Raw genomic sequence first — 72,089 nt, forward strand, 5'->3', positions numbered from 1 at the left:
GTAGATTTCTTCGTTCTAGGGTATGTACTACAACAAAAAACTTTTTTTTACAAAAAATGTTACTATGGAAGTATATATAAATTAATATATAACTGCTATCGGACGATCTTGTGCACGATAAAAACCTATATGGAAATTTAAGTTGGAAGTGTAGAAATCGGATGGCATAAATTTTTTTGTAGATTTCATCGTTCTAGGGTGTGTACTACAACAACAACAAACTTTTTTTAAAAACAAATGTTACTATGGAAGTATATATAAATTTATATATAAAAGCTCTCGGACGATCTTGTGCACGATGAAAGCCTATATAGAACTTTAAGTTGGAAGTGTAGAAATCGGATGGCATAAATTTTTTTGTAGATTTCATCGTTCTAGGGTGTGTACTACAACAAAAAACTTTTTTTTTACAAAAAATTTCACTATGGAAGTATATATAAATTGATATATAACTGCTATCGGACGATCTTGTGCATGATAAAAACCTATATAGAACGTTGGAAGTGTAGAAATCGGATGGCATACATTTTTTTCCGGATTTCATCGTTCTAGGGTGTGTACTACAACAAGAAACTTTATTTTACAAAAAATGTTACAATGGAAGTATATATAAATTTATATATAACTGATATCGGACGATCTTGTGCACGATAAAAACCTATATAGAATTTTAAGTTGGAAGTGTAGAAATCGGATGGCATATATTTTTTCCGGATTTCATCGTTCTAGGGTGTGTACTACAACAACAAACTTTTTTTTTACAAAAAATTTTATTATGGAAGTATATATAAATTGATATATAACTGATATCGGATGATCTTGTGCACTATAAAAAACTATATAGAACTTTAAGTTGAAAGTGTAGAAATCGGACGGCATACATTTTTTTCCGGATTTCATCGTTCTAGGGTGTGTACTACAACAACAAACTTTTTTTTTACAAAACATGTTATAATGGAAGTATATATAAATTTATATATAACTGCTATCGGACGATCTTGTGCTCGATAAAACCCTATATAGAACTTTAAGTTGGAAGTGTAGAAATCGGATGGCAAACATTTTTTTTCCGGATTTCATCGTTCTAGGGTGTGTACTACAACAACAAACTTTTTTTTACAAAAAATGTTACTATGGAAGTGTATATAAATTTATATATAACTGCTATCGGACGATGGCATATATTTTTTTGTAGATTTCATCGTTCTAGGGTGTGTACTACAACAACAAACTTTTTTTTTACAAAAAATGTTACTATGGAAGTGTTAGGTCACCGTATAATAATTACTAACATTATTATTTTGTTTTGTTTAAATTTTCCATTTTTTATTGTATTTAAATTTATTCATATTTTTGGCTCACTGTTGCCACTGTAATTTGTCATTATTTTTTGCTCATACTAACCACTGTACTTATTTTTGGTAATGACCCGTTAGTTTTTTATTATTTGTTTCTCACTCCAATTCTTATTACAAGCGTATTGTTGTTGCTCTTAAAAATGCAATTTATTTATTTGGAGACTTATTGCATGTATTTTGTTTTTGCATATTTTGAATATAAGTAAACAAGTTGAGTTGGAACATTGGAAGTGAGAAACAAATAATAGTACAACAACAACAGTGTAGCCCAAGGCGAATAGACTATAAGGTGAAGACATTTCATTTTGCGGCGAATTCATGAAATTTTTTATATATGTTGTTTGACAGCGTCGGGTTTGAGAGAGAATTTTTTTTATATGGAGTTTGACAGCTTCGGGCTAAATTTCCATGGACAAAAAAACAATCAGCTGTTGAAATGACTTCACCTTATTAGTTTCGCCATGGTGTAGCCCTTATTTACAAGATCAATTGTTAGGCTTAAGGAAATTATTTTTAAATAAAGAAATCATTGTCAGAGTTGAATTCATTCGAACAACATCGCTCTTCATCGTACATTTTGGAGCCCAACGTGGGGCAAGTGATTAATCTAAATCTTACTAAATTTGTCGTTCTCGGTCCGTGGTATATTCTAAAATTGTCGTTGAAGTACAACTTAAAGTAAAAGTGTACGGTCGTATTGTGAAGTGGAAATTGTGGTTCTATGATAACAGCAATATCTAGTGCTATAGAAATAAAAAAAAATTTGTGGTTCAAATAAAAACTTTTGTGCAACAGAAATAAAAAATTAAACATTAAAAAAAAAACTGTGAGAAAACATATAAAAAAAACTATTCGAAAAATCAAGAGATAGTGCAACATATATAAAAAACTGTTAAACAAATTTTTAGTGACGTACCTATTACAAATCTATTTTTAAACAAATAAATATATTCGGTTCTAGTACATAATATAATGGTTTCTGTACACCAAATTTTTTGTCGATACGATACATAGTGTCATCCATTTTGTATAATATTTTTGAACATTTTTGGCTCACTTAACCTTAATTTTTAAATTTTATATATATATTGAAAAGTTTAATCATTTGCTAAACTGCCTCCAAGGCCAAGCTCTAGAAACGGTCAAGGCTTTCCAGATTACGAACGAAAATTACCCGAAGGCTCTGGAAAGGCTCAAAACGCGTTATGATAATAGCTCGCTTATTTTTATGGAAAATATTACCGCCCTTTTTGAACTTCCAGCCATGTCCAAATACAATTGTGCCCAATTACGAAGTCTCGTCGATAATGTTTCTGCCTTTTATAGTTCCTTACTGTCTCTTGGCTCACATAGTGATATTGCTAATTCCACGCTGAACCTACTACTTCTCATGTTGCCTTGAATGAATCTTCTGCCTCGGTCCATACCCATATGGAAAATCGTCGCCGGAACAGGTGCTGCTTGCTACTGCCATGGTTCTAGTTCGTGACTCCACTGGTCGCTATCAATTGGGACGCGCTTTGTTAGATTCTTGCTCTCAATTGAATTTCATAAACAATGAATTTTCCCAAAAATTACATTTGCCTCGTACAAAACAAACTACTGAAGTCTCTAGCGTTGGTAACACTCTTAGCAAATCTAAATATAGGTCGTCCACAAATGTAAAATCTCGAGTCACAGATTTTAAAGTTTCGCTCTCGTTTTGTGTCACACCTCACATTTCGTATCAACCTGATAATGAATTAGATGTCTCATCCTGGAATTTGCCCCCAAATACTCAACTTGCGGATGAAAACTTCTTCAAATCAAAACGAATTGATTTACTTATTGGTACTGAAACGTTTTTCGACATTTTAGCAGTCGGTCAAATTAAACTTGGTCCTAATTTGCCTAAATTACACAAAACACTTTTCGGATGGATTGTAGCAGGTCGTTATGTATCAAAACAACTCAATATTTGTGGCTCTTCTTGTATGCTTTCGATAGAAGGAGATATTGATCTTAAATTACAGCGCTTGTGGGAAATTGATGAAGTTCAATCTGGCTCAAATGATTTGACACCAGAACAATCTGAATGTGAAACATTTTTCAATGATACTGTTCATCGTGAATCTTCAGGTAGGATTGTTGTTAAATTGCCCTTCAAGGAATCGACTGACGCTTTAGGTCGTTCTCGAAATATGGCTCTTAAAAGATTTGTATCTCAAGAGAGACGATTTGCTCGTGACAGCAATCTTAAATCCCAATATGTTGCTTTTATGAAGGAGTATGAAGATTTTGGACATATGAGTCTAGTTCGTAGCCCTCGTCTACACGAGCCTCATTATTTCATCCCTCACCATTGCGTTTTCAAACCAAGTAGCACTTCCACAAAGTTAAGAGTTGTTTTCGATGCCTCGTGCCCATCATCGTCCCAGAAGTCTCTCAATGATCTTCTTATGGTTGGCCCAACAATTCAAGATGAGCTGTATAAAATTTTACTTCGGTTCCGTCTTCATCGCTTCGCTCTTACTGCCGATATAGTAAAAATGTATCGACAAGTCCTTATTGACTTCCAAGATAGAAAATTCCAATATATTTTGTGGACAAATTCAAAAGAGGAAGAAATTCGAACATATCAGCTAAATACAGTCACTTATGGAATGTAAGCTGCGCCCTACCTTGCCATCAAAAGTCTTCACTATCTCGCAGACCAATACATGGACCAATTCGAACTTGGTGCAAAAACCATTAAGTCATCATTTTACGTTGATGATTTTCTTTGTGGCTCAGATACACTTGAAGAATTGTCTCGTATGAAGCAGGAGATTAATGAAATTCTAATTCGTGGTTCGTTTCAATTAGATAAGTGGCACTCTAATCATAGAGATTTTCAGGACAACAAAACTGTCAAAGACCTTAATATTGAAGATTCTGGAGTAACTAGCGCTCTAGGTATCACTTGGGAAGATGTTTTCTTATTTTCGTTTTCGCCTAAAGTCCAAATTGATGAAAAAATCACCAAACGTACAATTTTGTCGCTCTCGTCAGCGCTTTTCGATCCCCTAGGACTTCTATCCCCTCTCATAATAAAAGCTAAAATCATCATGCAAGAGTTGTGGATTCTAAAAATTGGCTGGGATGAGTCTGTACCTCAAGAAATACACTCGGCTTGGAAATCTTTCGTCTCTGATCTCAAACTATTACCTTCGCTTAAAATTCCTCGTTTTTGTCTCGCTCCTGATTCTAAATCAGTTCAACTTCATGGCTTTTGTGACTCATCAATTCGTGCTTATGGTTGTTGTTTTTACTTTCGTGTTAAAACTTCTTCAGGAAATGTTGTTGTTCGGCTCTTTACTGCCAAATCTAGAGTTGCTCCTACAAAGCGAAAATCGTTACCAAAACTTGAGTTATGTGGCGCACAACTTCTAGCAAAATTGTATTCCAAAATCAAAAATCTTTTCGCAATACCAAATCTGGAAGTCGTTCTGTGGACAGATTCGCAACTAGTTCTTCACTGGCTAAAGCAACATTCATCTACTTTGTCAGTTTTTGTTGGCAATAGGGTATCAGAAATTCAAGATTTAACTAATGGCTACGTTTGGCGACATGTCCCAACCCAGTTCAACCCTGCTGACATCGTTTCTCGTGGCTCAACTGTGCAGGAACTCGCCTCATCCATCTGGTTCAACGGACCATCATTTCTCGCTCTCGATCCTGTTCAGTGGCCCCTACTAAAACTGATAAGCTCTCCGAAGAAAATCAGCAAGTATTCGACAAAGAAAAACGGAAAACCGTACTTCATCTTGAAACAAAATCTAACTACATCCTCGATTCTGTTTGAAAATATAGCTCGTACTTAAAAATCATTCGTATTATTGCCTGGATGTTTCGTTTAGCTCAAAAAACAAAAACTAATATTTCCAATTCTGACTCTTTGCAGCCCCAAGAATTAGAAAATGCTAAACTTTGTATCGTTTTCAACATCCAGATTTTCAAGATGACATAATTCGAGCTCTAAAGAAGAAAGATCCCCAAGGTGCTCTAAAGTGTCTGAACCCCTTCTTAGATTCGTCAAATGGTTTCAACTTGCTCAAGGTCGGCGGACGCTTGGAGTACGCGGCAATTTCTGAAGGTCAAAAACACCCCATAATCTTGCCCAGCAAATGCCATTTCGTCCACTGTTACGTACGTCATCTGCACATCAGTAACTACCACGCTGGACCCAAGGCTCTAATGTCATTAATTCGCCAACAATTTTGGATCATCAACTCCAGGAATTTGTGTCGCAGCATTGTAAATTCGTGCCCTCAATGCATTCGCTATCGCCCAAAGTTGTTGCAACAAATGATGGGAAATTTGACTGTGGAACGACTCAACCCGTCAAGGCCCTTCGCAAGATGTGCTGTCGATTTTTGTGGTCCAGTCAACGCCTACCTAAGAATTAGAGAAAAGTCCCCTACAAGACATACATCGCCTTTATTGCTGCCCTAAAACGGATGATTGGTCGTAGAGGTCAGCTCACAGATATATTCTGTGATAATGCAACAAATTTCGTGTGGGAGGCGGCCGTCAAATCGACCAAAGGTCACTTAACCAGAACCCTGGACAACACAAGGCTCACCTACGAAGAACTCGCAACGGCTATGATTGAGATAGAGGCAGTTTTAAACTCGAGGCCCATTTCGCCTCTATCCTCAGATCCCAGTGACTTTGAAGCTCTTACACCAGGCCACTTATTGATAGGCGCTCCCCTCCGTAGTTTGCCAGAACGTGATGTCCCTTCAAATGAGATTAACAAACTTGAATATTGGGCCCGAATAAGCGCCATCAAGCAAGAATTCTGGAAAAAGTGGTCCCATGATTATATAAATGAGCTCCAGACTCGCAACAAATGGACTAGCACCAACTCTAATATTGCTAATGGGTCCCTAGTAATCATCAAAGAAGATAATTTACCCCCGCAGCGTTGGCTCATGGGTAAAATCATCAACATTGTTCGTGGAAGAGATGATCGTGTTCGAGTTGTCGACATCAAAACTACAAAAGGAGTTATACGTCGCCCTATCCACAGACTGGCTCTTCTATCTTCTTGAAAGTGTCCTTTCAATAGAGCCGGAATGTTAGGTCACCGTATAATAATTACTAACATTATTATTTATTTATTTACAACAAGACTAATAATCTTATAATTACAGTACAGGATGAGCTTATTGGAAATAGTTATTATGTAATATAAAAATTTAATATCAAAGAACACAAACAAATTTATATAAATTTCAAAGCAAAGAATATAAAGAAATGGGGGCTTGTCAGTTGGTATGTAAAGGAGTTGTCATTCGGTACCTAACTCTAAGTATGTATTGGTAGAATTTTTGTATTAGTATTGGAGCTCCAACCACTTTCACCACACTTTCCAAACATACATACTTGCATAAAATCGTACATAAAAATTTTAAGAAAAATAAATAACATTTTAATTTCTATATTCGCAGATTTTTTAATTTATTTTGCCCACATCTAATCAGTAAACATATAATAAATATATTTTTCGGACTTAAAATCTCTTTTTTTTTGCAAAAAATAAGTTTATTTTAAATAATTTTTTCATTTTCAATACCAAAATATACAACTTTGTTTTGTCGATTTTAATTTCAACACACAAAAATTAATTGTCAAAAAAATTAAAAAAATATTTTTTTTAGTTTGTGAAAAATAAATCTATTTCGGATTGTTAAATGCGATAAAATTGTGTAAAAAATTAAAAAATACTTATGTGTTTGTTGAAAAACGTCGCACAGTGGGGCAGAATGGAAATTTTTTGGAAATAAATCTGGCATTTCTAAACGGCTGATCCGATCGGGATAAAATTTGGCGTGAGCGTAGCCAAGGAGTATTCGAGTTTAAGTTTTGATGAACCCTGCAGATGCCCCAGGGACGGCGCTGTGGCGGCTCAAAGTAGGGTACCTACGACATGTAAAATTTTTAAACTCGTGCCATTTTTTTGTTTTTCACCCAAATACAAAGATTTTTATATTTTGTGAAAGCGCTCGACGAGATCTTGAAAAAACATGCTTGGACATACTACTTATCTCTTATAATATCCGAGTTATAGGCATTTAAAAATTTAGTGATACAAAATTTACCATACCTTGGTCCGCCTTTTTTTGAATACCGGGCGTAATTTTGGACCAAATGGACTCAATTTTTCTTGTTAGTTAGACAACAAAATTTCCAATAATATACAAAAAATTTCAGATCAATATTGTTTACAGATCCAAAAATATACGTTTTTTAATTTAAAAATTCAAAAAATTTTAGATTTTTGGCGTTTTTTTGCCAAAAATGTGTCTTAACTCTTTTATTAATAAAATAAAATTTTTATTAAGAACATATAACAATTTTATAGTTTTCTAAAAGGTATCTTTACGCAGAACGCTTTGGCGTAAAAAACTTGTCCTATTTTTTGAAAATGTTGCCACTGCGTCCTTCCGAATATGACCTATTTTTTATCAAAACTTCAACTTTGGGCGACATGTTCTAAAATCCCAAAGCTGGGATCAGAAAACTGAAAGCAGTTTTGGAAACCTCAATATGTTTTCTATTTACTCCAGAAGTATTTTCCCAGCCCTGAAAGAAATGTGGATCCTATGGGCAAAAAAGTAAAAAATCCCATTTTTGGGATTTTCATTCCTATTTTTGGGAATTGCGGGATGCCCTTTGACATTTTCAATTTTTTTTTTGCATATTCTTATTTGAAATGACAAATTTAACAAGCGTTGAAAATTTCATTGAGTTTTGTTCATAAATAAAGATTTTGTCATATATTACATATTTGTTTAATTTCTAAAACTATGATTTATATCAAAATTTTAATAGGATCGCAGATAGCTACAACAATTTAGTCCATATTTATCCCTTAATATCATTTTTTAGTTAGATATGGAAATTCTCGACCCTTTACAAAAAATTTCAAGCCAATATCTCAATTACATTCAAAAATATGTTCATTTAAACCTGTGTCCTTTAATTTCATCTTTTTCATATTTTAGTATTAAGTATGACAGAACATACATTTGGTGTTGAATAAAATATTTGGACAATTTTTAAAAATTATTTAGTTAATTATTTTATTATAATATTGTATATAAAATAAAAAAAATTATAATTTTATTATGAGCCACGCACAACAACACCTAAATCACCCCACACAAACCACCTTTCCCTCCCACCGAAATATAAAACACAATTTAATACAATATCATCAGTTAGTATAATAGCTTTTTTTATTTGAAATGTTTATCTTAAACATAATACAATTAATTCTTATAACCTACTTATATAGTTAATTCCTAACACTACTTATTTTCTATAAAATAATCTGTCATATCGGTATACATATCCAGAAGGTAATATAAGTCCTTTAAATCTTCCTTGTTTTGAGATGATAGAGTTTCATAACAAATCCATCTTTTTCGCATAGTTGAAAGAACAGGATCAGAAGATAGAAGTAAACTATTAAAAATATCTTCATTCTGTGATTGCCTGGAGCATTTTCTTGAGCTGAATAGTTGAACATGCTTAAAATCTCGATTCCTCGCTTCCTGGGCTTCTTCTGTTAACCCCCCAAGTGGAAGAATATTCGATTCAATTATTATTTGACCATGACACAATACTTTGTGTACTGTTGGTGTTAGTTCCCTCCATGGATACAGAGATACAAGTAATTTAGAAATTTCAGATGTGTATTCCCCAAATCGATTTTCATTAATTTTATGTTTACTATTCAGTGCCATTAAAATAGTTTTAACTCTTCGAAGCAACTCCTTGTCGATTCCAGTTATTTTTGAAGTAATTTCAAAATCACGAAAAAACCTTCTCGACGTATTACCGTCATTTGTACTACCGCAACTTGAAAGTGGTTTGTCGATGTTTAATCCCATCTGAACTTTAAATTCTTCTTGGATTATGCTTTTTTCCGCAGCTCTCAGTTCTTTCAATTCTTCATTATTTTTTGTTGATTTAGTAGGATAGTTTGTTTTTTTTTTCCTGGATCGCCTTGTATGATGGTAATATATTGTGTCCTTTTTCATGCAGAGCTTTCCTTAATATTTGGTACTTATTTCGACTGAGACCCAGTTCCAACATAAGCGCTATTGCTTCCTCTTCAGTAAAATTTGATTATGATGTTGGAGTTGGTATACTTTCCACAATTCGCTTAAGTCGTTTTGGTGATGCATTAGGAAGAATAGTTGCAATATGTACGACATCCATATGTTGGTTTTCCTTTTTCAGCATTTCGTTAAATGTATCAGCAATTTCCTCATTTGAGATTGAAAAAAGTTTTTGTGTGACCCTCTTTTTTTTTACCTTGAACATAAGTCTTCGTATGACTTGCAAGGCGCTCCTATTGATGTGTTGTAAGTTGAGATTTCCGTGGTAGTTTCCATCCAACTACAAAATTTTAATCGAAATTTCTTTTGATTTCCATCCACAGACTTACTTTTTACATCAAAAAGTTTTAAAAAGTGTTCAATTTTTGATATGCCTGTTTTGTCTACTTTTCTACTATATGTAGTTTTTATATAATTTGAAATGTCTTCAATTCTTTCTGGCCCTTTTGAAGATATACTCCATAAAACGGAACACAACTCTTCGTACTTTAATGTAATCTTCATTGTAGATTTATTAAATATGGTACTTAAAATCTGAGAAGTTTACTTATATACCAATTCTTGTCATTTCCGATACTGGTATTCCAAAGTAAAAAATTACGAATTGTCTACCTATTAAAATTTAGGACTATATTACTATAACCTGTAATTCAGTCATTGATATTTCTTATTAGTGAATGAATCGAAATTATCATTACCTGTATATTTTTACCTACATGATCATAAACGAAACAGAACGAAATGATCTGTCGAAAAAATTTAGGTAAAAAATAGTTATAAATTTTTGAAAATTTAAGCATAATAGGACCTTTCAATTATAAGGATAAGCAAACAAATAGAAAATAGGTAAATATAAGATTTAAATATGTGCTGTCATACTTAATACTAAAATATGAAAAAGATGAAATTAAAGGACACAGGTTTAAATGAACATATTTTTGAATGTAATTGAGATATTGGCTTGAAATTTTTTGTAAAGGATCGAGAATTTCCATATCTAATCTAAATGATATTAAGGGATAAATATGGACTAAATTGTTGTAGCTATCTGCGATCCTATTAAAATTTTGATATAAATCATAGTTTTAGAAATTAAACAAATATGTAATATATGACAAAATCTTTATTTATGAACAAAACTCAATGAAATTTTCAACGCTTGTTAAATTTGTCATTTCAAATAAGAATATGCAAAAAAAAAATTGAAAAGGTCAAAGGGCATCCCGCAATTCCCAAAAATAGGAATGAAAATCCCAAAAATGGGATTTTTTACTTTTTTGCCCATAGGGTCCACATTTCTTTCAGGGCTGGGAAAATACTTTTGGAGTAAATAGAAAACATATTGAGGTTTCCAAAACTGCTTTCAGTTTTCTGATCCCAGCTTTGGGATTTTAGAACATGTCGCCCAAAGTTGAAGTTTTGATAAAAAATAGGTCATATTCGTAAGGACGCAGTGGCAACATTTTCAAAAAATAGGACAAGTTTTTTACGCCAAAGCGTTCTGCGTAAAGATACCTTTTAGAAAACTATAAAATTGTTATATGTTCTTAATAAAAATTTTATTTTATTAATAAAAGAGTTAAGACACATTTTTGGCAAAAAAACGCCAAAAATCTAAAATTTTTTGAATTTTTAAATTAAAAAACGTATATTTTTGGATCTGTAAACGATATTGATCTGAAATTTTTTGTATATTATTGGAAATTTTGTTGTCTAACTAACAAGAAAAAAATGAGTCCATTTGGTCCAAAATTACGCCCGGTATTCAAAAAAAGGCGGACCAAGGTATGGTAAATTTTGTATCACTAAATTTGTAAATGCCTATAACTCGGATATTATAAGAGATAAGTAGTATGTCCAAGCATGTTTTTTCAAGATCTCGTCGAGCGCTTTCACAAAATATAAAAATCTTTGTATTTGGGTGAAAAACAAAAAAATGGCACGAGTTTAAAAATTTTACATGTCGTAGGTACCCTACTTTGAGCCGCCACAGCGCCGTCCCTGGGGCATCTGCAGGGTTCATCTTCAAAACTTAAACTCGAATACTCCTTGGCTACGCTCACGCCAAATTTTATCCCGATCGGATCAGCCGTTTAGAAATGCCAGATTTATTTCCAAAAAATTTCCATTCTGCCCCACTGTGCGTCGTTCAAGTCCTATTATCCCGGTATTTTCGCGAAAAAGTTTTGAAGTATTGTGAGAGAATTGAGTTCTCACAAGTGTGTTGAATTTACACAGAACTCGTCTGTGGAGAGAAGGAAATGTTATTGTTGTAAAACAATGTCATAGTCCAACTTCTTATTATTCTTTGTGTCAAAGGGTATATTAATTATATAAACTAAAAATTGATTTCCGAAACTGCGTTGCATTGCTTTCAAATTGAATAGATGACGGTAGAGAGTTCCAAAGACGAATGCAATGTATAAAAAATTGCCATTCAGATACAAGTTTGTTATGTCGATTTTGAATTAAATTATTATTCCTCCTAGAACGGGTGAATGATAAACGATTAAACAAATATGGCGGCTCATTAGTAAATATGATTTTATGCATTAGTAGTAATGATCTTATTTTAAGAAGATCACAAAACCGTACTCCAAACATTTTGCGTTCATATGGTGTTATGTGGACGATCTTCACAAATTGAAAACATATCTTAATATAGCATTATACACATTATTTAATTTTTTACTGCTTTGGTAATCAGAACTTGCGAAAATTTCACAACCATATAAAAGTGTTGGAAGCAGATAAGTTTTAGCTAGCAAAATTCGTATATGTACTGGAGTTAGATGCAGGGTTTTCCATAGAGCGCGAAGCATTGAAAAAGTCTTACCTGCAGCAGTGATAATATGATCAGACCAGGTAAGGGAAGAGTTGAAAATTATACCAAGATTTTTTGTTTTATTAACAACTTCTATTCGTTGGTTATGAAGAATGACGTCAGGGACAAAATGTGTATGAGTAGAACGAGAAATTATGAGACATTTGGATTTAGCAGGATTTAAGCAGAGCCCATTAGATATAGCCCATAGATGAATTTTTGATAAGTCAGAGTTTAATTTAATAACAGATTCATTTATTTTGCTGGTGCTGCTACAAAGATATAGTTGTACATCATCTGCATACATATGAATTTTACAGTGTGACAATTGTTGAGGTAAGTCATTAATATATACCGAGAAAAGGAGAGGTCCTAAGATTGATCCTTGAGGAACATCTTTAGTTACTGGTAGTAAGTCGGATACTTGTCCTTTAATATATACATATTGGTTTCTATTTTCGAGATATGAAGACATAAGACACGTTGCAGAGGAGTTAAAATTAAACAAAGTATTTAGTTTCATACAAAGCAAATTATGGTTGACCATATCAAATGCCTTAGAATGATCCAAAAGCGTTAAGAACGCAATATTACCACTGTCGATATAGCCTCGAATTTCTTCTGACACGTCGATAAGAGCAGTAATACAGCTATGTTTAAGACGAAACCCTGATTGCCTATTTGTAAGAAGATTATTACCATATAGATAATCAGAAATTTGTTCGTATGGTAACCTTTCATGTACTTTTGATAAGTATGAAAGTATTGCTATGGGACGATAATCGTTCCTATTTTTGGGTACGGGTATAATTTTAGCACATTTCCAATTTAGCGGAAAAAACACTTTTTGTTATAATTGTGTAGAATACGTGTGTTAATTGAGGTAACAATACTGGAAGAACAGCCTTAAGAAACTTGGGATGAATATTATCAGGACCAACTGCATTCGATTTTATTCTAAAACATACATTTAATACATCAGCTTGAGTAACACATTTAAAAGAGAATGAATTTAATATTCTTGTTGAATTAATAGATCTTAGGCTGGAGTAAAAATGTGGATCAGCATTAATATATGGAAGTTTGGTAAATGTTTCATTTAACAAATTAACATCGATATCTGAAGAATTTGCATCTTGTGATTTGCTGATGCCAATATCAAGAATAATTCTCCACGTTTTTTTGTGTTTACTGCATTAGAAAATAAACTAGAGTAGTACGATGATTTAGCACATTTAATTAGTTTATTTACTTCTTTCCGTGCATTTGTGTACTCAGTATGTAGATCACCAGTTTTAAAGCGTTTCCAGCATCTAAATGCGTTGTCACGCTGCTGAATTTTTGTCTTAATATCTCCATTAAACCAAGGCTTAGCATTCTTGTGAGTTACTGTTTTCAGTGGTAAAGTTTTTCTAAATATTTCAGCAAGATTTTCTCCTAAGAAGTTTACTTGGCTATCAACTTCGGGCATAAAATATATAGAATTCCAGTCTACATTATTTAATTCATTGAACATAATGTTATAGTCCATATGTTTAAAATCATAGTACATGGTATTTTCATTTGAACATTGAGTTACAAAATTGTAATTAAGGAAAATTAAATCGTGCTTTGAAAAACATGGTCCTGATATCTGGTCGTACAGCAATATATTTTGTCTAGAGCTGACGAAGTATAAGTCCAGCAATCATTGATTTGTGGCAGTGTAGTGCGTAGGATTTATTAAGTTTGGTGTAAACAATCCCATCGACTTCATGACATCCAATAAATATGTCTCATTCAATATGTCTGAATTAAAATCACCACATAGAACAATATTATCATAATTAAGGGTTAAATTTTCAAGTTTTGTATGAAAATTATCAATCTCTATCCTTTTATTAGGCCTGTAGACACATCCAATTAGTAATTTATTTCCCTTTGACAGAACTTCAACAAATATATTTTCAACTTTTTCGTCATATTCAGATTTTACGACAAATTGGCTAGATAACCCTTTTTTAACAAATATGGCAACACCACCTCCATGGGTACGCCTATCACAGCGATACATTTTGAAACCACTTAAAGCGATTATATTATCAAACACTTTTTCACTAAACCATGTTTCAGATACACATATTACGTCAACACCAGAGTTCTCGAAGATATACCTGAATTCATCAATTTTATTATTTAGGCTTTGTGCATTTATATGGCATATATTAATGCCAGGTTTTTGTTTACATAGAATCCGAACGAGGTTAAATGTAGTGTATTAAGATTTATAAAAGGGGTTTTCTTATGAAAAACAAACAAAGATATTTATTCAACAAGAACAAAATACAAAGTTAAAAAAATATTTTTAAGAAACTTTATTTCGCAACATTCATCGACGACTTCACGAGAAAAGTATTTATATATTTACTAAGGAAAAAGAGTGAATATCTAGAAACATTCAAAGAGTTTAAGAAAGAGGTGGAACTAAAAACAGGCAAAAAGATTAAAAGTTTAAGATCGGATAATGCACCTGAGTTAAAAAGTAATGAATTTAAGAGCTTTATGAAAAATTGTGGCATTAAACATCAATTTACAGCTCAATATACTCCGGAACAAAACGGAATAGCCGAACGGATGAATAGAACTCTTGTAGAAATGGCAAGGACTATCATGATAGAAGCCAAATTACCAGAATTTTTGTGGGCAGAATTGATTATGACTTCCGCATATATCAGAAACCTGTGTCCTACAAAATTAAATGATGACAAAACACCTGAGGAACATTTAAGCATTTAAGACAAATTGGTTGTAAAGCCTTTGCACTGGACAAAAAGTCAGGCAAATCGAAATGGCAAGCTAGAAGTTCTGAATTTGTACTCGTCGGATACTCTTCAGAATCAAAAGCTTACCGTCTATGGAAATCTGGAACTCAGAACATAATTAAAAGCCGTGATGTACGATTCATTGAAGAAGAATTTGAAGTGGATTTGAATGAAATTCAGGATAAAAATGTTGGATTCTATGAATTTAATTGGAATCAAAATAAACAGAATGAACAAACTATATTAAATGCGAATGAGTCGGAATCTATAAATACAAACTCATTACAATCACAGTGTATCTCAAATCAGAATTCTTCACACGATAGATTTTATGAATTTAACTGGAATCAAAATAATCAACAACATATAATAAATACAAATGAATCCGAATCTGTAAATTCTAATTCATTACAATCGCAGCATATTTCAAATGATAACACTTCACATACTTCTATTAATGAAGAAACTAACTTGAATCAATATTTAACAAGTGACGATGAACCAGAACCAAATGAACCAGAACCATCAACATCAATTAAGGAACGTTTGAGATCATGGACTCTATTTAAAACCAGGGAAGAAGCACATTCAATTACTCAAGAGGAACAAGAAAATTATCCCAAAAATTTTAAAGAAATGTTTAAATCCAAAAATGTTGATGATTGGAAAAATGCTGTTAATCAAGAATATAATTCCTTAATTAAAAACAATACTTGGGAATTAGTGAACTTGCCGAAAGGAAGAACTACTATTGGATGCAAATGGGTTTTTAAAACCAAATATAAACCAGATGGAAAAGTTTAAAAAAGAAAGGCACGATTAGTAGCTAAAGGTTACACCCAAAAATACGAAATTGATTACACTGATACTTTTGCACCTGTAGTTAGACAAACATCTTTAAGATTAATTTATGCTCTTTCTGTTGAAAATAATTTGAAATTAAGGCAATTAGATGTTTCCACAGCCTTTTTAAATGGAGATTTAAATGAGGAGATTTACATGGACCAACCCGAGGGGTTTATAAATGAAGCTACATGTGATAAAGTATGCAGATTAAAGAAATCTATATATGGATTAAAACAAGCTGGTCGACAATGGTATATAAAAATTGATAAAGTATTTAAAAAATTTAATTTAACAAACTCTAAATATGACAAATACATATATTACATGAAAAATAGTAAACAAATCTTAATAGCAGCATTATATGTAGATGATATAATTATAACATGCAACTGCGAAGAAACTACAAACAAGTTGATAAAATTATTATCTGAAAACTTTGAGATACGCGACCTTAAAGAACCAAAGCACTGTATTGGACTTGAAATTATTCAAGATTCTGAATCGTTATCTATATGTCAACCGGGATATATTCAAAACCTAATTGAAAAATATGGGTTATTAAATGCAAAATCTGTTAAAATTCCTATGCAATCAAAAATTAATTTGGAAAAAGAACCAAAAATTCCAGGAGTAGGAGAAAAAGTAGATAAAACTAAGTATCAAGAAATTATAGGTTCTTTATTGCACCTATCAGTTTTTAGTAGGCCAGACATATGTTGCAGTGTTAACAAATTATCACAATTTTGCCAAGATCCCAGAAAGCAGCACTGGAATGTGTCGTTATACATAATTTGATATCTAAAAGAAACAAAACATTACAAAATAACTTACAAGAAAACGTCACTACCATTAATGGGCTATGCAGATGCAAACTGGGCTCAGGATATTAACGACCGAAAATCTCAGTCTGGACACTGTTTCATTTTTGCTGGTGCTGTCATATCATGGGAGTCTCGCAAACAAAATGTTGTTGCAACTTCAATTGCAGAGTCGGAGTACATATCATTGGCTGAATCAGCAAAAGAAGCAATGTATTTAAGATATCTTTTTGAAGAACTCGGATTTCCACCCGATTGTTATACAATAATCATGAGTGACTCTCAGAGCGCACAACACATGGCAAAATTCGGTGGGCATCACTCGAGAACCAAACACATACATTATCGATATCATTTTATTCGTGATGCAGTCGAAAATCAAATTGTAAATATAAAATATATGCCTACAGAAAACATGGTTGCAGATGTTTTAACCAAATCATTGCCAAAAATTAAGCATCAATTTTGTATTGGAAAGATGGGTATGACATTCAAAACCAATAATCGTTGAGGAGGCGTGTTGGATATCAACTTTATTGTTTTGTACTTGTTATTTTATTTTATAGTTGTTCATTGAATATTTTGTTTGATTAAAAATATTCAATGAACAACTATAAAATAAAATAACAAGTACAAAACAATAAAGTTGATATCCAACATAGTGTCAGTGGAACTAGTAATTAATCTATCGCCATTTAAAGACATAGTGTGTTTTAATATTGTTTGAAAGGCAACGCAGTGAAATCAAAAATGAATTAAAATTTATTTTGTTATCATTAGGTTTTATCATTAAGATTCTAAACAAAATATTACAATACATAAAGAACAATACAATTAAAATCGAAAATAAAACAAAGTTAAGCGTGATATTTAGCCAACAAAAAACAGAATTACGCATGACATTTTGACAAGAATAAGTTAACATGACAATTATTACAGATTTAGTTATCATCAGTAAGATCAGGAAAAAACTCCTTAAGTTGCTTAAGGCTCTCAATACGAACGGGCTCATCATTATCATTAAACTTCACATTAACTAAACCACGAACTGTATAAGCTGTTTTCAATAGTCCTCGTTTTTTTAGTTCAATGGCAGATATTAAAATTTTATGATTAGTTGTCGTTAAATTCTCATTAATATAAAACGATCGATCACCACCGAGTCCAAAGTGGCATAATTTTAGATCTGTTCTATTCGCCCTCCGATAATTAGCAAGACACATTAAGATGAAGTTTTTATCATAGGGAGAACACAGTTTAACCATTACGACGGCATCCGGTGAGTAACCCCTATCTTTGTTATTGTGGTTTTGGAGACGATATAACGATTTAATTGCTGGTGTGGACACATTTAAAACATCACATATGGACTTAAAAACTTCATACAAATTCTCATCCTTCTTATACGGTATACCATTTATACGAAGATCAGATGCTACGATAGAATTTTCCTGTCGCTGCAATTGTGTTTTCAAATTTTGAACTTCACCTTTCAGACTAACAATTTCCTCAGCCACTGTCTCAAGTTTAGTTACTCGTAGGTTGATGTCAATAATATTTCTCTTAAGTTCATCAAAGCTTTTATTAAACAAGGTTTCCATACGTGCTTCACTCTCTTCAAACATGGATTTAATAAGAGCAAGGACGTTATCAAATCTCTTATCAATTTTCTTATCCACAATAGTTAAGAGTTTGAAAGGAGAATCAGTTACCGAAAGTCTTGGTGTTTTTGGAACATTACCTATAATTGATCTTTGGGCAGCCTCTCTACTTCTTTTTGGTGCATTGAGAATATTTTGTAAATTCTCATTATTGAACTCCTCATTAGAGAGACTTTCAGTTCTGTTATTGTGGTTGTTGGCATCGTGGGTGTTGTTGTAATTCATTTTGTTTGTTTCATTTTAGTAGTTTATAGGTATTATTGCAATTTAGAAATAAGAGTTTAATGAACTTTTATTTTTGTTTTATTCTATGAAAAGATGCAGATTTAGTTGTTGTAATATTGTTATTATTGTTAAGACTCTTTAGTTGTTTTGTTTACACTTGATCACAGTTTATTTATTTGTTATTGTCTTTTATACAATTGTACCAATTGTTGGAACGTTTTTTATATTTTTAATTTTAACGATAAATATTGCTTTTTTAGTCTACAGATAAGTATTTCCTTAAAATATAAAATTATCAAGCCAAAACTTTTATATTATTTCCTTATATTAGGAAAATAAATTATTTGCAAGAGATGAAAAAGAAACACAACCGTCCACTGCGAGAGCACAATTATTTTGTTTTGTTTAAATTTTCAATTTTTTATTGTATTTAAATTTATTTATATTTTTGGCTCACTGTTGCCACTGTAATTTGTCATTATTTTTTGCTCATACTAACCACTGTACTTATTTTTGGTAATGACCCGTTAGTTTTATATTATTTGTTTCTCACTCCAATTCTTATTACAAGCGTATTGTTGTTGCTCTTAAAAATGCAATTTATTTATTTGGAGACTTATTGCATGTATTTTGTTTTTGCATATTTTGAATATAAGTAAACAAGTTGAGTTGGTACATTGGAAGTGAGAAACAAATAATAGTACAACAACAACAGTGTAGCCCTTATATACAAGATCAATTGTTAGGCTTAAGGAAATTATTTTTAAATAAAGAAATCATTGTCATAGTTGAATTCATTCGAACAACATCGCTCTTTTTATTTGTCGGTACCACGGTCATAATATCTTTTGTTTTATAGATAATCACTGCCCAACAAACAATTTCAGCAACCTATAGACAACAATTCAAAGAACCTGAATTGCTCTATAACGTTGCCGGTGAAGAAAAAGATCTTCATCGTACAGGAAGTATATATAAATTTATATATAACTGCTATCGGACGATCTTGTGCACGATAAAAACCTAAATAGAACTTTAAGTTGGAAGTGTAGAAATCGGACGGCATACATTTTTTCCGGATTTCATCGTTCTAGGGTGTGTACTACAACAACAAACTTTTTTTTTACAAAAAATGCTACTATGGAAGTATATATAAATTTATATATAACTGCTATCGGACGATCTTGTGCACGATAAAAACCTATATAGAACTTTAAGTTGGAAGTGCAGAAATCGGATGGCATACATTTTTTTTTGTAGATTTCATCGTTCTAGGGTGTGTACTACAACAACAAACTTTTTTTTACAAAAAATTTTATTATTGAAGCATATATAAATTGATATATAACTGCTATCAGATGATCTTGTGCACGATAAAAACCTATATAGAACTTTAAGTTGGAAGTGTAGAAATCGGATGGCATACATTTTTTTCCGGATTTCATCGTTCTAGGGTGTGTACAACAACAACAAACTTTTTTTTACAAAAAATTTTATTATGGAAGTATATATAAATTGATATATATCTGCTATCGGACGATCTTGTGCACGATAAAAACCTATATAGAACTTTAGGTTGGAAATATACAAATCGGATGGCATAATTTGTTTTGTGGATTTCATCGTTCTAGGGTGTGTACTACAGCAACAAACTTTTTTTACAAAAAATATGACTATAGCCATATATAGAAAATTATATATAACTGCTATCGGACGATCTTGTGCACGATAAAAACCTATATAGAACTTTACGTTGGAAGTGTAGAAATCGAATGGCATATATTTTTTTCCGGATTTCATCGTTCTAGTGTGTGTACTACAACAACAAACTTTTTTTTTACAACAAATGTTACTATGTCCGTATATATAAAATGATATATAACTGCTATCGGATGATCTTGTGCACTATAAAAACCTATATGGAACTTTAAGTTGGAAATATACAAATCTTATGGCATAATTTGTTTTGTGGACTTCATCGTTCTAGTCATCGTGTAGTACACACTACAGCAACAAACTTTTTTTTTTTACAAAAAATGTGACTATAGCCGTATATAGAAAATTATATATAACTGCTATCGGACGATCTTGTGCACGATTAAAACATCTATAGAACTTTAAGTTGGAAGAGTAGAAATCGGATGGCATAAATTTTTTTTTCAAGATTTCATCGTTCTGGGGGGTGTACTACAACAACAAACTTTGATATATACAACAAAAAATGATATATAACTGTTATCGGACGATCTTGTGCACGATAAAAACATATATAGAACTTTAAGTTGGAAGTGTAGAAATCGGATGGCATAATCTGTTAGCGATTTTAGCTAGGGTCAACTGTGGACCGACCCTTACAAAATTCAACAGATAAATTTTGTTTCATATAAAAGTTGTCATGTCGAATTTTATAGATATACATTTTTAAGCCAGTTATGAGCGGTAAAAGGTTAAATTATGGACCGATCCCCTTAAATTTGAAAAAAAGATTTTGACTCATTTTTTATGTAGAATTTCTTTACTATATTGGTATTTTTATAACAATTATTGGAGTTAATATCTTTTTCTGAAGGGGAACTTATATGGTGGTAGGGTCTATTTTGGACCAACCCAGAAATGTTTTGGATCATATAAATCTTGTAAAATAATTTCCTGAGAGGAACCTTATATGAGAGCAGTGTCAAATATGAAGCGATCCTCATAAAATTTGGCAAAAAGATTTTAGTTCCTATAAAACTTGTTTTTGTCGTTTTTCTTCTTTGAAGCTCAATAATAAACTCCATCAACTAAAAATATTTTGGCAAATATTTGCTAAGATCCCTGTCTATACTTTTATGGATTTTAGACCAATATTTTGATGTGTTACAAACGGTGTAAAAAGTTCCTTGACTCCCTGATGAGTTTATCGTATACCGATTTGTCCATTTTCAATAAAAAACTCCATCAACTAAAATTATTTTGGCAAATATTGGCTAGATGGTCTTAGACTGTAATAAGATCCAAGCATATACTTTTATGGACATTAGACCAATATTTCGATGTGTTACAAACGGTGTAAAATGTTCCTTGACTCCCTGATGGGTTGTGTCTTCCAAGTGGCGATTTAGCGATCTTGAAAGTGACGGAACTAATAGGGAATCACATTGTTCGCCGGTCTCTGGTAAGATTTTAGGTTGATAGTCATGCAGCACTTAAAGCATTAATATTTCATAGCTGTATTCTTGCATAGTCGTAGAATGAAGAAAAGACTAAGTGTTATTATGAGACCGTTTACAATAAGGCTGTGTTGGGTACCAGGACCCTGCAATATACACAAATGAGGTATCTGGCGAACTGATACGATGAGTCTCGAATCTTGCCCCATATGAACGGAACAAGAAGTTAAAGCCACCCCATTTTAATTTTTTTAGGTTGATCTCCGATGGATTCCGTGACTCTATCAACCAGTCATGGAATATAGAATGAATTGCACATTATATATGGCCGTTTTAAAAATATTCGATTCTAAAGAAACCGGGATTATTATTAGGGTAGATGGTGTACACCAAGAACACTTGCACTGGCAATAAAACATTATTAAAATACATAAATTTTTCTTAGCACAAAATAAATATGTCTAGTAATTTGTTTTTGTTTCATTTGTTTACGTTTTTACAGAAACTCACCACACAACAATCAAAAACAGCTGTTAGGGGTTGCTGTTTTATCAAAATGTTGTTTTATTAACGGGTATAATTATCCATTTTTTATAGATTTCCATATTGCAGTGTGTTACCCCGTGTCTATATTAGACAAATATTTATTATGCTAAACGTCAAATTGTTATCATAATAAAAAATTAGCAGGTACAGACGGCATTTATTAGCGTTATAACGCCGTTATGACAGTGTTGTCTAAACAATTGTTTAGACAACGTTGTCTTGATAACAAACGTCATTTTATTGTAAAATTTGTTTAGAAATTTGTTTTTGTGCAATTAAAATTGATTTTTAACATAAGTTTTAGTGAAATTAGTGTTTATTTACAAAATTTGCATTTAATTTTAATTGTTTTTATAAAATATAGCATTATTTCAATAAAATTATCTGTGAGTTGTCGTGATAAAATCAGCGTTTCGTTACCCCTGTGTATTAACATAAACAAAAAACTGACAATTTTTCTGCCGACGTTTTGTCAAGTGCCGTGATAAATATTTGTCTAATATAGACACGGGGTTAGAAAAATAATTTTGTATGTGTGGGTTTCGTTCATTTCTTGTATGTGTAATTCTACTTAATTCAGATGCCGATTTAATTATTTCAACTGTTCGTGCAAGGCGAGTTCTGATAAGGTGGTGGCAGTTCGGCAACAACAAAATTTTCCATGTTATTTGTTTTTGCATTTGGTACGCACTGATGTCAAAAACAAGTAGTCGGGCATGGCCGACCATATAATACCCTACACCATGAGTATATTTTAAAAAATTTTCCCCCTTATTTTGTAAAACACTTCACCTTGCGTTGAAAATATTTTTTAAAATACAAAAACAATTTATATGAAAAATGAAGTGAAGTGAGGGGAAGAGATTTACAAAATAACCCCCTTTATTTTTCATCAAGAAACTTTTATGTTGAATTTTACCTTAATTCCAAAGTATTTAAGCAATTTATTGATAAAAAAAACTAATTTTCTTAATATAAATATATAATTATATAGAAGTATAGGTCAAACATTGGCCGATACTCATTCAATTTGGGAAAAGGATATATTTTTAAATAACAGTTAGGTTTGTTGAGTTTCATTGCGATACAAATGGTTACAAGTCAATTTTAGACGCTTAAGACATTTTTTGAAGGGGGGTTTGTATGGGTTTTGTATGTTTGTTGGCTAGGGTCAAATAAGGGCCGATCATTACGAAAATCTGCAGTGTCATTTATACTTATATAAAACATATTTGTGCCAATTTTTAGAGAGATAATAGTATATTTGACGTAATTATGGTATAAAAAGCCCAAATCGGGAGGTACGGTTGTATGGGGGCTAGGTGAAATAATGGACCGATTTCAACCATTTTCAATAGGCTTCGTTCCTGTGCGACCTGTACCTTGCGCACAAGGTTTACATGGACAGCCAGCCAGCCGGACAGACGGATGGATGGACGGACATGTCTTAATCGACTCAAAAAGTGATTCTGAATCGATCGGTATACTTTAAGGTGGGTGTAGGACCAATATTGTGTTACAAACATCAGCACAACGTATAATACCCTCCCCACTATAGTGGTGTAGGGTATAACAATAATTGCGGCGAATTCATTTAATGAAAATGTTTTTTTTAAATTTTTATATTATATAAAAAATACACATAAAAATATTAACATTTGTGAAGATAATATACCCTGAGTGGAAGAATGTTTGTTCCAAATGAAAAATTTTACTCCGGCAGATTAATTTTGCAAAACTTAAGTTTGTGCCCAAAATTATGTAAAATTAATATTTTTTTTGGGAAAAATAAACATAAAAATGTAAAAATTTTTGGTAAAATTATATACCGAATGAAAGAATCTTTATTGTAAATGGAAAATTCTACTCCGGCGGAGAAATTTTTAAGATTTACACTTTGCAGTCAGCTGCCGCCGGACGGGTAAATACCTCATTTGGATTTTGTTATAAAAAGCGTTCGGGAACAGAATTTTGTTAATCACATTATATACACAGTGTAAATATAAAACAATTTATTAATTTTTTAGATCTGAAAATTTGACCATAACGTAGAAGACAGCTGCAGCCGGTCGGGTAAATACCTCATGTGGGTTCTTAATATAAAATGTTATTTACAAAATGTAAATATAAAATATAAAACAATATTGTTTAATTTGTTAACATTTAATAGAAAAATATTATTGTTATATTAAGTTTGTACATGCGTACCAACTATTCATTATTTATACAAGAAAAATATTTGTTTACAAAATGCTTGGTATTTTCAGATTTTTTACATAAATAATTCAAAATACTAACGAAGTTTTTCTCCGTTTTAACGGAAATTTTTAAATATAGAAATGTAAACAATAACAAACTCTGACATCAGTGCGTACCAGTCAAGTGAAGAATAATAACCTTACCAGCTGATTGAATAATAACCTTAACCAAGGCGAATTCAGATAAGGTGGTGTTATTCAATCAGCTGATAATTTTTTTCTTAATTCGCCTGGTTTATGTAGCTGTCAAAGTTTGTTATTGTTTACAATTTTATATTTAAAAATGTCCGTTAAACGGAGAAAAACTTCGTTAATATTTTGAATTATTTATGTAAAAAATCTAAAAATACCAAGCATCTCGTAAACAAATGTCATTTTATTTAAATAATGGCATAATTGGTATGTATACAAATACGTTATTTAGGAAAAATATTTTTTTCTATTAAATGTTAACATATTAAACAATAGTTTTATATTTTATATTAACATTGTGTAGATAACGTGATTAACTAAAAAAATCTCTTCCGGAACACTTTATATAAACACATAGGAAGAATTTAGCCGAACAACGGCAGCTTACTTTTGCATATGGCTTAATTTTGAAATCTATTAAATGTTAACAAATTAAACAATATTGTTTTATATATACACTATGTAGATAAAGAGATTAACTAAAAAAGTCTGTTCCGGAACGCTTTATATAACAAAACCCATATGAAGTATTTACCCGTCCGGCGGCTGCTACATTATGGCCAAATATTAATAAAATATACAAATTTTACAAACATTTTTCATGAAATGAATTCGCCGTACTTATGGTTTTTGACATCTACGTAAACCAAATGCAAAAACAAAATACATGTAAAATGTTGTTGTTGCAGAACTGCCACCACCTTATCTGAATTCACCTTGACCTTAACATTACCTGAATTCGCCTTGTGTTCGTGGGAACATGGTGCAAAAATCGATGTATCGTTTGCATCTCTAACGGCGGCTAATTTTGTCAACCGATCGGCGCAGGTCTCTCCACAATTTGTAGAAAATAATATAATACAAGATAATAAATTCTCTGCAGCTTTCGTTCAAAATGTTTAACTTTTTTAAAATCATTCCATTAAATAAATACCTCAATAAGAATAATAATATGGTCGCCTACTGTAATAATTCAACATACACTGTTTTTTGCTACGTAGATGAAGTTCATATATACATGAAGGATTGGGAATATTTTAGTTTGCAGATAAGAGACGTAAAATTCTGTTGCATTCCGGAGGATTCCGATTATCTTATACTCCTTTGTCAGCATTCAATTACTTGTACAATCTTTCTTAAGATATACTGTATATCAAATCAGTTAAATCGCAAAACTACTACGTTAATTAGTAATTCCACTCTTGAAAGTAAATCTAAAGTTACTGCTTTAAGTGCTTTAAACACTTCGGATTCACAAATATGTTTATCTATCGGTCTAGAAAACGGCAGTGTATTATTTTACAACAACTTCCTATACAAGGATATTCCCCATAATGCGTTTAAGTTCATTAAAGTTAACGTAAAGCCGATTAAAGGAATTAATTTTTTTAAATGTAAAAATGATATCAATATGTTTATTTGTTCTGATGCTGGAGTATTTTGCTATGTTATATCAAAAAATATAGGTCTAAATGAAACTAAGTTAATTTTAGATGACATGACTTCCAACGTACATTGTAGTAATTTGAAATCGCTCGAATTAACTGGAGAAAAATATTTTGTTGTTGCTCGAGATGATGGCCTGTATTGTTATACAGCGGAAGGAAGAGGTCCTTGCTACGCAATAAATGGATTCAAACAGAGAGTTGAGTGCTTTGGTAAAAGTTTAATAATTTTACTCAAAACTAATGAATCAATAAATTTAAAAGAGTACTCTTCGCAACTAGTTATTATCGACATCAATAATAAGATTATTGTGCTAAACAAAGAATTTGAGAATGTTTTGTGTATATTACCTATAACAGATCAGCCTGGATGTTTGATTTTATTGAAAAGTGGTCAAATTTACGGTTTAAAAGAACATGAGCTGACTTATAAATTATCTCGTTTAGTTGAAAAAAATTTATATGATGTTGCCTTGAAATTTTTGCAAGAATCTACACCGAATTCTGATTTAGTTTCTGATATCCTTGTTCATTATGGAGACCATTTATTACAACGTGGCGATATTTCAGCAGCAGTTAAGATTTATTCTAAAACTATTGGAACGACATCACCATTTTTAATAATAAAAAAGTTAATTGATTTTCGTTATAATGAATACCTTATACAATATTTATCTGCTTTAGTTCAGACAGAATTTAAAATGCCTGAACACATTGATCTACTTAATAATTGCTTTGAACGTGTTGAGCTTCCGTCAAATACTTTTCACATTTTTGAAGAAAAAGGTACCAAAAGTCTTGAACTATACATAGAAAAATCAATAAGAAAATCTGATAAAGAAAACTTGATTTTGAAAACTTTACAGCAGAATGAATATGCCCGCATTACATCTTTCAATGAATTAAAAACTTCTGAAGTACTAGATTTTTTTTCAGAATATGGATACGGCTTGATAAAAAAATATCCAAATGAATTAAAGGAAGTAATAAATAATTTATTATCAAACCGCTTCTTAAAAAATTATATATTTCATAGTATAATACTATCATTATCACTTATGAATAAATTATGCGCTATCGATTTTGTAGATAAATTGTTTAAAGATTGCGGAAAATACACAATATATAATATTTGGATTGAATTGATATTACAAATGTGGGATAGAGGAAATATTGATTTAAACTTTGTAATAGACTTTTTTAAAATACATGAATCAGAAATATGCATTGACAATGTTTTTATATTATGCCGAAACTACAACTTTTGGCCAGGTATCAGAATGATGTATGATAAATGTAATATGGAAATACTTAGCACAAGATGTTTAGCTAATAGTTTTGAAATGTTTCCTGGATATATGAATATATTCGGTGGTCAAAAAGTAAACCATCTATGGATTCGAACTCTACGGAAGGAAAATCTGGCTAGAACAACTTCTCTAAATTTTGTCGGCGATATAGTTAGAAATATAATTAAGACTAATCCCAACTTTATTATGAATGTTCTATACAGTTTTGTGACCCGAAATGATTTTTTACTATCACATCTAAATGAAATTCTTTTGCATGAAAACGTTTTTATACATTACGAAAGCGAAGAGCTGTGTAACACTGTAATACTTTTGAAGGCGCAAGTTGTTAAAATGGAAGATATTTTACATAATTATTTAAAACGGCCAATAGAATTTCGAAATAGGTTATGTGATATTTGCAAACAAATGATAAAGCAACCTGCATTGTACTTCTTATGCCAACATGCGTATCATAGAGAATGTATCAAACAATATAGTGGAGTAGTAATTTGTATTATATGTACAGATAATCAAATGTTGAAACAAAAAATAAACAATCCAGATCAAATTTATAATACTGCGGATAATAGTTGTAATAAAACTAAAAATACCTTGTTATTCAATATTTCTGAAAAAATAGGACAACTGGCTTTTAAATGTGATGATAAATATTTATATACTAAAAATTTGCAAAATGAAAAAAATTTAAATATATCATCCAATCCATTCGAAAGTGAAGAGAAAGCAGAAAGTAATACCCTCAATGAATATGATGCCAATTTAAATCCTTTTACTTAATCATGTAAATATGTATGTATAAATTTGTATTATTTTTAAATAATTAGTTTGTGATAAAATAATAAATGTAAATATCACAAATTATATATCAGAAATGCCTAAAATTTATTGTTATTAACACAAAATGCTTTGGATGACAGTTTACGTTTGTGGTGGTTTGTAAAAAATAGTTTTCATACTTGCCGGCAGGAAAATAATAAAGTGGTTTATCAAACTACTCATTTTTCATTCAATCTGCAAAGAGAGAATTACTCAATTGTGCAGCGAATTGAGTGCTTTCTCTTTTTTGTTCAGAAGGGTGATGCCAGACCAATTAACTTTATTTTCTGATTTGCAGACGGATTTTGCAGTACTGCCAAGTTCTGATATATCAAAAGACATTGCTTTATCATGTACCCCATTTGGTGGCTGTTCAAAGTGCTAAAATTAAATGGCGTTCCAAGGTTTTGTTATGTTTGCAACAAATGCACTTTGCAAACTTTGGTAGAACACAAAGGAAGCTTTCCGTAAAAGCCAATAACAATAAAAGTAAATTTATTACATTTAGCACAAAAAACGAACAGCACAAGCGTAATATATCAATCGTTCTTTGGGTAGATCTGCATTATCCGATGAAATTAGTAACTGCGACGGGTCGAGACAATTACTTTTATACGTGGAATATGAGACCGCAACAAGTTCATGATTCAAGCGCTATCGAAACATTGCTAAAACTTGATGCAGCCATATCTTTGAAAAATGTTTCGGAAATTATTGAGAATTTATGGCCTCTAATAGAAAAATATGAAAAACAAGTGAACAATCATGATTTGAGTACTTGGTTTAGGGCCAATCTTTAGGTGAAAGATTAGCGATTAAATTAAAATTAATCCTCGAAAGATGTTTTTGAGTACTCAATTAGTTAATTTTGTTTGCAAGTTTAAGCTCCCAATGGAGGTGGTTTAATCTTAAGCACGAAATGCAAAAGTGTAAACAGCTGATGCAAAAAATTAATAAAATTTTTATAAATATAAACATTAAAATGTTCTATTTATTGATTAGTATAAATTATGGACACTTCAAAATACATTTTTTTGTTTTTAATTTAAGTTTTCATTAATTTTCATATTAAATTTACAATTGTCTTCTTCTTTTTATAAAATATGCATTGTTTTGATAACAAACAGTGAAGTTTTCTGTTGTTTTGTATGGCAACAATGCGAAGTTTAATCTTGTACACAAAAACATCAAAGGGGATTAACATAAGATTAAATTTATTTTTCGATTAACTAATCTGATTATTAATTGGCATTTGATTACCATCTCAAAAATCCGCTCTTAAAGATCAAAATGCCGATGTTTTTGGAGCCAATTTTTTGCAAGATTCGTACCAACAACTGGTATTTGAGGAAAATAAATATTTAAACAGAATTCCTATGTTATTACTGTTCTAATTTCCTTTTTTTTATTTTTCATTTTAGACATAGTATTGCAAAATAAAAAAATAAGAAATCCACTACAGATATCCTCATTGTTTTCAACAAAACATAACAGTAGCATAACAAAACATAACATAACTAAAGTCTAGTCTATAGTCTGGACTGTAGTTTATAGTCTGAACTAAAGTCTAGTCTATAATCTGGACTGTAGTCTAGGCTGTAATCAGGACTATATTCTAGTCTATAGTTAGGACTATGAGCTATAGTCTAGTCTATAGCCTGAACTACAGTCTAGTCTATAGTTTGGACTATGTTTTGTCTATAGTCTGGTCTATATTCTAGTCTACAGTCCCGACTAGACTATAGCTAGCCTATAGTCTGGGCTGTCAGCTATAGTCTAGTCTGGACTATAGTCTAGTCTATAGTCTGGACTATAGTCTAGTCTATAGTCTGGACTATAGTTTAGAATACAGTCTGGACTAAAGTCTATATTCTGTATTATAAACTAGTATATAGTTTGGACTAAGGTCTAGTATTGTCAAGTCTGGATTGTAAACAACACCATAGTCTATTCTATAGTTTGGACTAAAGTCTGTTTATATAGTCTGAACTTAAGTCTAGTCTATAATCTGTGAGAAGGGTATATATACATAAGTTTGTCATTCCGTTTGTAATTTCTATAATATAATTTTCCGACCCTATAAAGTATATATATTCTGGATCTTTATAGATAGCGGAGGCGAATTAGCCATGTCCGTCTGTCTGTGTGTATGTTGAAATCAGTTTTCAGAAGACCCCAGATATCTACGAGATCCGAATTTTCAATCATTCTATTGGAAATACGATCGAATATAACGCTATTTAAAATCAGCCCAATCGGCCCATATAATAGAAACATACTTACATAAGAAATGATGCTTCTGATCACATATAATTATTTATATTGTGTCAAAAAGTATAAACATTTCTGACAGCAATCATAGTTTTCATTATATTTACCATTATACGTTTTTTATAATTTTCTTATGTTTTTATTAAAAAAATAAAATCACATAGGTTTGTTTAAAAAATCTTTATTCACAAATTTACTAAATTTAAATAAAATTCATAAAATTTGTTCAGTTACCTTTTTTGAAAATGGGTTGGCTCAATAAATCTGAAAGTAATAATAAACAAAACGAAATAATAAAAAACATGTATTTTGTTACAAAAACGAAAAAGTAGCAAAAAGTTCACTTTTATAAATTGAATGAATAAACTGAATAAATGGAATAAAGGATCGTTTTATATATGAGAATGTCTTGCACAAGCTAAATCTGCGAAATTATAAACTAATGGATAGAATTTTTTAAAGGAATTTGTCTCACTGATTCACATTCATTAAGATCATCCATGTTTTTTTCTTTTGACCGCAAGAACAACTTTTTAAGAGCCATTTTGTATATTAAAAGTGCATTACCAAGGCGAATGATCAAAAAATACTTATAAAATCGTAAAAATTTACTTTATATTACGTCAATTTTGAATTCAGTCAGGACCCTGTATGTTAAAATGTATGTTTCTATGTTCAACATAATGGGAAATTTAAAAACTACCATTTGAGTATCGAAAATGTTCTCACTTAAAAAATGTTATTCAATAAGGACCGTCTATGTATAATGTGCTTTATGTTTTGTCTTCATATTAGAGAACATACAAAAAGTACCATTTGAAGAAAGAAAAAGTAGAAGAGATTCTTATCAGTCATGTTAATAAAATCATTGATGAGAATCTGTTAAATAAATATTGTTGTTTATGGATAAATATTGAAATTATGAAATAGTGGTATAAATTCTACGTTTGAAGAAAGTACTAATAAAAAGAATACCATTTTCCCCCTTATTACCTAATGATACATTTAATTAAGTTTACAAAATATTCCGTTTTTAAATATTGTATATCGCAAATAAAACTTAAACGACTCTTAATGCAGATTTGAAAAACTGTGTTTTCAAAAATTACCCAAATTTGGTCCTTTATAGTCTTTAGTAGGCGAATTCGAAAATAATATACCAATAGCTTATTTGGTGTAGGTTAGGTTAGGTTAGGTTAGGTTATTTTATAAAAGTTGGCTCAACAATAATTTTGAATAAAGTGAAATTTCCGTTTTTCCCCTTTTTGGTAGTTTTTTCTCCCCAATGAAATAGCAAATATTTTGTTTCAATAAATATTACAGAGTTAGTCCATGATTTAATAGGTATGCGTCAATAAATCGAAAAAGTTTTCTTAATGTGATACAATAAAGTACAAGAAATCCTTTTTTCTCTCTTTAGCACCCAAAAAGAAGTGAATTTAATAAAAGTACGAAACAGGTTTCTCATAATTTTGGAAGATATGCCCAAAACATTTACAAATTTTTATTACATTTTTAGTTAAAAAGTTATAAATAAGGTACCAAAATCACTTTTGTTACTCTTTTACCCTTAAAAGTACGAATTAAAAAAAAGTACCAGACACCCATCTCATTTTAAAAGTATATACAGGTGAATTTTAATTTTTGTTTGTATCACTAATATTGTGTAAGATAATAATGTACAAATTTCCAAAAATCCCTCCTTAGTGGATCTACATAACCAAAAACACATCCACTGTCAAAATTTCATGATTCTAGGTTCAGCCGTTTGAGCTGTGCGATGATGAATCTGTCAGTCAGTAACACAACTCTTTTATATACATATCGTCATCTAAAAGACAAACGGACCTATCTAACATTTATAAAATTATACAGGAGAAGCAAAAAACTACATATTTAAATTAAAAAATTTTTTCTATCAACGCGATTTCTTTGTAGGAAATAAACAAATTGTTTAATAGTGAAACCTAACATTTGTTATGATAGTTACTAGACATCTGCACTAGTGCGTTAAAAATGACTTACAAGTCACTCGTTTATTTTACGAATACTGTCTGTAGTGCGGCCGAAGTTAAAAAAGCAGTTGATCATCCACACACAACAATAAAAGTGTAAAAGCAAATAAATACAAAAAAAATAGAGACAATAGAGTTAAAGTGAAAAACCAATCGGAATAATGTATGATCTGTTTCGAAATGTTTCGAGACAACTTATGAGTGATTTTATAGATTTTGTGTTAATTTAAACAAAACGCTTTGTTACAAGAATAAAATACAATTAGTAGAATGTAGAGTTTACTTTTAATCGACAAAATGCAAATAATCAATGGGTGTAAAATATTTTTTAAATTTTTTCACTCATATGCATTCCATAATTTGTAATAAATTGTAATTTCTGAAACAAAGCGACATCAACATGCTTTGTTGAATGCTTTGAAACAACTAAAAAAAATTGTTGTATTTTTTACGCCCTTGTTAAGAGGTTCGTTTACGATCGTGTTGTGCACATGTAAATTGCCGAAAATCTTCGCATTCAAAACAATATTAGCGCAGTACTATGGTTACAAAGCATGAAAGCTGTTTGTACGTAAAAGTTCGAACTGATCACACTGATCACTCGTAGGTTTCGAGATGTTTTTGCTATCATAAAGATGTTTTTGCCTAACTATATCAAACACTACACAACTCTCAACGAGCGAGACGAGTAATATTCCGTTTCTATATTAAGCAAGTTGTGTGTGATTATAACTCATTTGTTCGAACCTACACATCCTGCACATGCTTGTTTAATATTTTCACAATAGTGTACGTGTATTTTGATACTATGCAGTACTGTGAATTTAAGAACAAGTATACCCATGCAGATGTTTAATAGTTACAATGACGTATATAAAACTGGATAAATTGGACTTTTTACCTTTAATAATAAAATGTATGACATAAACAATATAATTTATTTTTGAAATATTTATTACGAAGAAAAAAACTACAAAGTTTCATGTAGCTCTATCCTGTTGAGATTTATTGGATGTTAATGAAAACGACTTTCAATTTACATATCGTGACCTAAAAAGCAATTTTATATATACACCTTGACAGTTGCAAAGGTATAGACTTCACTGTTAAAAAATTCGTTTCGCGTTGATAGAAACAAACTTTTTAATTTAAATAGTTTTTTGCTTTTCCTGTAAAATTTTAAAAATGTTAGATTGGTCCGTTTGCGTTTTACGTGACGACATATTGCATATGAATTACAACAAATAATGAAATTTAAAAAATCGTTTGTATTATTGTTTTTAAATTAAATTTAAACCCAAAAATGTATCGCTAACGAAGTAGCGGGCAGCAACCTAGTATAAATATAAAGTTTTAGAAAACATTGTTTATATATGTATGTAACCTTGTAGTTCAGTTCTTGTCCAAAACTGGCTATATATACACGCATATCAATGATCATATCTTAAAAACTTTAAAATCAATTTATTAATCTTCACCAGTTTTGTGTTCAGCATGTTCATCTTTTTAAAATACAAAATAAATTTTAAATAAATTTGAAGTTTTAAAAAAATGTTGTAAAATTCGTTTGGAAACCCAAAATCGGACATGATTTTTATTAATTTTAAATTAATTAAAAAATATTTTAAAAACGGCTTTTTGAGATTATATTCATTTGTATAAGTGGTATAATATCTTATTATTTTCATACAAATTTACAAAAGTTTTCTTTTCTTTATATAATTGTGTGTTCCATGGTATCTATATGAAGATATCTCCAGGGGCGGTTTAGGAACTATAGAAATAAGTCATCTTAATGTAAGAAAGTCGGCATGAGTAAAAGCACGCTTAGAAATTTTTTATGGTCAAGTTTTGAAAACGGTCGTTTTATAAGACCTAAAAGTAACTATTGTTGAGACTATATGCCAGTATAATGTCGGGAGAATACACTAGACTATATATGAGTGCATAGAACATATTATAGTTTAGTTTTAGTATTCCAAAAGAACTAATTTGTCCTGATGTGAATATTCTATAGAAACATTTAAACGTAGTTATATTTTTAGCGCTTATAAATCAACAGTTTTTAAACTTGACCGTAAAAAATTTATAAGCGTGCTTTACCTCATGCCGACTTTCTTATACATATTAGTTTACTTTACTTTTGAAGGATTTTTATCACCTCGAGTAATGTACGGGCTTTACTTTTTCCATTTAAAATTTTTCATTGACCTTAACGCTTTAATATTAAAATTATGTTCATTTATGTCATGATTTTATTTATATTTGGTACAGATTTCGTATTTCCTCCTTTTCGAATATTAGGATGCCTTATTTCTATAGTTCCTAGACCGCCGTTAAAGATGTAAACACCATGGAACACACAATTAAGTAAAACTGGATACATTTTTAATGATAAAGAAGCAAAATCGATTTTGCGTTTGACTTTAAAATGCTTACTTATATTTCTTCTTTAATGTAGAATATTTCTATAAAGAAAATAAATCTTTTAGAAATTTTTATTAGAGTAATAGGCAAGTATACCACTAAAATCATGCAAATAATTAAAATCTAAAAAAAAGTAATTTTTAAAATATTTTTTATTTTATTTAAACTTAATAAAAATCATGTCCGATTTTGAGTCACTGTATTTTCTTCAATAAAAATTTTACTATGAGCATATTAACAAAAATTGTTTTTAAAAGTCCAACAAATACTATTTTCATCCTCTACAATTTTTACTCTTACATTATTTCCAGGATTGAAGCAGTTTCCAGTTTTTCCGCTATCCTCCAGTGTTCTTCACTATCCTCCAATGCACAGATATGTGCTCCAATGTTCCATAGTCAAGTTTCTCCATCCAACGCGCCAATCCTGCAAAAGAATAAAAAATGTTGCTTAAAAAAATAATATATGACGTTTAAAAGTAATGCCAAGTTTATCAATATATGTGTACTAAAAATTAGGGTTCTATAAATCGACTTTCGAATAATCGAACAATCGACTTTTTGTCGAAAAAAGTCGAAAAGTCGAAGTCGACTATTTTGTTCCAAAAAAGTCGATAACTCGACTATCGTCTATGAAAAAAGTCGACTTTGTAAATAAAAGCCGAAAAAAGTCAAAAAGTTGATCTACTTAATAATTGCTTTGAACGTGTTGAGCTTCCGTCAAATACTTTTCACATTTTTGAAGAAAAAGGTACCAAAAGTCTTGAACTATACATAGAAAAATCAATAAGAAAATCTGATAAAGAAAACTTGATTTTGAAAACTTTACAGCAGAATGAATATGCCCGCATTACATCTTTCAATGAATTAAAAACTTCTGAAGTACTAGATTTTTTTTCAGAATATGGATACGGCTTGATAAAAAAATATCCAAATGAATTAAAGGAAGTAATAAATAATTTATTATCAAACCGCTTCTTAAAAAATTATATATTTCATAGTATAATACTATCATTATCACTTATGAATAAATTATGCGCTATCGATTTTGTAGATAAATTGTTTAAAGATTGCGGAAAATACACAATATATAATATTTGGATTGAATTGATATTACAAATGTGGGATAGAGGAAATATTGATTTAAACTTTGTAATAGACTTTTTTAAAATACATGAATCAGAAATATGCATTGACAATGTTTTTATATTATGCCGAAACTACAACTTTTGGCCAGGTATCAGAATGATGTATGATAAATGTAATATGGAAATACTTAGCACAAGATGTTTAGCTAATAGTTTTGAAATGTTTCCTGGATATATGAATATATTCGGTGGTCAAAAAGTAAACCATCTATGGATTCGAACTCTACGGAAGGAAAATCTGGCTAGAACAACTTCTCTAAATTTTGTCGGCGATATAGTTAGAAATATAATTAAGACTAATCCCAACTTTATTATGAATGTTCTATACAGTTTTGTGACCCGAAATGATTTTTTACTATCACATCTAAATGAAATTCTTTTGCATGAAAACGTTTTTATACATTACGAAAGCGAAGAGCTGTGTAACACTGTAATACTTTTGAAGGCGCAAGTTGTTAAAATGGAAGATATTTTACATAATTATTTAAAACGGCCAATAGAATTTCGAAATAGGTTATGTGATATTTGCAAACAAATGATAAAGCAACCTGCATTGTACTTCTTATGCCAACATGCGTATCATAGAGAATGTATCAAACAATATAGTGGAGTAGTAATTTGTATTATATGTACAGATAATCAAATGTTGAAACAAAAAATAAACAATCCAGATCAAATTTATAATACTGCGGATAATAGTTGTAATAAAACTAAAAATACCTTGTTATTCAATATTTCTGAAAAAATAGGACAACTGGCTTTTAAATGTGATGATAAATATTTATATACTAAAAATTTGCAAAATGAAAAAAATTTAAATATATCATCCAATCCATTCGAAAGTGAAGAGAAAGCAGAAAGTAATACCCTCAATGAATATGATGCCAATTTAAATCCTTTTACTTAATCATGTAAATATGTATGTATAAATTTGTATTATTTTTAAATAATTAGTTTGTGATAAAATAATAAATGTAAATATCACAAATTATATATCAGAAATGCCTAAAATTTATTGTTATTAACACAAAATGCTTTGGATGACAGTTTACGTTTGTGGTGGTTTGTAAAAAATAGTTTTCATACTTGCCGGCAGGAAAATAACAAAGTGGTTTATCAAACTACTCATTTTTCATTCAATCTGCAAAGAGAGAATTACTCAATTGTGCAGCGAATTGAGTGCTTTCTCTTTTTTGTTCAGAAGGGTGATGCCAGACCAATTAACTTTATTTTCTGATTTGCAGACGGATTTTGCAGTACTGCCAAGTTCTGATATATCAAAAGACATTGCTTTATCATGTACCCCATTTGGTGGCTGTTCAAAGTGCTAAAATTAAATGGCGTTCCAAGGTTTTGTTATGTTTGCAACAAATGCACTTTGCAAACTTTGGTAGAACACAAAGGAAGCTTTCCGTAAAAGCCAATAACAATAAAAGTAAATTTATTACATTTAGCACAAAAAACGAACAGCACAAGCGTAATATATCAATCGTTCTTTGGGTAGATCTGCATTATCCGATGAAATTAGTAACTGCGACGGGTCGAGACAATTACTTTTATACGTGGAATATGAGACCGCAACAAGTTCATGATTCAAGCGCTATCGAAACATTGCTAAAACTTGATGCAGCCATATCTTTGAAAAATGTTTCGGAAATTATTGAGAATTTATGGCCTCTAATAGAAAAATATGAAAAACAAGTGAACAATCATGATTTGAGTACTTGGTTTAGGGCCAATCTTTAGGTGAAAGATTAGCGATTAAATTAAAATTAATCCTCGAAAGATGTTTTTGAGTACTCAATTAGTTAATTTTGTTTGCAAGTTTAAGCTCCCAATGGAGGTGGTTTAATCTTAAGCACGAAATGCAAAAGTGTAAACAGCTGATGCAAAAAATTAATAAAATTTTTATAAATATAAACATTAAAATGTTCTATTTATTGATTAGTATAAATTATGGACACTTCAAAATACATTTTTTTGTTTTTAATTTAAGTTTTCATTAATTTTCATATTAAATTTACAATTGTCTTCTTCTTTTTATAAAATATGCATTGTTTTGATAACAAACAGTGAAGTTTTCTGTTGTTTTGTATGGCAACAATGCGAAGTTTAATCTTGTACACAAAAACATCAAAGGGGATTAACATAAGATTAAATTTATTTTTCGATTAACTAATCTGATTATTAATTGGCATTTGATTACCATCTCAAAAATCCGCTCTTAAAGATCAAAATGCCGATGTTTTTGGAGCCAATTTTTTGCAAGATTCGTACCAACAACTGGTATTTGAGGAAAATAAATATTTAAACAGAATTCCTATGTTATTACTGTTCTAATTTCCTTTTTTTTATTTTTCATTTTAGACATAGTATTGCAAAATAAAAAAATAAGAAATCCACTACAGATATCCTCATTGTTTTCAACAAAACATAACAGTAGCATAACAAAACATAACATAACTAAAGTCTAGTCTATAGTCTGGACTGTAGTTTATAGTCTGAACTAAAGTCTAGTCTATAATCTGGACTGTAGTCTAGGCTGTAATCAGGACTATATTCTAGTCTATAGTTAGGACTATGAGCTATAGTCTAGTCTATAGCCTGAACTACAGTCTAGTCTATAGTTTGGACTATGTTTTGTCTATAGTCTGGTCTATATTCTAGTCTACAGTCCCGACTAGACTATAGCTAGCCTATAGTCTGGGCTGTCAGCTATAGTCTAGTCTGGACTATAGTCTAGTCTATAGTCTGGACTATAGTCTAGTCTATAGTCTGGACTATAGTTTAGAATACAGTCTGGACTAAAGTCTATATTCTGTATTATAAACTAGTATATAGTTTGGACTAAGGTCTAGTATTGTCAAGTCTGGATTGTAAACAACACCATAGTCTATTCTATAGTTTGGACTAAAGTCTGTTTATATAGTCTGAACTTAAGTCTAGTCTATAATCTGTGAGAAGGGTATATATACATAAGTTTGTCATTCCGTTTGTAATTTCTATAATATAATTTTCCGACCCTATAAAGTATATATATTCTGGATCTTTATAGATAGCGGAGGCGAATTAGCCATGTCCGTCTGTCTGTGTGTATGTTGAAATCAGTTTTCAGAAGACCCCAGATATCTACGAGATCCGAATTTTCAATCATTCTATTGGAAATACGATCGAATATAACGCTATTTAAAATCAGCCCAATCGGCCCATATAATAGAAACATACTTACATAAGAAATGATGCTTCTGATCACATATAATTATTTATATTGTGTCAAAAAGTATAAACATTTCTGACAGCAATCATAGTTTTCATTATATTTACCATTATACGTTTTTTATAATTTTCTTATGTTTTTATTAAAAAAATAAAATCACATAGGTTTGTTTAAAAAATCTTTATTCACAAATTTACTAAATTTAAATAAAATTCATAAAATTTGTTCAGTTACCTTTTTTGAAAATGGGTTGGCTCAATAAATCTGAAAGTAATAATAAACAAAACGAAATAATAAAAAACATGTATTTTGTTACAAAAACGAAAAAGTAGCAAAAAGTTCACTTTTATAAATTGAATGAATAAACTGAATAAATGGAATAAAGGATCGTTTTATATATGAGAATGTCTTGCACAAGCTAAATCTGCGAAATTATAAACTAATGGATAGAATTTTTTAAAGGAATTTGTCTCACTGATTCACATTCATTAAGATCATCCATGTTTTTTTCTTTTGACCGCAAGAACAACTTTTTAAGAGCCATTTTGTATATTAAAAGTGCATTACCAAGGCGAATGATCAAAAAATACTTATAAAATCGTAAAAATTTACTTTATATTACGTCAATTTTGAATTCAGTCAGGACCCTGTATGTTAAAATGTATGTTTCTATGTTCAACATAATGGGAAATTTAAAAACTACCATTTGAGTATCGAAAATGTTCTCACTTAAAAAATGTTATTCAATAAGGACCGTCTATGTATAATGTGCTTTATGTTTTGTCTTCATATTAGAGAACATACAAAAAGTACCATTTGAAGAAAGAAAAAGTAGAAGAGATTCTTATCAGTCATGTTAATAAAATCATTGATGAGAATCTGTTAAATAAATATTGTTGTTTATGGATAAATATTGAAATTATGAAATAGTGGTATAAATTCTACGTTTGAAGAAAGTACTAATAAAAAGAATACCATTTTCCCCCTTATTACCTAATGATACATTTAATTAAGTTTACAAAATATTCCGTTTTTAAATATTGTATATCGCAAATAAAACTTAAACGACTCTTAATGCAGATTTGAAAAACTGTGTTTTCAAAAATTACCCAAATTTGGTCCTTTATAGTCTTTAGTAGGCGAATTCGAAAATAATATACCAATAGCTTATTTGGTGTAGGTTAGGTTAGGTTAGGTTATTTTATAAAAGTTGGCTCAACAATAATTTTGAATAAAGTGAAATTTCCGTTTTTCCCCTTTTTGGTAGTTTTTTCTCCCCAATGAAATAGCAAATATTTTGTTTCAATAAATATTACAGAGTTAGTCCATGATTTAATAGGTATGCGTCAATAAATCGAAAAAGTTTTCTTAATGTGATACAATAAAGTACAAGAAATCCTTTTTTCTCTCTTTAGCACCCAAAAAGAAGTGAATTTAATAAAAGTACGAAACAGGTTTCTCATAATTTTGGAAGATATGCCCAAAACATTTACAAATTTTTATTACATTTTTAGTTAAAAAGTTATAAATAAGGTACCAAAATCACTTTTGTTACTCTTTTACCCTTAAAAGTACGAATTAAAAAAAAGTACCAGACACCCATCTCATTTTAAAAGTATATACAGGTGAATTTTAATTTTTGTTTGTATCACTAATATTGTGTAAGATAATAATGTACAAATTTCCAAAAATCCCTCCTTAGTGGATCTACATAACCAAAAACACATCCACTGTCAAAATTTCATGATTCTAGGTTCAGCCGTTTGAGCTGTGCGATGATGAATCTGTCAGTCAGTAACACAACTCTTTTATATACATATCGTCATCTAAAAGACAAACGGACCTATCTAACATTTATAAAATTATACAGGAGAAGCAAAAAACTACATATTTAAATTAAAAAATTTTTTCTATCAACGCGATTTCTTTGTAGGAAATAAACAAATTGTTTAATAGTGAAACCTAACATTTGTTATGATAGTTACTAGACATCTGCACTAGTGCGTTAAAAATGACTTACAAGTCACTCGTTTATTTTACGAATACTGTCTGTAGTGCGGCCGAAGTTAAAAAAGCAGTTGATCATCCACACACAACAATAAAAGTGTAAAAGCAAATAAATACAAAAAAAATAGAGACAATAGAGTTAAAGTGAAAAACCAATCGGAATAATGTATGATCTGTTTCGAAATGTTTCGAGACAACTTATGAGTGATTTTATAGATTTTGTGTTAATTTAAACAAAACGCTTTGTTACAAGAATAAAATACAATTAGTAGAATGTAGAGTTTACTTTTAATCGACAAAATGCAAATAATCAATGGGTGTAAAATATTTTTTAAATTTTTTCACTCATATGCATTCCATAATTTGTAATAAATTGTAATTTCTGAAACAAAGCGACATCAACATGCTTTGTTGAATGCTTTGAAACAACTAAAAAAAATTGTTGTATTTTTTACGCCCTTGTTAAGAGGTTCGTTTACGATCGTGTTGTGCACATGTAAATTGCCGAAAATCTTCGCATTCAAAACAATATTAGCGCAGTACTATGGTTACAAAGCATGAAAGCTGTTTGTACGTAAAAGTTCGAACTGATCACACTGATCACTCGTAGGTTTCGAGATGTTTTTGCTATCATAAAGATGTTTTTGCCTAACTATATCAAACACTACACAACTCTCAACGAGCGAGACGAGTAATATTCCGTTTCTATATTAAGCAAGTTGTGTGTGATTATAACTCATTTGTTCGAACCTACACATCCTGCACATGCTTGTTTAATATTTTCACAATAGTGTACGTGTATTTTGATACTATGCAGTACTGTGAATTTAAGAACAAGTATACCCATGCAGATGTTTAATAGTTACAATGACGTATATAAAACTGGATAAATTGGACTTTTTACCTTTAATAATAAAATGTATGACATAAACAATATAATTTATTTTTGAAATATTTATTACGAAGAAAAAAACTACAAAGTTTCATGTAGCTCTATCCTGTTGAGATTTATTGGATGTTAATGAAAACGACTTTCAATTTACATATCGTGACCTAAAAAGCAATTTTATATATACACCTTGACAGTTGCAAAGGTATAGACTTCACTGTTAAAAAATTCGTTTCGCGTTGATAGAAACAAACTTTTTAATTTAAATAGTTTTTTGCTTTTCCTGTAAAATTTTAAAAATGTTAGATTGGTCCGTTTGCGTTTTACGTGACGACATATTGCATATGAATTACAACAAATAATGAAATTTAAAAAATCGTTTGTATTATTGTTTTTAAATTAAATTTAAACCCAAAAATGTATCGCTAACGAAGTAGCGGGCAGCAACCTAGTATAAATATAAAGTTTTAGAAAACATTGTTTATATATGTATGTAACCTTGTAGTTCAGTTCTTGTCCAAAACTGGCTATATATACACGCATATCAATGATCATATCTTAAAAACTTTAAAATCAATTTATTAATCTTCACCAGTTTTGTGTTCAGCATGTTCATCTTTTTAAAATACAAAATAAATTTTAAATAAATTTGAAGTTTTAAAAAAATGTTGTAAAATTCGTTTGGAAACCCAAAATCGGACATGATTTTTATTAATTTTAAATTAATTAAAAAATATTTTAAAAACGGCTTTTTGAGATTATATTCATTTGTATAAGTGGTATAATATCTTATTATTTTCATACAAATTTACAAAAGTTTTCTTTTCTTTATATAATTGTGTGTTCCATGGTATCTATATGAAGATATCTCCAGGGGCGGTTTAGGAACTATAGAAATAAGTCATCTTAATGTAAGAAAGTCGGCATGAGTAAAAGCACGCTTAGAAATTTTTTATGGTCAAGTTTTGAAAACGGTCGTTTTATAAGACCTAAAAGTAACTATTGTTGAGACTATATGCCAGTATAATGTCGGGAGAATACACTAGACTATATATGAGTGCATAGAACATATTATAGTTTAGTTTTAGTATTCCAAAAGAACTAATTTGTCCTGATGTGAATATTCTATAGAAACATTTAAACGTAGTTATATTTTTAGCGCTTATAAATCAACAGTTTTTAAACTTGACCAGTAAAAAATTTATAAGCGTGCTTTACCTCATGCCGACTTTCTTATACATATTAGTTTACTTTACTTTTGAAGGATTTTTATCACCTCGAGTAATGTACGGGCTTTACTTTTTCCATTTAAAATTTTTCATTGACCTTAACGCTTTAATATTAAAATTATGTTCATTTATGTCATGATTTTATTTATATTTGGTACAGATTTCGTATTTCCTCCTTTTCGAATATTAGGATGCCTTATTTCTATAGTTCCTAGACCGCCGTTAAAGATGTAAACACCATGGAACACACAATTAAGTAAAACTGGATACATTTTTAATGATAAAGAAGCAAAATCGATTTTGCGTTTGACTTTAAAATGCTTACTTATATTTCTTCTTTAATGTAGAATATTTCTATAAAGAAAATAAATCTTTTAGAAATTTTTATTAGAGTAATAGGCAAGTATACCACTAAAATCATGCAAATAATTAAAATCTAAAAAAAAGTAATTTTTAAAATATTTTTTATTTTATTTAAACTTAATAAAAATCATGTCCGATTTTGAGTCACTGTATTTTCTTCAATAAAAATTTTACTATGAGCATATTAACAAAAATTGTTTTTAAAAGTCCAACAAATACTATTTTCATCCTCTACAATTTTTACTCTTACATTATTTCCAGGATTGAAGCAGTTTCCAGTTTTTCCGCTATCCTCCAGTGTTCTTCACTATCCTCCAATGCACAGATATGTGCTCCAATGTTCCATAGTCAAGTTTCTCCATCCAACGCGCCAATCCTGCAAAAGAATAAAAAATGTTGCTTAAAAAAATAATATATGACGTTTAAAAGTAATGCCAAGTTTATCAATATATGTGTACTAAAAATTAGGGTTCTATAAATCGACTTTCGAATAATCGAACAATCGACTTTTTGTCGAAAAAAGTCGAAAAGTCGAAGTCGACTATTTTGTTCCAAAAAAGTCGATAACTCGACTATCGTCTATGAAAAAAGTCGACTTTGTAAATAAAAGCCGAAAAAAGTCAAAAAGTTGATCTACTTAATAATTGCTTTGAACGTGTTGAGCTTCCGTCAAATACTTTTCACATTTTTGAAGAAAAAGGTACCAAAAGTCTTGAACTATACATAGAAAAATCAATAAGAAAATCTGATAAAGAAAACTTGATTTTGAAAACTTTACAGCAGAATGAATATGCCCGCATTACATCTTTCAATGAATTAAAAACTTCTGAAGTACTAGATTTTTTTTCAGAATATGGATACGGCTTGATAAAAAAATATCCAAATGAATTAAAGGAAGTAATAAATAATTTATTATCAAACCGCTTCTTAAAAAATTATATATTTCATAGTATAATACTATCATTATCACTTATGAATAAATTATGCGCTATCGATTTTGTAGATAAATTGTTTAAAGATTGCGGAAAATACACAATATATAATATTTGGATTGAATTGATATTACAAATGTGGGATAGAGGAAATATTGATTTAAACTTTGTAATAGACTTTTTTAAAATACATGAATCAGAAATATGCATTGACAATGTTTTTATATTATGCCGAAACTACAACTTTTGGCCAGGTATCAGAATGATGTATGATAAATGTAATATGGAAATACTTAGCACAAGATGTTTAGCTAATAGTTTTGAAATGTTTCCTGGATATATGAATATATTCGGTGGTCAAAAAGTAAACCATCTATGGATTCGAACTCTACGGAAGGAAAATCTGGCTAGAACAACTTCTCTAAATTTTGTCGGCGATATAGTTAGAAATATAATTAAGACTAATCCCAACTTTATTATGAATGTTCTATACAGTTTTGTGACCCGAAATGATTTTTTACTATCACATCTAAATGAAATTCTTTTGCATGAAAACGTTTTTATACATTACGAAAGCGAAGAGCTGTGTAACACTGTAATACTTTTGAAGGCGCAAGTTGTTAAAATGGAAGATATTTTACATAATTATTTAAAACGGCCAATAGAATTTCGAAATAGGTTATGTGATATTTGCAAACAAATGATAAAGCAACCTGCATTGTACTTCTTATGCCAACATGCGTATCATAGAGAATGTATCAAACAATATAGTGGAGTAGTAATTTGTATTATATGTACAGATAATCAAATGTTGAAACAAAAAATAAACAATCCAGATCAAATTTATAATACTGCGGATAATAGTTGTAATAAAACTAAAAATACCTTGTTATTCAATATTTCTGAAAAAATAGGACAACTGGCTTTTAAATGTGATGATAAATATTTATATACTAAAAATTTGCAAAATGAAAAAAATTTAAATATATCATCCAATCCATTCGAAAGTGAAGAGAAAGCAGAAAGTAATACCCTCAATGAATATGATGCCAATTTAAATCCTTTTACTTAATCATGTAAATATGTATGTATAAATTTGTATTATTTTTAAATAATTAGTTTGTGATAAAATAATAAATGTAAATATCACAAATTATATATCAGAAATGCCTAAAATTTATTGTTATTAAAACAAAATGCTTTGGATGACAGTTTACGTTTGTGGTGGTTTGTAAAAAATAGTTTTCATACTTGCCGGCAGGAAAATAACAAAGTGGTTTATCAAACTACTCATTTTTCATTCAATCTGCAAAGAGAGAATTACTCAATTGTGCAGCGAATTGAGTGCTTTCTCTTTTTTGTTCAGAAGGGTGATGCCAGACCAATTAACTTTATTTTCTGATTTGCAGACGGATTTTGCAGTACTGCCAAGTTCTGATATATCAAAAGACATTGCTTTATCATGTACCCCATTTGGTGGCTGTTCAAAGTGCTAAAATTAAATGGCGTTCCAAGGTTTTGTTATGTTTGCAACAAATGCACTTTGCAAACTTTGGTAGAACACAAAGGAAGCTTTCCGTAAAAGCCAATAACAATAAAAGTAAATTTATTACATTTAGCACAAAAAACGAACAGCACAAGCGTAATATATCAATCGTTCTTTGGGTAGATCTGCATTATCCGATGAAATTAGTAACTGCGACGGGTCGAGACAATTACTTTTATACGTGGAATATGAGACCGCAACAAGTTCATGATTCAAGCGCTATCGAAACATTGCTAAAACTTGATGCAGCCATATCTTTGAAAAATGTTTCGGAAATTATTGAGAATTTATGGCCTCTAATAGAAAAATATGAAAAACAAGTGAACAATCATGATTTGAGTACTTGGTTTAGGGCCAATCTTTAGGTGAAAGATTAGCGATTAAATTAAAATTAATCCTCGAAAGATGTTTTTGAGTACTCAATTAGTTAATTTTGTTTGCAAGTTTAAGCTCCCAATGGAGGTGGTTTAATCTTAAGCACGAAATGCAAAAGTGTAAACAGCTGATGCAAAAAAATTAATAAAATTTTTATAAATATAAACATTAAAATGTTCTATTTATTGATTAGTATAAATTATGGACACTTCAAAATACATTTTTTTGTTTTTAATTTAAGTTTTCATTAATTTTCATATTAAATTTACAATTGTCTTCTTCTTTTTATAAAATATGCATTGTTTTGATAACAAACAGTGAAGTTTTCTGTTGTTTTGTATGGCAACAATGCGAAGTTTAATCTTGTACACAAAAACATCAAAGGGAGATTAACATAAGATTAAATTTATTTTTCGATTAACTAATCTGATTATTAATTGGCATTTGATTACCATCTCAAAAATCCGCTCTTAAAGATCAAAATGCCGATGTTTTTGGAGCCAATTTTTTGCAAGATTCGTACCAACAACTGGTATTTGAGGAAAATAAATATTTAAACAGAATTCCTATGTTATTACTGTTCTAATTTCCTTTTTTTTATTTTTCATTTTAGACATAGTATTGCAAAATAAAAAAATAAGAAATCCACTACAGATATCCTCATTGTTTTCAACAAAACATAACAGTAGCATAACAAAACATAACATAACTAAAGTCTAGTCTATAGTCTGGACTGTAGTTTATAGTCTGAACTAAAGTCTAGTCTATAATCTGGACTGTAGTCTAGGCTGTAATCAGGACTATATTCTAGTCTATAGTTAGGACTATGAGCTATAGTCTAGTCTATAGCCTGAACTACAGTCTAGTCTATAGTTTGGACTATGTTTTGTCTATAGTCTGGTCTATATTCTAGTCTACAGTCCCGACTAGACTATAGCTAGCCTATAGTCTGGGCTGTCAGCTATAGTCTAGTCTGGACTATAGTCTAGTCTATAGTCTGGACTATAGTCTAGTCTATAGTCTGGACTATAGTTTAGAATACAGTCTGGACTAAAGTCTATATTCTGTATTATAAACTAGTATATAGTTTGGACTAAGGTCTAGTATTGTCAAGTCTGGATTGTAAACAACACCATAGTCTATTCTATAGTTTGGACTAAAGTCTGTTTATATAGTCTGAACTTAAGTCTAGTCTATAATCTGTGAGAAGGGTATATATAAGTTTGTCATTCCGTTTGTAATTTCTATAATATAATTTTCCGACCCTATAAAGTATATATATTCTGGATCTTTATAGATAGCGGAGGCGAATTAGCCATGTCCGTCTGTCTGTGTGTATGTTGAAATCAGTTTTCAGAAGACCCCAGATATCTACGAGATCCGAATTTTCAATCATTCTATTGGAAATACGATCGAATATAACGCTATTTAAAATCAGCCCAATCGGCCCATATAATAGAAACATACTTACATAAGAAATTATGCTTCTGATCACATATAATTATTTATATTGTGTCAAAAAGTATAAACATTTCTGACAGCAATCATAGTTTTCATTATATTTACCATTATACGTTTTTTATAATTTTCTTATGTTTTTATTAAAAAAATAAAATCACATAGGTTTGTTTAAAAAATCTTTATTCACAAATTTACTAAATTTAAATAAAATTCATAAAATTTGTTCAGTTACCTTTTTTGAAAATGGGTTGGCTCAATAAATCTGAAAGTAATAATAAACAAAACGAAATAATAAAAAACATGTATTTTGTTACAAAAACGAAAAAGTAGCAAAAAGTTCACTTTTATAAATTGAATGAATAAACTGAATAAATGGAATAAAGGATCGTTTTATATATGAGAATGTCTTGCACAAGCTAAATCTGCGAAATTATAAACTAATGGATAGAATTTTTTAAAGGAATTTGTCTCACTGATTCACATTCATTAAGATCATCCATGTTTTTTTCTTTTGACCGCAAGAACAACTTTTTAAGAGCCATTTTGTATATTAAAAGTGCATTACCAAGGCGAATGATCAAAAAATACTTATAAAATCGTAAAAATTTACTTTATATTACGTCAATTTTGAATTCAGTCAGGACCCTGTATGTTAAAATGTATGTTTCTATGTTCAACATAATGGGAAATTTAAAAACTACCATTTGAGTATCGAAAATGTTCTCACTTAAAAAATGTTATTCAATAAGGACCGTCTATGTATAATGTGCTTTATGTTTTGTCTTCATATTAGAGAACATACAAAAAGTACCATTTGAAGAAAGAAAAAGTAGAAGAGATTCTTATCAGTCATGTTAATAAAATCATTGATGAGAATCTGTTAAATAAATATTGTTGTTTATGGATAAATATTGAAATTATGAAATAGTGGTATAAATTCTACGTTTGAAGAAAGTACTAATAAAAAGAATACCATTTTCCCCCTTATTACCTAATGATACATTTAATTAAGTTTACAAAATATTCCGTTTTTAAATATTGTATATCGCAAATAAAACTTAAACGACTCTTAATGCAGATTTGAAAAACTGTGTTTTCAAAAATTACCCAAATTTGGTCCTTTATAGTCTTTAGTAGGCGAATTCGAAAATAATATACCAATAGCTTATTTGGTGTAGGTTAGGTTAGGTTAGGTTATTTTATAAAAGTTGGCTCAACAATAATTTTGAATAAAGTGAAATTTCCGTTTTTCCCCTTTTTGGTAGTTTTTTCTCCCCAATGAAATAGCAAATATTTTGTTTCAATAAATATTACAGAGTTAGTCCATGATTTAATAGGTATGCGTCAATAAATCGAAAAAGTTTTCTTAATGTGATACAATAAAGTACAAGAAATCCTTTTTTCTCTCTTTAGCACCCAAAAAGAAGTGAATTTAATAAAAGTACGAAACAGGTTTCTCATAATTTTGGAAGATATGCCCAAAACATTTACAAATTTTTATTACATTTTTAGTTAAAAAGTTATAAATAAGGTACCAAAATCACTTTTGTTACTCTTTTACCCTTAAAAGTACGAATTAAAAAAAAGTACCAGACACCCATCTCATTTTAAAAGTATATACAGGTGAATTTTAATTTTTGTTTGTATCACTAATATTGTGTAAGATAATAATGTACAAATTTCCAAAAATCCCTCCTTAGTGGATCTACATAACCAAAAACACATCCACTGTCAAAATTTCATGATTCTAGGTTCAGCCGTTTGAGCTGTGCGATGATGAATCTGTCAGTCAGTAACACAACTCTTTTATATACATATCGTCATCTAAAAGACAAACGGACCTATCTAACATTTATAAAATTATACAGGAGAAGCAAAAAACTACATATTTAAATTAAAAAATTTTTTCTATCAACGCGATTTCTTTGTAGGAAATAAACAAATTGTTTAATAGTGAAACCTAACATTTGTTATGATAGTTACTAGACATCTGCACTAGTGCGTTAAAAATGACTTACAAGTCACTCGTTTATTTTACGAATACTGTCTGTAGTGCGGCCGAAGTTAAAAAAGCAGTTGATCATCCACACACAACAATAAAAGTGTAAAAGCAAATAAATACAAAAAAAATAGAGACAATAGAGTTAAAGTGAAAAACCAATCGGAATAATGTATGATCTGTTTCGAAATGTTTCGAGACAACTTATGAGTGATTTTATAGATTTTGTGTTAATTTAAACAAAACGCTTTGTTACAAGAATAAAATACAATTAGTAGAATGTAGAGTTTACTTTTAATCGACAAAATGCAAATAATCAATGGGTGTAAAATATTTTTTAAATTTTTTCACTCATATGCATTCCATAATTTGTAATAAATTGTAATTTCTGAAACAAAGCGACATCAACATGCTTTGTTGAATGCTTTGAAACAACTAAAAAAAATTGTTGTATTTTTTACGCCCTTGTTAAGAGGTTCGTTTACGATCGTGTTGTGCACATGTAAATTGCCGAAAATCTTCGCATTCAAAACAATATTAGCGCAGTACTATGGTTACAAAGCATGAAAGCTGTTTGTACGTAAAAGTTCGAACTGATCACACTGATCACTCGTAGGTTTCGAGATGTTTTTGCTTCATAAAGATGTTTTTGCCTAACTATATCAAACACTACACAACTCTCAACGAGCGAGACGAGTAATATTCCGTTTCTATATTAAGCAAGTTGTGTGTGATTATAACTCATTTGTTCGAACCTACACATCCTGCACATGCTTGTTTAATATTTTCACAATAGTGTACGTGTATTTTGATACTATGCAGTACTGTGAATTTAAGAACAAGTATACCCATGCAGATGTTTAATAGTTACAATGACGTATATAAAACTGGATAAATTGGACTTTTTACCTTTAATAATAAAATGTATGACATAAACAATATAATTTATTTTTGAAATATTTATTACGAAGAAAAAAACTACAAAGTTTCATGTAGCTCTATCCTGTTGAGATTTATTGGATGTTAATGAAAACGACTTTCAATTTACATATCGTGACCTAAAAAGCAATTTTATATATACACCTTGACAGTTGCAAAGGTATAGACTTCACTGTTAAAAAATTCGTTTCGCGTTGATAGAAACAAACTTTTTAATTTAAATAGTTTTTTGCTTTTCCTGTAAAATTTTAAAAATGTTAGATTGGTCCGTTTGCGTTTTACGTGACGACATATTGCATATGAATTACAACAAATAATGAAATTTAAAAAATCGTTTGTATTATTGTTTTTAAATTAAATTTAAACCCAAAAATGTATCGCTAACGAAGTAGCGGGCAGCAACCTAGTATAAATATAAAGTTTTAGAAAACATTGTTTATATATGTATGTAACCTTGTAGTTCAGTTCTTGTCCAAAACTGGCTATATATACACGCATATCAATGATCATATCTTAAAAACTTTAAAATCAATTTATTAATCTTCACCAGTTTTGTGTTCAGCATGTTCATCTTTTTAAAATACAAAATAAATTTTAAATAAATTTGAAGTTTTAAAAAAATGTTGTAAAATTCGTTTGGAAACCCAAAATCGGACATGATTTTTATTAATTTTAAATTAATTAAAAAATATTTTAAAAACGGCTTTTTGAGATTATATTCATTTGTATAAGTGGTATAATATCTTATTATTTTCATACAAATTTACAAAAGTTTTCTTTTCTTTATATAATTGTGTGTTCCATGGTATCTATATGAAGATATCTCCAGGGGCGGTTTAGGAACTATAGAAATAAGTCATCTTAATGTAAGAAAGTCGGCATGAGTAAAAGCACGCTTAGAAATTTTTTATGGTCAAGTTTTGAAAACGGTCGTTTTATAAGACCTAAAAGTAACTATTGTTGAGACTATATGCCAGTATAATGTCGGGGGAATACACTAGACTATATATGAGTGCATAGAACATATTATAGTTTAGTTTTAGTATTCCAAAAGAACTAATTTGTCCTGATGTGAATATTCTATAGAAACATTTAAACGTAGTTATATTTTTAGCGCTTATAAATCAACAGTTTTTAAACTTGACCATAAAAAATTTATAAGCGTGCTTTACCTCATGCCGACTTTCTTATACATATTAGTTTACTTTACTTTTGAAGGATTTTTATCACCTCGAGTAATGTACGGGCTTTACTTTTTCCATTTAAAATTTTTCATTGACCTTAACGCTTTAATATTAAAATTATGTTCATTTATGTCATGATTTTATTTATATTTGGTACAGATTTCGTATTTCCTCCTTTTCGAATATTAGGATGCCTTATTTCTATAGTTCCTAGACCGCCGTTAAAGATGTAAACACCATGGAACACACAATTAAGTAAAACTGGATACATTTTTAATGATAAAGAAGCAAAATCGATTTTGCGTTTGACTTTAAAATGCTTACTTATATTTCTTCTTTAATGTAGAATATTTCTATAAAGAAAATAAATCTTTTAGAAATTTTTATTAGAGTAATAGGCAAGTATACCACTAAAATCATGCAAATAATTAAAATCTAAAAAAAGTAATTTTTAAAATATTTTTTATTTTATTTAAACTTAATAAAAATCATGTCCGATTTTGAGTCACTGTATTTTCTTCAATAAAAATTTTACTATGAGCATATTAACAAAAATTGTTTTTAAAAGTCCAACAAATACTATTTTCATCCTCTACAATTTTTACTCTTACATTATTTCCAGGATTGAAGCAGTTTCCAGTTTTTCCGCTATCCTCCAGTGTTCTTCACTATCCTCCAATGCACAGATATGTGCTCCAATGTTCCATAGTCAAGTTTCTCCATCCAACGCGCCAATCCTGCAAAAGAATAAAAAATGTTGCTTAAAAAAATAATATATGACGTTTAAAAGTAATGCCAAGTTTATCAATATATGTGTACTAAAAATTAGGGTTCTATAAATCGACTTTCGAATAATCGAACAATCGACTTTTTGTCGAAAAAAGTCGAAAAGTCGAAGTCGACTATTTTGTTCCAAAAAAGTCGATAACTCGACTATCGTCTATGAAAAAAGTCGACTTTGTAAATAAAAGCCGAAAAAAGTCGAAAAGTCAAAAAATCGGAAAGTCGAAAAAAGTCGAAAAGTCGAAAAAAGTTGAAAAGTCGAAAAAAGTCGATAAGTCGAGAAAAGTCGGAAAAAGTCGAAAAGTTGGAAAAAGTCGAAAAGTCGAAAAAAGTCGAAAATTTTAAAAAAAGTGGAAAAGAGGTCAAAAACTCTAAAATAGTCGGAAAAACTCGAAAAAAGTAAAAAATAGTCGGAAATAGTCGAAGAAAAATCCAAATAAATCGAAAATAGTCAAAAAGTCGTAAAAAATCAAAAAGTCGGAAAAAGTCGAAAAGTCGAAAAAAGTCGAAAAGTCGAAAAAAGTCGGAAAAAGTCGAAAAGTCGGAAAAAGTCGAAAAGTCGACCATTTATAAAATACTAAAAGTCGAAAAGTCTAAAAGTCGACTTTTAAATAAATGAAAAAGGTCGAAAAGTCGAAAAAATCGACTTTTCATAAAATGGAAAAAGTCGAAAGGTCGAAAAGTCGACTTTTAACTAAATGCAAAAGTCGAAAAGTCGACTTTTCGTTTCAACTATAGAACCCTACTAAAAATATTGCCGTATCAGAGCTGGCATATCAGAGCTGGGAATTTCCAAAAAATACCCAATTTCCAGATAAAAATTTAAAAAATTCATTTAAGTTTCAAAATTTTTAAAAAAGTAGAAAAAACATAAAAATCCTCGATTTTTCATTAAAAATATATGGTTTATTCAAATCAAATAAAATATTAATATTTAATATGGTTTATGTTTATAAAAAATTCGAAAAAAACACTTCATTTCTTATCTCACAACTTTAATAAAATAACATTTCAAAGTGTATGACGAATTCTTCTTCTTTTTAATGCATGGGAGAGGATTTTCTACTTTAACAAACTTTTACTTTAACAAACTACTTATAAACAATTATAAATTGTTTTATAATAAGAATTATATAAACATAAACAATACATAAACAATTAAATAAGTACAAAAATTGAATTATTTAATAGAATATAGTAAATAAAAATAACTTAAAAAGAGTATTGAATAAAATAGTATAAACAGCCATTTGAAAACTTTATTTCAAAAGAGAGTAATGTGTAATTTTGCAAAAACTGTTTTTTGAAAAATTTGTTCTACAAAAAACTACAGCGGGAACTATATTACCCACCAAAATGAAGGAAATTGGTCCCTCTATAATGTCCAATACGCCAATCCTAGTCACTCGTCCAAAATTTGACCCTAGGGCCAAAAGAGAGTAATGAGTGAAATTTTGTAAAAACTGTTTTTTGAGAACTTTGTTCTACAAACAACTACAGCGGGAAATATATTACCCACCAAAATGAAGGAAATTGGTCTCTCTATAATATCCAAGACGACAATCCTAGTCACTCGTCCAAAATTTGACCCCAGGGCCAAAAGAGTGTAATGAGTGAAATTTTGTAAAAACTGCTTTTTGAAAACTTTGTTCTACAAAAAACTACAGCGGGAACTATATTACCCGCCAAAATGAAGGAAATTGGTCCCTCTATAATGTCCAATACGCCAATCCTAGTCACTCGTCCAAAATTTGACCCCAGGGCCAAAAGAGAGTAGTGAGTGAAATTTTGTATAAACAGTTTTTTGAGAACTTTGTTCTACAGAAAACTACAGCGGGAACTGTATTACGCATCAAAATGAAGGAAATTGGCTCCTCTATAATGTCCAATAGGCCAATCCTAGTCACTCGTGCAAAATTTGATCCCAGGGCCAAAAGAGAGTAATAAGTGAAATTTTGTAAACACAGCTTTACAAAAAACTACAAAAGGAACTATATAGCCAACCAAAATGAAGGAAAGCGACCCTACTATAATGTCCAATGCTTTTACCTAAGTCACTTACCCAAAATATGACCCTAATATCAAAAGAAAATAATAAGTGAAATGTTGAAAAAAAAACTGTTTTTTAAGATTTTTTACAAAAACTATAGAAGGAAACTTATTACCCAAAAAATATTGGACATTGGTCCAATATGACACCCTCTAAAACTGAAAATTTTTTTTGAATAAAATGTCGAAATATTGAATTTTTAATTCCATAATTTTTTTTCATTTACCACTATTTGTTTTAAATTGTTATTATTAATCAATTTATTAATTCTCAATATTGTTTTTAAAATGCTTACTCTCTCTTTTACTTAGTTTGTTAAGCAGTTTGTTAAAATGAAAATCCTCTCCCATATATGAAAAAGAAGAAGAATTCGGCATGCACTTAGCTAAATTAATTTGATTATGTTGCCAGATAAAGCACTAAAAATACTTGCATTACAGCGATTTCAATATGTTGCCAGATAAAATACCTATTAATATTGGTAAAAACTCAAAAAAAACTTGGCAGCACTAATTCGTAGCAAGAAAAACTCAATTTTTTGTCTGCACACAGTCTGCAAGAGAGAATTTTTCGTGTTACTCTCTTTTTGTTGAGTGAAATATGAGTAGTTTGATAAACTACTTTGTTAAAGTAACGGGGATAAATATTTTATTTAGCTGGACAAATTAAATTTTAGCTTGAAACTGGACAAGCATCAAAAAAGCTGGACAATCCAGCCAAGTCCAGCCAGGCTGGCAACCCTATTGTTAAGTCGTCTAGTAAACATCACACAGTCATATACGCGATAACTATTTTAATTAATTTGTTATTTGTTTTATTATTAATTATTGCTTTTAATAAAAAAATCACTCAACCACCTCATAATCATAACAACTGCAGATAACTTTTAATCCAATTTCTTAGTACATATATTGTAATTTCCCTATTCACGCAAATAACTTTGTCAGCTTTCAAGCTACGACAGTTTCGTATACCTCTTTTTAAACCATAAGAAAACCACTTTTTTCGATATATCACTTAAGCTACGTTCACACCTATAAAATAGTTGACTTTTTTTTATCAAAATATTTGTTGGCTGTAATGTGAACACAAAATATTTTTGAAGAGCAAACAAAATATCAGCTGTTTTTCGTGAAACATTTTTATTTGTCAACCTACAAATATTTTCCCAATGTGAACACAATCTGAACACCAAACACGAAACATTTTTGTTTAACGTTAAAAAAAACTATTTAATTGAAATTACAATAGTTTTTTTTTTTTAATTTCATAGAAATTGCTGCCTAAAACAAAAAATTAAATACGTTTTTATTTCATAATGTGCTTAAAATGAGTATTTCTGTTTTGACGTTTTGTTTGAAGAAACAATGCCAAACACAATTCAGTACAAATAGTGAAAATTTGTTTGCCCGATGTTCACATTACAACAAATAATTTCTTAAAACAATTGACGGAAAGAACAGTGAAAAAACAAAATTTTGTTTGCAGGCAAAGAGGAACATAATAAGAAGAACAGTTAATGCGCAACCAAACCAAAAGCCAAAAATATATGTGTTTATATTTACTAAAAAGATATATCATTGAATAATAATATCAATTTATTCTAAAATTTCATTTAATATTATCTTTCAACAAAATTTTATCACAAAAAAATACAAATTACATTTCAATACCTTGTGCAAGTGGAAAAGAGACAGATGGTGGACCTGCACTGTCATGTTGTAGATATTTAGTATAGTCAATGTAGAGAAAAAACTTTGTTGTTTGGAACGGTTTATAGCGATTTAAAATAATCGCTATAAGACGGGAAATAACCAAATTATATATTATTTTCTTTAAATTATCTATAAATTTAAAATTATAGAAAATTGTTTATCCTAATATATATTATAAATCTCTTTGTAAGTCTGTTCGTTTGTTTATTTGTTTGTTCGTCAATCACGCCTAAACGGCTGGACTGATTTTCTTCAAATTTGGAACATAGTTAGATCTATACTTGGAGAGTGTTATAGGCTATATTTTTTCAGAACTTGGACTAGGAGGGGGCAAAAAGGGGGTAAAATGTGTGAAAAACGTGCAAAATGAGTACTTTTGATAGTAAATACTGATTTTGTCTATCCTTAAGCATAAGCATTTTCGATTAACCTACTTAATTTGTTAGAAATATATATTATATATTAAGGGAAAAAACGGGTAAATAAGGGAAATCTGTATTTGCTGGATATAAATAAATGCATATTTTTAGATAATTCAAACTACTTTAATAAATAAATAAAAAAAAATCAAGTAAAAATTTATAGTTGGGTATGGCCGACCATATGATGCCCTACACCAGTGATTATGTTACAAATGTTGATTAATAATAAGCGTTTAAATTAATTTATACCTTAATTCAGAAATATTTTAACAATTTATTGTCAAAAAAGGGATTTTCTAAAAGCGGGTTAAATGGGGGTAGGTGGTTTATATGGGCCTATCCCATATTAACCACCTACGTCTACATTAAAGTTATTTATGTGGAATATCGCCGTAATATTAGTGTTTATAAGTGAATTTGAACCATCAACTCCTTTTATGAAGGAGACTATATATGGGTGATGTGATCTAATGAGGACCGATCATTACGAAAATCAGCAGTGTCATTAAAACTTATATAAAACTAAGTTTTGCCAATTTTTGGTGTGATACAAGAACATTTAACATATTTATGAGCTCAAAAGCTATATTCGGTGGATTCGTCCTTGAATGAGTATGTGCCAAAGATTAAGCTTTTAAAGTGTTTGAAATATGTATTATGTAGCAAAGTTCCGTTTCGAAATATGAGAAAAGGCGAAAAAAAAAACAGAAAAAATTTGTACATCTATGTTTTAAGTCTGATTTTTTTTCGTTCTAGAGTAAAAATATTTTAGACGAGAGATATGTATTTGTATTCGAAAGTCCACCCCTAGAGGGAAAAACAGGAAAAAGAAATTCAAACTAAATGGGCAAAAACGGCTAATTATGTGTTCCTTTGCTACATTTTTTGTGCTTTTATGAAATTTGAGAAATATGTATTTTTTTATTAATATTTTTCCGTAATCGGTCAAGAAATGTGTTTTTCAAAAATGTTTTTGCAAAACATCATTGAAGAGGGAAAGGTTTCTATCTGACGTGATTTTCTTAATAAATGTTCTACAACATCGATTTCTGAAATAATACAAAATATATTAAACAAAATACCTAAATTTTAATAATTCAATGGAAAAGGAGGGTATGGGTAGTAGTTTTGGTACTGTGAAATTTCAATGAAATTTCTTTTATAGCTCTATAAGATCACAAAAAAATTGCAAGGATTTTATTCATAAGGAGACCTTCACCATGTTTTGAAACACGAAGAAGTTAGGGAAAAATTAGCACTTTATGCTTTAAGTCAAAAATTATTCTTTCTCCTAAGTTAAATATGTATACCTACTATAGTTTTACCTAACTAGATAGTATTAGAATTATAAATTTGGAATCTTTTAGCTTTATAAATTGGCAAAAAAAATTTTGTGAAGTAATTTCTTAGTGAGGGGTAAAATTAGTAAAATTTTTTTATTTCGTAAATGCTATGTTATGTTATTTAAATCAACGAAATTTTTATATTTCTAAACCACTTAAAACCCCGAGCAACGACGGGTACAAAAATCTAGTGTTCAATAAATCTTGCAATTGTAACAGATTTAAGATGTTTAAATCTTGGGGTTTTTCTATTTAAGACATGAGAAAACTTATTTCTACAAATATTTGATCAATTAAAAAAGTATTAATATAAAAGTAGCTGGTGGAGGGTATTTAAGATTCGGTTTAGTCGAATATAGCACTCTAACCTGTCTTTAAGTTCATTCTCCAATGACTTCTGTTTGTTAGTCATATATTCTACTCACTGCACCACTGCTTAGCTATTTTATTGCGCGTCAAATAATGGCTTTTACATACAAATTTAATTTTCTTCTAAGTAATGCAAACGGTAAGTAGTTGTCATTGAAAAGTATGTTGTTTAGTAAGTACAAGTCATTTCCAGATTTTTTCTGGGTTTATATACGAAATCTGTATTCGCATTTTGTAATTGCTATTGTTTAAAAAATTTTAATACAATCCAGTGTCCTTTTTAAAGGACTTCAAAGTTTTAAAGAAGTATCTACTGCTCAAACAATGCCAAATTTGTTGTCAAAAGAACAAAAAGAGTTGGGAAATATTTTGTATTATATTTTATACTGTCAGGATAAGAAGATGTCAAAAATGTCTTTTAAAATTTTTATCCTCTAATATCTATTTAGGTTTTCAGTATTATTTTTCAGACAAAATTTTGAAGGCATTTTTGACATATTTTTATCCTGCAGAATAAAACAAAAATGACACAAAATATTTCCCAACTCTTCTTGTTATTTTGACATCAAATTATGCAAAGTAGGGTAAGCAGATGTGTTTATACAGTTTTTTAAAGTCCTTTTACAGGATCTGTAGCAGGATCACGAAATAAAAAACTGTGAAAGCAGTTTAGCATCATTTAATCTCTAGTTTCAGACTTATATCATCTGGTTCGTGTCTAATTTTGAGTGTCGGACGGTGTTATATGTAGACTAAACAACTTTTTTATTTCAATAATTTCATACAATTTTTGTTGTATATACGGTAAGATAACACATTAAATTTAAAAAAAGTGGATATACAATAAAATAGCTACTGAATATCTCGTAAACCAAGAGATAGAAACCTGTGGATTGATTAGATCGATAGATCCTCAAATTTTACCCCAAAAATTACCCTAACTCATTTTTTTTGGATTTTGTGATATACGTGAAGATAATTCCGGGACGACGATATGTCATTACTCGTAGAGCATTTGACAATTTTGAAAATCTTGATAATATATCTGGGTTTTCAGTATTCGTATCTAAGGTAGGGTTGTAGTGGACACCTGGTATAGGAGTATTTTATACATTGAAATTTTTTTATTGGTTTAAAAAAAAATACATTTTGTTATTTAAAAATTTTTATATCTATTATATATCTAAGCTTTTGTACTATTATATGTTCATCTGGCAATACCTCTAACATATCATTAAAGTACTCTGTAACCGTATTAATATCGACGGGTATCATAGTTTTTTTTTGTCTATTCGCCATTAAATTTACCAGAACCTTCTTAATTAAAGAAAAAAACTTCTTACTTCCTTTTCACGTCAGCCATTCTGTCACAATGGCTTAAAAAATTTAAAATTTACCAAACTTAAAAGCAAATCTGATCACAATTTAAACCAAAAATCCTACTGGAAAATATAGTTACCTACTTCAATAATTTTACATTTTTATTTTGCAATTGTTGCATGGTAAGTAGTTTTGAGTTTCAAAAATTCAACAAATCACCTAATCTGATGAAACTTCTATAGGTCTCGTAGCCTCTTTGATTTAACCCACATGGTCAATCATAATCACTCTAATTCTAAGGGTGACGATTGCGTAACGTGGGATCTTGGCTATTTTACATAGTTTAAGAAAAGGGCAATTATTTCTCCGACTATTTGTTTAACTAATATCCCCGAGATCAAAGCAAAAGTTCTTGTCCTCATCTCAAAATATACGTCTTGGCGAAAACACCACAGCCTCTTATAATCATCCAGATTCTTGCAGGAGCCTGTTCATCTTGTGAAGATACAGTAGTATCTACAAGTTAACCACCATTTCAACTGGCTTAACTAAAAGATAATTAAATCATAAAGTGGTGAAACTATTATATAAAAAAACTCAAAATGGTTAAAATTTAGTGTAGTTTATGACAACTCCTAAATTATATATATAGTTATATTTTACAATAATTGAAAAAAAAAATTAAAAATAGTAAAAATTCTTGAAATCATTGGAAACAGTGTAAAATATTTGTAAAATCAGTGTGTAATAATTATCAAAAAAAATACAGAAAAACATAAGAAAAAAACAAATTAAGAAAGCACGTTAAAACGAAAGGACAAGAAAGAAATCAAAAACATCAGTACTAATGATCATTAATTACCAAAGATCTATTCAACGTGTTTTTTTTTTCTCCTCTACCTACGTTTTGCATCTTTATATACAAAAGACTTCGTTCTTAGCTTAGCATTACAAATTTGTCTGGAAAAAAAATCTATTAATGTAAAAAAAAGACAAGAATTCTCCAAAAATGTTGGTAAGTGATTTATGCTCATGCTTTACCTAAACAATTGTTCTTGCATATAACCAACAACCTAATCTCATGCATAACTAAACAGCAATAATACCAATTTAATTGAGTAACTTAACTACTCTGTAATAATAAAAATCACTTAACAATGCTCTTTTAGAAAATTACATGAAAACTAATTATCTCTCTTCATTCGGTATTGCTGCTTGTTAGTTATCAAAGAGAAAACAAAATTTGTTAAAAAAAAAACACAGAGATTAAACTAATAAGCAAAACCAGACAAATTGAGTATTAATTTACATATACAACCCACATACCCTATGTAGGTATGTTATTATTATCAAATACTAAGTAAGCAAATGCACTCCTTTAATACACTGGATTAAATTATGCACTTTGTCTTTGCGATTATTACTTTTGATCTTTTCTTAGATATTAATACTTTTATATTTTTTTTGTTTTGCTTATCATTTTTTTTTAACCAAAAATATCTTTAAAACAAAAACTCTCAAAAGCTTGATATAAATATTTTTTTTTTTGCGTTTGTTTTTTGCCTTTAATGCAATATCATTATTAAAAGTCACTCAATATTAGGGTACTAGTTAATTTTAAGTGTTAAATAGTTAAATTTTTTTCTATGATTTTATAATCATGTATCGTTTACTTATTTTTTTTATTTGCATTCAGAATATATTTATAAATTAAATTAAATTGAAATTATTAAAGAAAAATTAACAAACTTAAGTAGTTTGTAGATCTGAATTCTTTTATTAAATAATGATTTGAATAAATTTAATATTTAATAATGGATTGTTAACTTAAACCAAAGGTGTTTTCTTACAGTGATGATATCTACTTTAGCTTAACGTAAAGGATCAGAATCTTTTTGGGGTTTTAAAAATGATCTGTGTTTGGCATTAGAACCAAGGTTATGGGAGGGTTATGAGCCATGACTTTTTCAACAACATCTGCAAAAAGTCCTCTATTTTTTTTAAGAACCAATGCAGCATCATCGGTTTACATCAGGGCTATGTTTTCAAAATTTATTCATGATTAGGGAGTCTGTAATATTATTATTGTTTGTTTAACATTCTACTTTATCTGCAATGGACATGAATCCCCCCCAGGCCCGACTGATTAGCTAGTGTGTTGAAGGCTCCCGTCGTCCAATGTCCAGTTAAGTCAGCTAGAACAATTATCTTTAGATTTGATATGTTTTCAAATAGTAAATATTTCTTGTCGTTCAACGTGTTCATAACAATAATTGGCGCCCAACGTGGGGCCCAAGGGTCACCAAGACCTTAAGGCTTGTTTTTTTTTATAAACTTCAAAATTTGTTTTGCTTAAGTTTTGGAAATCTTTTGTATCTGACATTTCTTTTAGGAATAAAATTCAATTCTTTCTCTGGATCATTGGCCATCTGAGGTTTAACTATTCGGATGAGCTAACCGATAAGTTCCTAATTTTCTTTTCTACAAGAGATCAATTTTACTTAATATTTTTATTACTTCTGCAGTGTTAGGGATGGATTATATTCAAGATTATTTGAACTGAGTGATCAGCAACAAAATTTTGAAAGGAGAACAGTGAGGTTGCTGCTGGCATGTTACTGTCCTTAATTTTGTCAAATTCTTTGGAATTGTCATTTATGTAATTAAATCTTTTAGAGCTGGTGTGATCAAATAATACCATGATTATAATCTATACATCTAACAACCTATATATCAAATTTGTATTTTCTGCATTGGTTCTTTCCCTATACTGATTATTTTACTATGGCTTAGCTAGAATCATCACTTAAAAGAAAACACCAAAATAATTCTTGGAACTTATAGAATACTGTTTTATATAGTTTTTTTAACATTTTTAAACATTTCACATAATAAACTTGTTTTTATTTAATACTCAAATTGAAAATTTTTTCTCATTAAGTTTAAAACTTTTTGTAATAAATTCCATTTATCTAAAAATAGATCAGAGGGTTTACCTTAATTTATTGTTATATTAGTTTTCACAAATTCTAAGAAAAAACAAAAGAACGAATCTTTAACTAGAATTTTGTATTCTTTACTATTCATTAGATATATATTTTGTCGCAATTTGGAAGAAAGAATATAATGTTTGTAATTCGCTAGTGGTGGAAACAAAACATTTTAGAGTTAAAATTTCCGATTGATTTATTTAAATTTATGGATTTTTTTCATCGATTGAGTTCTAGACGAATTTGTCTCTTGAACGACACCCCCTCCACTTTCTGCACCGCCTTCAGCTGCAATGTTACCTTCATGTAGTGTAGATCAGCGGTTCCCACCGATTTTTACTTCGCGGACCCCTTGAAGAACTTATATAATTTCGCGGACCCCCATACATATTTTGATATCTTATTGTTCTAAATAATTGTCCATCCGAAAATTGACCTAGTTCATTAATTCCTAGGTCTAATAAATGTAGAGATGTCATATCTATAAAATATTCCCGTACTTTGAGAATATATAATATTTCAGATAGGTTTTCAATTGCATTTTTTGAAGATAGAATGACTTCTTTGTTGTTGCGATTACAAAGGGTGAAATGAGTAAGTGAGCTAAGTTTTCGGGAAAATAATATAAGAAAGTTGGACTTCTTCTATGTTGTTGCGGAATGCGTTATCCGCATAATATATGATTTGAACTCTTTGTTAAAGTACTGTGAATTTGGAACCTAAATTTGAATTTTAAAATACCAACGAATTATTTTACTTCATGGTTTTTGGCTACATATTTACGCGAAACGCTATGGATTTTCTGATGTTAATTTAATAATATGTATTGGTCAACAAAATCAAGTTAAAATCTGTGTATCACGTCGGATTGGAATATTTATAAAGAGATACATAAAGAGTCACCTCTGTTTTGGAAATATATAATTTTAGTCCTTTCAAACAAGAACACTTTTGCTTACAATTTGATAAACTTAAATCTGTAATAAGCTTGTCTTTGAATTGAACTTCATACTCCGGTACCAGTATCTATAATTTAATTGTAAGGCAGAGTATTATTTGTCTGAAATAAAAACCATTATTTCAGTACATATACAGGAAATAAAAATTACAAATCACGCAATACTTTATTTTATAAAAGTTATACAATAAATTTGTAGGGCCTAGCTTCTTCCTGATAAACAACCGAAAAAATAAAATTCAAAAAGTCACCAAAAAATTTGGGATTATTGCAAGAATTGGATAAAAGCAGAATATTGTTTATTCATGGTTTTTTTCGTTCGTCTTCGCGGACCCCCTATGATTTTACTACGGACCACTAGGGGTCCGCGGACCCCCATTTGGGAACCGTTGGTGTAGATCCTAAAGTTTGTAAAATTTGTTCGGAAGGTATGTCTGAAGGACAAGACTGCCTACTTATAAATGAATGTTCACATTTTTTTCACAGAACGTGTATAGAGAACTTTTTACAAACTGGTTCCGAATGTCCTGTTTGTAGGCGAGTTTGTCAGTTATAGGAACTGCGAAAAGTGAATATTAATACTATTTTAAATCAAACTACTAAACCGTTAAAATGAGGTAAGGGTAGGGGAACCAAACCACATTCATATAACACCAGAGGTTATAGTCGGCATCTTTTCAAAGAAGCTCAGACTCCGATATTGAATACAAATCCAAATAGTCAAACCAATAGTCCTGATCGTAATAATAACCACACCAATTATGATTTACCAGAATTATCACCTTCACACAATCAGGTTTCAAATGTCGATTATGGTCAAATGAATCAAATGATACAGGATAATATATCCCGATTATTACAAAACTTAAATCTTCTACCAAATGCAAATGTTCAGAATCAGACTATACAAAATCGAAATGAATTGCCACATAATTCGCCACCACAAAACCCCTCGCGAAGCCAACACCATTCTTTTGTCTCTTGTTCCAATTCTGCTAACAGCTCCTTTTCAACTGATAGAATAACATCTATTATTCAAAATTGGAACCTGAAATTTGATGGTTCGGCATCAGGCTTGAACGTAGAGGAGTTTTTATATCGTCTTAGGTCGCTCACAAATGATACATTCAACGGGGATTTTTCTATAATCTGTAAAAATTTACACATCCTATTATCAGGTAAAGCCCGAGACTGGTTCTGGCGCTTTCATAAACAGGTCCAGACAGTTGAATGGACAGAACTTTGTGACGCGCTTCGATGTCAATATCGAGACTTTAAATCTTCTTTTGATGTCAAAGAAGACATTAGAAACCGGAAACAAAAGCCAACAGAATCATTTGACGCTTTTTATGACGCTGTGTCTTCCATCATGGATAGGTTGGCGTCTCCAATGCCAGAACGAGAAATCATTGAGATTTTAACGCGCAATTTAAGACCGGAAATCCGGCAAGATCTTTTTTATGTTCCCATACATTCTATTTCTCATTTGAGAAAACTCGTACAAATGCGAGAGAATTTTCTTAACGATGACCACGTACGCAAAAACTTAATGGTATCTAAAACCAATACATTTCTTCCTCGACGGTATGTTTCAGAAATGGATGATCCCAATATTCCTGAGTCCTTAGATGATAACTTGAATTCGGAGGTTAATGTGCTACAAAGCCAAGTTCCTTTAAAGTGCTGGAATTGTGACCAGATTGGTCACCATTGGGAAAATTGTCTTCAAGAAAGACAAGTGTTCTGTTATGGCTGCGGGACAAAAAAGATTTATAAGCCAAATTGTCTTAAATGCGCAACCCGTAAACAAACTAATTCAAAAAACTTGAGAGTTGTGACTCCTTTGGAGGAGCAACATTAAATCCAGAAATTTTTAACTCATTACCTGATAATGGGGATTCTAAACTACAATACAACCAAAATAACAAATTATTGGTAAATTCATCTAAAACATTACCCCCTGCGCTTACGATTCTCCAAAGGCTTAAAGTATGTGATTGTAAAAAGTATGATGAAAACTCAGAACATATTCTTTTTCCTAAACTCCCTTATCATGAGAGATTAAAACTTTACCTTGAAAAAAGAAATGCTATATTTAATGTTTGTTCAATAATTGAGGATAAACCATCAAAACCTAAACGTTCTACTATTCGCAATAGGCAGTACTGGAAAAGACGAAAGTTAAGTCAAAAATGTGTCTTATCTACTATAATAAATAACCCTAAGGACATGCGTTATTACGCCAAAGTTTCATTTTTACATTTTACGGAATTTGGCTTGTTAGACACGGGTGCCAACATAAGTTGCATCGGTGCTGATTTAGCTTTATTTAACTTTTCTTCATTGCCTAACTTTACCAAGTGTAAGTCGTTTGTAAAGACCGCAGATGGCAAGGCCCAATCTGTTATTGGTTGGTTAACTACTGATGTAACATATAAGAATAAAACTTGCGCTTTAAAATTCTATATTATCCCGTCTATCTCACAGAGGCTGATCCTTGGCATTGACTTCTGGAAGTCGTTTGAGTTGTTTGCAGATGTTATTGGCTCTGCAGACATTGTTAATTTTAGTGAATTGTCCAATAGTCTCTCCGAGTTGTCCGAATGTCAATTTAAGTCCGATTTGTCCGAGTCCAAGATTTTGTCCAATAATAATGACGAACCCTTATATAAATTAACTCCTAGCCAACGTCAACAGCTAGATACTGTTAAAACACTTTTTCCAGGAAAGAATGGGTTGGGAAGAACCAGCATGATTAAGCATTCGATCGATGTAGGCAATGCCACACCGATCAAACAACGATTCTATCCGGTTTCTCCAGCCGTGGAGAAACTATTGTACGGTGAACTTGATAGAATGTTGGCACTAGGGGTGATTGAACCATCCACGTCCCCCTGGAGTTCACCCATGAGGTTTGTGATAAAACCTCATAAAGTCCGTTTATGTTTAGACGCCAGAAAACTTAATTTGGTGACAAAAAAAGATGCATATCCACTGCCTAGCATTGAGGGAATATTCTCGCGACTTCCAAAAGCCAATGTCATTTCCAAGCTCGATCTAAAAGACGCATACTGGCAGATTTCTCTCGATGAGAAATCTAAACCATTGACGGCATTCACAGTCCCAGGCCGCCCTTTATACCAATTTGTGGTAATGCCGTTCGGGCTTTGTAATGCCCCACAAACGATGTGTAGGCTCGTTGACCAAATCATTCCTCCAGATCTTAGACATTGCATTTTCGGGTATCTAGATGATTTAGTTGTGGTATCAGAGAATTTTGAGACACATTTAGAGCATTTAATTCGAATTTCTGCCGAATTTAGGAAAGCAAATTTAACGCTGAACTTAGAAAAGAGTAAATTTTGTGTAACGAAAGTTAATTACTTAGGTTATGTAATTGGGGATGGCGGAATCACTACTGATCCTGAAAAAGTGAGTGCCATTAGAAATTGGCCAGTGCCTAAAAATTTGAAACAGGTCAGAGGTTTCCTAGGCCTTGCTGGCTGGTACCATCGTTTCATAGAAAACTTTTCCACCGTCGTGTTTCCCATTACAGAGGTATTATCCAGTAAAAAGAGATTTAATTGGTCCCCGGAAGCTCAATCTGCTTTTCTGAGAATAAAAGATCTTCTAACCTCAGCCCCCGTTTTAACAAACCCAGATTTTGATAAAAAATTCTATCTTCACTGTGACGCCAGTGATTGTGGCATAGGAGCTGTACTTGTACAGCTAGACGACCATGGTCAAGAGAAGCCAATTGCTTTTATGAGTCGTAAACTAAATACTGCCCAAATAAACTATAGCGTTACAGAACGGGAGTGTTTAGCAGCTGTTGAAGCAGCAAAAAAGTTTCGCTGCTATCTAGAATTGCAAGAATTTGAGATTATAACCGATCACTCGAGCTTGGTGTGACTTATGCGTCAAGTGGATGTGAGTGTTAGATTAGCCAGATGGGTATTTAAACTACAAGCCTACAAGTTTACCGTGAGTCACCGAAAAGGAAAAGATAACATAGTCCCAGATGCTCCCTCAAGAATACCAGAAAATTAAATAGATGCTCTTGAACTGATCGAACCCGAAGTTGATATAAATTCTCCTCATTTTGAAGATAAAGATTACAAAGTTTTAAAGTCCAAAGTGATAGCAAATCAGGCAAAATATCCGGATACAAAAATCGTTAACAAGTTTCTATATATTCGAACAGAACATTACTCGGGTAACGAAATCGATGAACAACAGGCATGGAAGTTGTGGATACCAAACAATCTTAAAACAGATGTCATTTCCAGAGCACACGATAATCCCGTATCTGGTCATGGAGGCATGGTCAAAACTTTGGAGCTCATTCGTCGGAATTTTTTCTGGCCCGGGTTGGTAACGAACGTAAGGAGATATGTAAAAGATTGTGATGTTTGCAAATCCACAAAAGCTCCAAACTTCATAATGAAACCCCCTATGGGTAAACAGTCATTGTCCGAACGTCCATTTCAACGGTTGTATATCGACATTCTTGGTCCTTACCCTAGAAGTAAATCAGGTTTCATAGGTCTTCTAATCGTTTTAGATCACTTGTCCAAATTTCACTGGCTTTGTCCGCTAAAAAAGTTTACGTCATCTGTCATCCAAGATTTTTTAAAAAATCAAATATTTTACACTTACGGAGTCCCTGAAACTATCTTGAGTGACAACGGAAGCCAATTTCGGGCAAATGACTCTAACGCCTTTTTAACGAAGTTTGGAGTAACTCATAATTATACGGCAGTCTATTCACCGCAGTCCAATGCATCGGAAAGGGTGAATAGGTCTATACTTGCAGGCATTAGAGCATACCTGAAACAAGACCAACGCATGTGGGACGGAAATATACCTGCAATAAGCTGGCGCTTCGTAATTCACAACACCAATCAATTAAATGTTCGCCATATTATGCGTTATTTGGGTTCAATATGATCACCCATGCTTCCTCGTATGAACTATTGCGGAAATTACACTTATTAGATGAACCTAAAGTTAACCTTCCCAGAGACGATCTATTGCAAAACTTAAGATATGATTTGAAGAAAAATTTAGAAGAATCTTATAATAAAAGTCAGGAGAAATATAATCTTCGAACTAGAGTTCCTAATTTCAGAATCTGTCAGGAAATTTTTAAAAGAAACTTTTTACAAAGTAGTGCTGGTAGAAATTTTAATAGTAAACGTGCACCAACTTTTAGTAAAGCTAGAATAAGAGAGAAACTAGGCAGCCATTATTATATATTAGAAGACATGTCTGGCTAACTCCTAGGTACTTATCATGCCAAGGACATGAGATCGTAAGTGTCCTTTTTCTAACTAATTCTACTACTCATGGAGTTAGAATTATTTAGTTTTGTAGTGGACACCTGGTATAGGAGTATTTTATACATTGAAAATTTTTTATTGGTCTTAAAAAAAAAAATACATTTTGTTATTTAAAAATTTTTTATATCTATTTGATACTACCCTAATGTTATTTACTAAGATCAAAAGCTTTTGTACTATTATATGTTCATCTGGCAATACCTCTAACATATCATTAAAGTACTCTGTAACCGTATTAATATCAACGGGTATCATAGTTTTTTTTTGTCTATTCGCCATTAAATTTACCAGAACCTTCTTAATTAAAGAAAAAAACTTCTTACTTCCTTTTCACGTCAGCCATTGTGACAGAAAGTTTAAAATTTACCAAACTTAAAAGCAAATCTGATCACAATTTAAACCAAAAGTCCTACTGGAAAATATAGTTACCTACTTCAATAATTTTACATTTTTATTTTGCAATTGTTGCATGGTAAGTAGTTTTGAGTTTCAAAAATTCAACAAATCACCTAATCTGATAAAACTTCTATAGGTCTCGTAGCCTCTTTGATTTAACCCACATGGTTAATCATAATCACTCTAATTCTAAGGGTGACGATTGCGTAACGTGGGATCTTGGCTATTTTACATAGTTTAAGAAAAGGGCAATTATTTCTCCGACTATTTGTTTAACTAATATCCCCGAGATCAGAGCAAAAGTTCTTGTCCTCATCTCAAAATATACGTCTTGGCGGAAAACACCACAGCCTCTTATAATCATCCAGATTCTTGCAGGAGCCTGTTCATCTTGTGAAGATACAGTAGTATCTACAAGTTAACCACCATTTCAACTGGCTTAACTAAAAGATAATTAAATCATAAAGTGGTTAAACTATTATATAAAAAAAAACTCAAAATGGTTCAAATTTAGTGTAGTTTATGACAACTGCTAAATTATATACATAGTTATATTTTAAAATAATTGAAAAAAAAAAAAATTAAAAATAGTAAAAATTCTTGAAATCATTGGAAACAGTGTAAAATATTTGTAAAATCAGTGTGTAATAATTATCAAAAAAAAAAAATACAGAAAAACATAAGAAAAAAAACAAATTAAGAAAGCACGTTAAAACGAAAGGACAAGAAAGAAATCAAAAACATCAGTACTAATGATCATTAATTACCAAAGATCTATTCAACGTGTTTTTTTTCTCCTCTACCTACGTTTTGCATCTTTATATACAAAAGACTTCGTTCTTAGCTTAGCATTACAAATTTGTCTGGAAAAAAAAACTATTAATGTAAAAAAAAGAAAAGAATTCTCCAAAAAATCAAATAATTTTAAACTTAACTTTTGATATTCGTTCGCAAAGAATTAAAATTATTGAGCACTTTTAGCTAAAAATCAATTTGAACATACTTAAGATCAATATCCTAAACACTAATAACGATACAATAATCTAATATAAGAAAAAATCTAAATTCTAAACATCCGGTTCCTGCAAGAACAAACATAACATACATTTGTAACTATTCAGCACCTTTCAGCAGTTTGCAGCCAACATACTTGATCTTCGAAAAGGCCTTCTCGTTCATCAAACATGTTGGTAAGTGATTTATGCTCATGCTTTACCTAAACAATTGTTCTTGCATATAACCAACAACCTAATCTCATGCATAACTAAACAGCAATAATACCAATTTAATTGAGTAACTTAACTACTCTGTAATAATAAAAATCACTTAACAATGCTCTTTTAGAAAATTACATGAAAACTAATTATGTAGGTATGTTATTATTATCAAATACTAAGTAAGCAAATGCACTCCTTTAATACACTGGATTAAATTATGCACTTTGTCTTTGCGATTATTACTTTTGATCTTTTCTTAGATATTAATACTTTTATATTTTTTTTGTTTTGTTTTGCTTATCATTTTTTTTTAACCAAAAATATCTTTAAAACATAAACTCTCAAAAGCTTGATATAAATATTTTTTTTGCTTTTGTTTTTTGCCTTTAATGCAATATCATTATTAAAAGTCACTCAATATTAGGGTACTAGTTAATTTTAAGTGTTAAATAGTTAATTTTTTTTTTTTGATTTTATAATCATGTATCGTTTACTTATTTTTTTTATTTGCATTCAGAATATATTTATAAATTAAATTAAATTGAAATTATTAAAGAAAAATTAACAAACTTAAGTAGTTTGTAGATCTGAATTCTTTTACTAAATAATGATTTGAATAAATTTAATATTTAATAATGGATTGTTAACTTAAACCAAAGGTGTTTTCTTACAGTGATGATATCTACTTTAGCTTAACGTAAAGGATCAGAATCTTTTTGGGGTTTTAAAAATGATCTGTGTTTGGCATTAGAGCCAAGGTTATGGGAGGGTTATA

The 72,089-nt window shown here is 30.3% G+C and overlaps 5 protein-coding genes across 6 annotated transcripts; all 5 read left to right on the forward strand.

Annotated features, from left to right (window-relative positions):
- Positions 1 to 2,830: 2,830 nt before the first annotated feature.
- Positions 2,831 to 4,006, forward strand: LOC119601237. Its single transcript, XM_037952037.1, has one exon. The coding sequence runs from the start codon at positions 2,831 to 2,833 to the stop codon at positions 4,004 to 4,006; it is 1,176 nt and encodes a 391-aa protein (XP_037807965.1).
- Positions 4,007 to 25,636: 21,630 nt separating this feature from the next.
- On the forward strand, positions 25,637 to 35,673 carry LOC119601240 (vacuolar protein sorting-associated protein 11 homolog). Of its 2 annotated transcripts, none has more exons than XM_037952040.1 (2): positions 25,637 to 28,381; positions 35,433 to 35,673. In XM_037952040.1, exon 1 carries the CDS (start codon positions 25,730 to 25,732, stop codon positions 28,367 to 28,369), a length of 2,640 nt encoding a protein of 879 aa, XP_037807968.1. In that variant the 5' UTR covers positions 25,637 to 25,729; the 3' UTR covers positions 28,370 to 28,381; positions 35,433 to 35,673. The 2 variants fall into 2 exon arrangements, with proteins under 2 accessions (XP_037807968.1, XP_037807969.1); XM_037952041.1 differs by having other exon boundaries at positions 25,637 to 28,373; positions 35,433 to 35,658.
- A 125-nt stretch (positions 35,674 to 35,798) lies between these two features.
- LOC119601241 (RING finger protein PFE0100w-like) lies at positions 35,799 to 45,355 on the forward strand. The gene is made up of 2 exons (XM_037952042.1): positions 35,799 to 37,187; positions 44,235 to 45,355. Exon 1 carries the CDS (start codon positions 36,144 to 36,146, stop codon positions 37,173 to 37,175), a length of 1,032 nt encoding a protein of 343 aa, XP_037807970.1. The 5' UTR covers positions 35,799 to 36,143; the 3' UTR covers positions 37,176 to 37,187; positions 44,235 to 45,355.
- LOC119601242 lies at positions 37,171 to 38,120 on the forward strand. The gene is made up of 2 exons (XM_037952043.1): positions 37,171 to 37,703; positions 37,773 to 38,120. The coding sequence occupies exons 1-2, from the start codon at positions 37,640 to 37,642 to the stop codon at positions 38,012 to 38,014; spliced, it is 306 nt and encodes a 101-aa protein (XP_037807971.1). The 5' UTR covers positions 37,171 to 37,639; the 3' UTR covers positions 38,015 to 38,120.
- An 818-nt stretch (positions 45,356 to 46,173) lies between the features above and the next one.
- On the forward strand, positions 46,174 to 46,922 carry LOC119601244. The gene is made up of 2 exons (XM_037952044.1): positions 46,174 to 46,505; positions 46,575 to 46,922. Exons 1-2 carry the CDS (start codon positions 46,442 to 46,444, stop codon positions 46,814 to 46,816), a joined length of 306 nt encoding a protein of 101 aa, XP_037807972.1. The 5' UTR covers positions 46,174 to 46,441; the 3' UTR covers positions 46,817 to 46,922.
- Positions 46,923 to 72,089: the final 25,167 nt, after the last annotated feature.

The sequence above is a fragment of the Lucilia sericata genome, unplaced genomic scaffold, assembly GCF_015586225.1.
Source record: "Lucilia sericata isolate MDLA Ls3-8-SP2 unplaced genomic scaffold, ASM1558622v1 Contig000152F_arrow, whole genome shotgun sequence".
Lineage (NCBI taxonomy): Eukaryota > Metazoa > Arthropoda > Insecta > Diptera > Calliphoridae > Lucilia > Lucilia sericata.

What these genes read in the sequence shown, in the direction of transcription:
- LOC119601237 (XM_037952037.1), top strand. Translation starts at nt 2,831, where the DNA reads ATGGTTCTAGTTCGTGACTCCACTGGTCGCTATCAATTGGGACGCGCT.
- LOC119601244 (XM_037952044.1), top strand. Translation starts at nt 46,442, where the DNA reads ATGCACTTTGCAAACTTTGGTAGAACACAAAGGAAGCTTTCCGTAAAA. An exon ending in AAAAGCCAATAACAATAAAA is followed by an intron (nt 46,506 to 46,574) that starts GTAAATTTATTA and finishes TTCTTTGGGTAG; the next exon opens with ATCTGCATTATCCGATGAAA.
- LOC119601242 (XM_037952043.1), top strand. Translation starts at nt 37,640, where the DNA reads ATGCACTTTGCAAACTTTGGTAGAACACAAAGGAAGCTTTCCGTAAAA. An exon ending in AAAAGCCAATAACAATAAAA is followed by an intron (nt 37,704 to 37,772) that starts GTAAATTTATTA and finishes TTCTTTGGGTAG; the next exon opens with ATCTGCATTATCCGATGAAA.
- LOC119601240 (XM_037952040.1), top strand. Translation starts at nt 25,730, where the DNA reads ATGTTTAACTTTTTTAAAATCATTCCATTAAATAAATACCTCAATAAG.
- LOC119601241 (XM_037952042.1), top strand. Translation starts at nt 36,144, where the DNA reads ATGAATAAATTATGCGCTATCGATTTTGTAGATAAATTGTTTAAAGAT.